Here is a 72,089-nt window from a genome sequence, read left to right on the forward strand (position 1 = left end):
AGCGTTGTTCTGGCCCATTTTTCCCTTGGACATCTGGAAAGGTTAAAGTAATGTTTCCAGTACAGCTGAGTATGTAGAGATTCATTGACATGTTCTCTACTGTGTGAGAGTGATTGAGGCAATCACTAAATGAGCAGTTCAATCTGGTTAAAAAGAAAATGGAAATAACCACAACACAAACTGTTAGCCAGTTTATTGCAGGTCTCTTAAAAATATTGCTTCAATGTTTAACATGTTGATCCACTGTTAAGATAATATCATATTGGAAAAGAGTTATTTTGATTCTACATACCATATAGATGAATTCATACCAGCCATATGGCTACTGCTAAGTGAGTGATCAGTGTTTTAAAGAACAAACTTACTGCTCAATGTTGAATAATCTTGTGATGGCAGAATCTATAGTCTATAGTCTGGGTTGTTATTAAATTCATTTCAGAGGCAATTATTAAGTGTTTATAATTGTGGGATAAGACTTAGATGCTGTAGGACAGAAATCAACAATTCATTTAGCCTGAATGGGTTAGTCTAGTGTGGTAGGCAGAATATGCTCATTCCCCATCCCTCCCCCACCCCTTCCAAAGACGCCTGTGTCCTAATCCTGGGAACCAGTGACTATGTTATGTTACATGGCAAGGAGGAAGTAAGGTTGAAGATGGAATTAAGGTTGCCAATCAGCTGACATTAAAATAGGGAGATTATCCTGGATGGGCCCTATGTAACAACAAGTCTCCTTAAAATGTAGAGAAAGGAGGCAGAAGTCAGTGTCAAAGTGATGCAGCATGAGAAACCCATTGCTAGCCTTGGAGATGGAAGGGAGCCACCAACCAAAGAATGCAAGAAGGCTCTAGAAGCTTTCTAGAAAAGTCCAGGAAATAGATTCAGAAAGGATCACAGCTGTACTGACTTCTCGCTTTTAACCCAGTGAGACTCATTTTGAACTTCTGACTTCCAGGACTGTGAGATATTAATTTATGTTCTTTTAAGCCACTAAGTTTGTGGTAATTTGTTATAGCAGCAATAGGAAACTAATACAGCAAATAACAAAGAGAAGTGAAGGGGTATCGTGGAGACAACATGGAACAGTTGGCAATCTGGAACATGCCTACCCAACACGTGGCTCATACCCAACTCCAGCCAATATTTCTTAAGGGAACAAAGGCTGCCAAATTTTTCTATGTCTCAAAATAAGGTGAAAATATAGATTTCTATGTGAAATTTACTGTTTCTATTTAATTATTTGCAACTAATCCAAATAAAACAAACTCTTGCACATGGACACAAATAGATATGTATAAGGATGTTTATCACAGTATTGTTTGTGATAGCAAAGAAAAATCAAATATCAGATATGGATATAAATAAAATAAATGTAAATATATATGATAAAAATACATACTTTATCAAAATCAATGAACTATATATTCTTAACATGTTAAGTAAAGATGTAAAACAGGAGGAGATCTATGACATGATTCCACATTTATTAGTGTAAAAATATACCCAGAAAAATAATATATATAGTGTAGGGCTACTTATATGTATAAATAAACAGAAAAATGTGATTAGGAATGATAGCTGAATGGGTGCCAAAAGCCGGGATAAAAAAGATAACAGTAAAAGGGGATATGCATGGGTTAATTACTGTTTATGGGCTATGAATGGATGTACCCCACTCAATTTTGACTGATTACTATGTAAGCCAGAGCAAAAAAGACTGTAGGTCTTCTTAGACCGTGGGTTTCTACTGGGGATACAAAGATAGCCAGGACATGGTCTATTCCTTTCAAAAGTGTCATGGAGAATTGGGGCAGAAAGATGTGTAAATGAGGTAGAATTTTAAAAAATGCAGTTATAAAAGAAGTGAACATTCATTCATTTATTCAATTTCCATTAAAATATTAAGTACCTGCTATGCTCCCAGCAATTTAATGGCAGCGTGTCTGTGTAGTACAAGATTTGGCTGTAAGAGTGGCAAGAGCTGTGTCTATATTCCACCCAACCTCTGCCCCAAGAGTAGCTTCAATAGTGCCATGACAGTTAGCCTTTCTGAGTCTTGGATTTTGCTTGGCATAATGGGCAATAATTCACTGTATGCTTTAATTCCATGTAGGGTTGTGAGGAAATAAAGGGAAAAGCTCTTGTGAAGTATGAAGCATTCTATAGATAGGAGACACTGTAACCAGGCTTCATTTCTCTTTTTTGGTTTGGTTCACACCCTACGTCCACTTCTCTTCTGACTTGCCACTGCCTTGATCTGATCCAGGCTCACATTGCTGGTGCCCAAGTCACTGCCATGGGCAGTTAGGCTCCCTGCCCCATTTCCTTTTAATTTGGCTTGTGATTTAAGCAAGACAGACATTCTTAAAATACCTCTTTCATCACTAAGTCATAAACTCTCAAGGGAAGGGATTTAGATGCCTTCCTCAATCTTGTGCACATTATAGGAATCCCACAGGCTCACCTTAGAAATTTCCTCTTGTATCTGTTTCCAATATTTCCATTAAATTTTTCTAAATTGCCTGCTGTGGTGAGGATGTGGTCATATTTTCCCTTTGTTCTAGGCAATTCCTTTATCCATGTTTCACCAATTGAAACGATCTTCTCCCCTGCAGGCAGTTACAAAGATTCATTTGTGGGAAAAACTTGCCTGGAATAGAAGTATGCATGCTGTGATGTTTCCTGGAAAAAAATTTATTCCTGATAATAGGCCTCAGAATATCTGCCTAATTCCCACTGATACACATCTGTTCCATAAACAGACATCTCTTTGGAATCAGTGGGATTTTAGAACAACTCATCAAGGAAATATGAAAATCAGGTTGGGGGCAACTTTTCACTTTAGAACCAAATACCTCTATCAGAATGATAGAACGACCCATATGTTGGGATTTATTGGCTCTTATCAACAATTTAAAACCATAAGCTTCTGATGAAACATTTACCTAAAAGTTATGAAGAGACTGCTCTGCTTCATTGTTGGAGTTCTTGAATATTTTTGGTGTTAAAGCAGTGCCTGATTATAGGAGGATGTTAGCTATAAACCGAAGTTGTTTCCTGGAGGGAACACATTTTGCAATAACTCCCATTCAACTGAAGTTCTCTGTAAACCAAGAAAGAGTTGAATTCCTCGTATTTACTTTTTATTGTTTGAAAATTGCTATTGCATTGCAAGTGTTATAGATGTTTGGGGAAGAAGAATGGGGCATTATTAGAAACATCCCTGGGGCATAATTTAGCATTACTTGCAGGAGATGGAAGAAGTGGCTTCATACTGAAAAAAGCAATGTCTGAGAAATATTATCGGTAACATGCTACTAGCTCTAAAGGCTGGACTGATTAGAAGCAGTAGGGGTTTGGCTACATAAAAACAGCATTATTCGAGCTTGTGGAAAGAAGGGAAACAGGAAGTAGCTGTATTGGTAAGGTAGGTTGTACTGGGGTAAGGAACACATTCCAAGGAATCTCTTAAAGGGCGAAAAAAGCATTAATAAATCACTTGCAGAGTTGTTACACACAGGTTTATTCTCCCAAAGGACTCAGTGTGTTTATGAAGTGTAAATATGACCCAAGGACCTCTGGGGTATTCTGCAGGTGGGAAATATTATAAAGAGAATAAAATCACTAAAGTTTGACTCACCTCCCGATGGATAACGTTGAAAGTGAAATTAAGACTTGAATACAGATTATTATTGTTGTTGTTGTTTTTCCCATGGAAACTCTTTTGTTGCCAAATGTGACATTCGAAATACATTTTTTTGTACCAATTGAGCATTCACTTCACAAAACATTTTAATTATAGTCCTGATGGTCTTCCTATGTTTGTTCTGACAATATAGATTATTTTTATCTCAAAATAGTTGGAAGGAAAAAGAAATTAACCTCAGTGATTAGGGCAATAAAACATTATTTGATTTTTGAGATCATACCTTTTAGAATCTGGGTTAATTAAAAATGTTTTTACTTAAATTTGTTTTTTTAAATTATAAAATGTAAGCCATGCATTTAGTAAAAAATTCAAATAGTGCATGATTAGTTTAAAATGGAAAGCAAAGATATCTATTTCTCTGACTCCTGTTCCCATGTCCCAGATGTTAACCACTAACTTTCTTTCATATGCTTTTTTTATGTTCCTGTTAGGTCATTTTACTGGGTGTAAGCAAGAATTACATAACATATACTCTATATCCCTTTGATCATACAAATTGAGTGATTATATGTATACTGTTTTACACCTTGCATTTTTTACTCACCAGAATATCTTGATCATCTTCTGTCCAAATCAATGCATTTAGACATTTCTTTTCCAACAGGGTATGTTGTTCTGTTTTGTGTTTTTACTGTAATTATTTAAATAGTTCTCTATTGATAAACATTGAGATTGTTACTCCTGCCATGTGTGTGCACGTGCACGTATGTGCATGCATGTTAAAACAAGCAATGCTACAGTTGATCTCCTTATATGTGTATTTGCACACTTATGTGAGTATACTGGAGGAAAAATTCCTACTTGTAGGATTTCTTGGCCGAATGGAAAATGTGTATACTACATTTTACTGGATATTTCCAAATTGTCATACAAGAGGATGTATGGGCATCTGTTCTCTAACAAAAGTGCAGAAATGAATTGGTTGTTAATCCCCTCAGTTAAATTGTGTGTTATCAAACTATTGGATAGTGAGCAATGGTATTCCATTGTTATATTTGTATATCTTAGTAAAGAGTGAATTTGGGGATCTTTACGTTTGTTTCCATTTAAGTTCTTTTTCTCTGAAATGCTAGTTCATGTCTTTGGACTAATTTTCTAATAGATTGCTTAGTTATTTCTTATTGATTTATTAATCTTTTTTATAGACTAAGGAAATTATTCATCCTTCTCTCATATGTCTTAAAATACTTTTCCTAGTTCTTTGCATTTTGACTTTGTAATGATTGTTTTTTGCACACTGAATTTAAAAAGTTTATATGCCAATATGGATCAAATTCTTCTTTTAGGACTTCTGGTTTGTTTGATGTTTAGAAAGGTTTCTCTCTCTGTCTCTCTGTTTTTTTTTCTCTGAGTTTATAAAAATATTCAGTCACATTTTATTTGAGTTCTTTTACATTTTAACTCTTTTTACATTTAGATCTTTGATCCACCTAAACTATATTTGATAGTAAAGAATGAAGTAGAGAATTACTTTAATTCTCTTTGCAAATGACCACTTTTTTGTCTGAGCTCGCTTATAGAATAATTTATTATTTCCCTAATAATTTGTCATTTCCATGTTTATTAAAAATAAAATTCCCATGTATATTTAGCATTATTTTCATACTGTCTACTTTGTCCCTTTCATTCGCATGTATTTTTCTATGCTAGTGCCAAATAATTTCAATGACAGTTGATTTAAAGCATGTTAACTAGTGAGGTTAGTTACCCTTCATGACTCCTCTTTCATGGAATTTTCCTAACTAAACAGGTGGTTTTTCATTTTTCTAGATGACCTTGATCATCATTAAGAGACACTGAAAAGAAGTAGGATTACATTGATTTATAGATTAATCTGGGGGAAGAATCAGCACTGTCATAATATCGAATTTTCATCTTAATCTTACAAAGTTCTTGTGAAATATAATTTTAATCTTCCCCTTTTTCTGCTATTGTAAATGGTATATTTTCTTTAACTGTATTTTGAAATTTTTAGTGTATTTAAAAATTAGATTGTATGTATATGATAGACTGGCTATACATATGAATAGTTATTATCAGTCTATCAATCTATCATCTACTTTTATTTTTTTGTAGCTGCATTATTCTTTGTAATGAGTTTGAAAATTTGTCTCCTTTTTCATGCTCCGGAAACTTTAGCCTCAGAATTCTGTTTTTTGAAGGTTTAATAAAATTCAAACCATCTGGACAATAATTTCATCTACATTTCAAATGTATTTTCATGGTATAGAACAATGTATCCCTCTGTAATTCAATTTCTTTTTTCATGTTTCTGTCTCATATTGTAAATTTTGTCTATTGTTTATCTTGTTCAAAAATTTTTGTTTTTATTGGATTTTTGAAGGAATCAGCTCTTGAATATATTTTCTTGCCTAATTTATCCTTTTCCTATTTCACTCTTATTATTTTCTTCTTTTAATTTTCAAGTTTTTTGTTTCTTTCCTAACTTATGGATTGAATTATCAATTTATTTTATTTTTTTCCTTCCTTAGTAATATATTTTAAATTTTTAAAAATATTTATTTGAGAAAAGGGGAGAGAGAGAAGAGAGAGCATGAGCAGAGGGAGGAGTAGGGGGAGAGGGACAAGTGAACTCTGTGCTAAGCCCAGAGCTGGATGCAGGGCTGGATCTCAGGACCCTGAGGCCATGAGCTGAGACAAAATCAAGAGTTGGATGCTTAACCAACTAAGCCACCCAGGTGCCCCTCTAGTAATACATTTCAGAATATGATTATTCTGTTAAAGCCTTGCTGGAGTTGTGGTTTATAGGTTCTGATGCGTAGGGTATAAAAACAGTTATTTTTCCAGTTAGGCTACAATCTAAAATTTTGATTTTAAAATTTTTTTCAAGTGGTTGGAGTTTTTTCTTCATTTCCCCTTTTTTTGTATTATGTTTTTGTTTTATTGTATTATGGTCAATGAATAATTTCTGTATTATTTATACTTTGTGTAAGTTGTTGTGGTTTTCTCTGTGGCTTAATATATATTCAGTTTTGGACATGTTCCATGGGCCCTCAAAAAAAAAAAGATGCATTCTCTTTTTGGGAGTTATAGAATTCAGTGAATCATTCATTCACTCACTCAGTAATTTATAAATACATATTTATTCCTTTTCAATATAAGTATTTATATGTGCCAGATTTCATTCTACACAGAAAGGATGGTAGAGTGAATAAAACACAATAAATCTCTGTGTTTGTAGAGCCTTCATTCTAGTAAAGGAGACGGAGAGTAATCAAACAAAAAAAAATACAGATACATTTTCATGATTGACATGTTCTTTAAAGAAAAGTTAATTAGGTAAGGAGGTGTGGAATGGCTGAGGAGGTGGGAGAGTGCCATCTGAGGGTCCTCAGCAGAGGCCTCCCTGAGTGGTGACATTTGAGCAGGAGCTGGCAGAAGTGAGTGAGGGGGAAATAAGACATGAGGGCACAACAAGCTGGCAGAGGAGTAAAACTGGTGGCGATAAAACCTAGGTACCAGAGGAGAGCAGCACCAAGGTCCATATGACCAACATGGGGTGAGTGAAGAGAAACATGATAGGAAGTAAGTCAGAGAGACAGGCGGAAGCCATGATAATTAGTTTGGAAAGCGATTAGAGATTTTTGAACCAGAGGGTTACACAATCTTACTTATGCTTTTAAAATGTCACTCTATTGTCTGCCTTATTATGATATTAAGTATTCTATGCATCTTTACTTATTATACTTTTGTCTACTCAATTTGTAAGGCTCAGAGTGTTGGGTAAAGGCTCCTCCTACAGTGGTTCTTTCTGTTTGTTTCTGCCTTGCATGCCAGGCTTTCTTTATGTGCTTTGATGCTCTTAGTTAGGGTTAAAAGTTTCAAGCAGATTCAATCTTCACTGTGGATTGTATTTTTATTATTTAAAGATCTCTTCCTTTTTCCGTGTAATGATTCTTGTCCTTGAATTCACCCAGATATGTGTTAATACAGCAATGCTTGCCTTGTTTTCACTGGCATTTGCTTGGGTTGCCTTTGCTTAGCCCTTTTTCTAAAAAAAAAAATTCCGAGTCATTTTTTTCCTCTACATTTACCTTTGTCATACAGTCAAATAGTTGGATTTTAAAATCCCATCTATTTTTATCTTTTGCTAAATGATCTGTTTTTGTTTGGTGTATTTTTTTTTCATTTTATCATTAGATTAATACTCTATGTTTAAGTATTTGGTGGTTAGCTTTCTAAGTTCATACGTACTTTTAAGTCAACTTCTTGACTTCACATGGTTTGTACTGAATAGTCACTTGGCATTTGTAGAAGTTGACACACATACTTCTCGACTGACCACTTCCCCTCTTAATAATTTGCCTCCTTTAAGAATATTTACATTCTGAAACATGTGGGTGGCTCAGTCAGGCAAACATCTGCCTTCCGCTCAGGTTATGACCCTGGGTTCTGGGATCCAGCCCTGCATCTGCCTTGGGCTCCTTGCTCAGTGGGAAGCCTGCTTCTCCCTCTGCCTGCAGCTTTCCCTGCGTGCGCTGTCTCTCTTTCACAAATGAATAAATAAAATCTTAAGAAAATAATTTTTACATTCTGCTCTACAATTCTATTCCCCTCAGTTATTTAAACATTTCCAGTTTCTTCATTCCACAGAAAATTTCCTGAGCTCTTTACTTTAATTTTTTTTGTTTGTTTTTACTCAAACAGTTAAAAAAGTTTCCAGAAAGCCTGAGAAGTGTATTGTATTCTTGCTTTTCTCGTAGGCTCTATCTGTTGCTTTTATACTTATATAAAACTTGGCTACATATACCATTTTAGGGTCGAGTTTATTTCCCATAACAGTTTATAGACATTGTTACACAGAATTGGGAAACTCTTCCCCTCTTATATCTTCTTCGTCAATATTAATATAAGTACCATGTTCCTTGCTGTGTCTCTTCCTGATCTATCATCTTCTCTCTGATTATGTGCATCTTTTCATCTTCTTAATCCTGTTCTCTCTGACTATATTTTTAAAACTGTCTTCTAAATTTAGGTGCTTTTCATATGGTTTTCATTTCTGTAATGTTTTTTTTTTTTTTTTTTTTTTTTTTTGGCTTCCATTTATCATCTGTCAATTCTTATTATCTCTCCTTTGTGGGGTTTGTGTGTGTGTGTGTGTGTGTGTGTGTGTGTGTGTGATCTTTGAGTTCTTTTTTATCCCACAGTCCAAGTTAACTTTATTTGGAATTTACTTTCTTTGAAAATTTCTTCTTTCTTTGAGATGCTTTTCTGATGTTTAGTTTTTTTTTTTTTTTAAGATTTTATTTATTTATTTAAGAGAGAGAGAGAGAGAGAGAGACAAAGATAACGAGAGAGAGCACAAACAGGGGAAGGGGCAGAGGGAGGAGCAGGCTTCCTGCTCTGGGAAAGCTCTGGGCTCTACCCCAGGACCCTGGGATCATGACCTGAGCCAAAGGCAGATGCTTAGTGGACTGAGCCACCTGGGCGCCCCTGATGTTTAGTTTTCAGCTAACGTTTGCTTTTTATATTCTTTTCTAACTCGTCTGTAATACCTCACTACAGATCTTGTGCTGATTCTGTGGTTCATCTTTGAGTGAGAGGGCCTGGATGTTGGCTGTCTATTTGCCCAGTGATGGTGTGTGTGGGGGTGGGAGGAACAATCTGACCCTGGATTGCAGTCTCACATGCTTTCTTACAAAAGCCTCTCTAACGTCTTCCCTCTGAGGCAGTTCTCTCCCCTTAGTTTTTGTGTCTTTCTTCTTTGGGGATCATGGGGAGGTCCCTGTGGGCTGCAGGGGAGGTTGGTGCGTCAGAAGTCCTTCACGGGCAGTCTAGCATGTATGTAAGTCTGCAGGTCCCGCTGCCACCAGCACATGAACCCAGTTACCACTTACCATCTCTGCTATTCCCTGACATCTCTCATCTGCTTATGAGGCACTCTCATTGTTTTTGGCAACTGTTCTTCCTGGTTTAAGGCTTGGATTTGTGCATTCTCAGTTTCATTAGGGACAATTTTTCTTCACATTTTGCTGCTTTCAGTGTGCTTTGGGGAGGCCCGGTAAACAAAAAACCACTTATTCCTCTACCTTTAATTGGAAATCCCCATACCAGAGGTTTATTGTTTTTTATGGTTTTTTTTTTCAGTGCAAAGAAATCTCATTAAGAATTACTTTAAAGAATTCACAGTGACTCAATTGTGTGCAGAAGTCATCAAAAAAATAAATTCACTAGGGCATCACCCAAATCACTGAGAAGACCAGGGGTTTCTAGCTAGCAGTAGTGTTCATACAAGCTCATATTCCCAGAACATTTATTACTGAATCATGAACTCATAAAATTGTGGGTTAGCATGTGTAAAAACAAAGTTTGGGATCACACTGGCAAGTTTTAATTTCAGTCCAATTAGTTTCAACATTATGTAGGAGGGAATGAGCAAGTCATTGACATCTTTCCTAGGGAAGTCATTTGATTAGAACTCTGTTTAAGAAAGATGGATTGGAGATAGAAGAGAGGAAAGATTAACAGAGAGGAGATTGGTGAAGAGGCTACTAGAGTCACACTTTTAGAATTTGTATCGTTTCTCACTGCTTTAACCAATCCTGAGTTAAATAAGGAATAAAAGATGGAAATATTACTTATATTTTGGTGAACTCTCTAGTGTAAATGATATTTTTCACAGTGCTTCTGCTTCCCCATTACTAAAATACTGCAAATTCTAATTTTTAGTCTGTTATAACTGATAACCATCTGAAATACATGTAGACTATGGACCAAGGTGACAACATAGGAAACTCCTGATACTCCTTTCTCCCACTGACACACCAAATTTGTAGCTGTACATGGAGAAATTCCCTCAGACAGAAATCCAGAAACTAATTGAGTGACTCCTACACATTGGGAGACTGAGAGAATACTCACCTTGAAATGGGTCAGAGAAGCTAAGACACACTCCTGCCCTAAACTTCACCCGTCAAAACAACAGCACCAGACAGTTGGGAGAGAACCCCCAACTCCCACATTCTCCATAGAGAATAAAGGGTTTGAGCCACACATAGAGTGCCCCAATTTTTAAGGCTGCCACTTGAGACATAGGCCCCCCAAATTACCTAGTTCTGAAAGCCAGTGGGGCTTGTGTTCATGAGTCCCACAGGCCTATAGCAAACAAGGACAGTTGTTAACAGGCATGCAAATGCTCACTGTAGCCATCCCCTTAGGGCTCAGTGCAGAAGGAGCAGACAAAAATGCCCACTGTATATTGCTAATATACCAATATGCCAATGTATACTGTGGATACATAATATAAAAAGATACAAACGTGATATCAAAAACATTAAATATGGGGAAAAGGAGAGTAAAAAGCTAGAGCTTTTGCACGTATTTGAAGTTATCAGCTTAAAATAGACTGTTATAACCATTAGATGTTTTAAATAAGCCTCATGTTAATAACAAAACAAAAACCTATAGTAGATAAAAGATGAAAGAATCAAAACATACTACCGCAGAAAATCATAAATCACTAAAGAAGAGAGAAAGAGGAAGAAAGCAAGAAAGGTACTACAAAGTAGTCGGGAAATAATAAAATAGCAATAGCAGGTCCATATCTGTCAATAATTACTTTAAGTGTGAATGGGCTAAGTTCTCGAATCAAAAGACATACAGTGGATGAAAGGATGAAAAAGGAGACTTAATTATATGTTGCCTGGAAGAGACTGATTTCAGCTTTAAGGATACACAGATTGAGAGTGAAAGGATAGAAAAAAAAAAAATTCCATGCAAATGGAAGCCAAAAGAAGGCAGGAATAGCTATACTTAGACAAAACAGACTTTAAAACAAAGACTGTAACAAGAGACAATGAAGGTCATTATATAATTCACAAGAGGATGTAACATTTGTAAATATTTGTGTGCCCAACACTGGAGCACCTCAATATATAAGGCGAGTATTAACAGACCTGAAGGGAGAAATAGACAGCAATAGAATAATAGTAAGGGGCTTCAGTACCCCAGTTTCAACAATGGGTGGATTTTCCAGACAGAAAATCAGTAAGGAAACATTGGATTTAGGCTATACTTTAGACCAAATGGTCCTAACAAATGCATGTAGAGATATATCTTCCATTCAACAGCAGCAGAATACACATTTTTCTCACATGCACATGGAACATTCTCCAGGATAGATCATATGTTAGGCCACAGAACAGGTCTGAGTAAATCTAAGAAGATTGAAATCATACTAAGGGTCTTGTATGACCATAATGTTATTAAATCAGAAATTAATTACAAGAAGAAAACTGGAAAGTTTACAAATATATGGAGCTCAAACAACATAGTCCTGAAAACCAATGGACCAAAGTGGAAATCAATAAATATATTCACACAAATGAACATGGAAATACAACATACCAAAATTTATAGTCTGCAATGAGACAGTTCTACGAGAGACATTTATAGCAATAAACAGCTACCTTAAGGGAAAAGAAAGATCTTAAATAAACAACCTAATCTTATACCTTAGGCAACTAGGAAAGGAAGAACAAACCATGTCCAAAGCTAGCAGAAAGAAGGAAATAACAAAGATCAAAGCAGAAATAAATGATGGGAGTGAAATACATATAGTGATACATCTATTAGTGGTATATACCTACTTTGGAGAATTCACTGTTAGATATTGTGGAGAAGAAATACAAAGTTGAATATTGTTTTACCCTTGAGAAGCTTTCATTCTATAGTGTGGTAGGCAGGATAATGGACCCCTAAAGATGACCACATCACAATCTGCTGAAACCCGTGAATATGTAAACTTACGAGGCAAAGGGACTTTCCAGATGTGATTAAGGTTAAGAATTTTGAGATGGAGAAATTAACCTGAATCTTCCAGGTAGGTTCAATGTTATCACACGAGTCCTTAAAAGTGGTAAATCTTTCCTGGCTTTGGTCAGAGAAAGATATGATGATGGAAGAAAGGTCAGAGAGATAAGATATTTCTGGCTTTGAAGACAAGGGAAAGGACTCACGAGCCAAAGAATATAAGTGGATTCTAGAAGGCATAAAAGGCAAGGAAGTGGATTCTCCCCTAGAGCTTCTAGAAGGAATGCCACCCTGCTCTTGATTTTAGCCCAATGAGACCCATATTAGACTTCTGCCCTGCAGAACTGTTGGATAATAAATTTCTGTTGTGTAAGCCACTAAGTTTATGTTAATTTGTGATGGCAGGAATAAAAAACTAGCTATAGTAACAAAAATTCTAATATATATATATATTAGAATTGTGGCACAAAATATGGCACGTTCCATATTTTGCCAATTCAGTTTTCACAATTTGGAGCAAAATATGGGAAGTGCCATAGAGACATGACCAAAGCTCTTGAAGATTTGAGAACAAAACAGGGATTAAGGAGGACTTCAAGAAGGAGAGGATATTTGGTCTGAGTATTTGAGGTTATGTAGAATTTCAAGAAATAGAGATGAGGAAGACAAATTCCAGGCAGACAGAATAGGATTAACAAAGGTAAATAAGTGTGAAAATATGTACTGTGTTTGGGGAAAAGGTGGATAGACCAGTATTGTGGCACAGATGATTGGATTAATATTGCTAAAATATTTCTTTTTATTGTTGGATATTTTTACTGAATCACAAATTTATAAAATATTCAGAATGCAGTGATATAGAGAAGCTTAGACTGGAACCAGATCATGAAAGATTTTCAATTTTAGGCAGTCTATTATTTTTACTTAACATACGTTAATATTAATATATGCATATATTAAAAACTTATTACTGTTTAAAAAATGTAGAGACTTGGTCAAAGTTTGCTTTAAAAGGGAGAATTGGTTGGAGAAGGAAGAGGAGAAAGATTAATTGGCAGGAAAATAGTTAAGGCACTGATGTTGTCTAGATGAGATAGTGGCATCATCTAAAAAATAGCATAGATACCAGTGAATTTTTGCAATCATTTTCCATAGTATTTCTGTCAAAGAATATTACTCTATGGTCAAATTTCCCTATCTTGTGAACTTTTGGGCATATGGGAAATATAAGAAAAATATGCTTTACATAAGATTATATTTACAAGCAATTTAACTAAATCAAAACACTGCTTCAATGACTGGTAAATGAAGCTGGTATATCCTTTTACCCCATGCTGACATAATTCTGATCTTCAGAGCCTGCCTGCTTTCCTTATTGAACTGGGAAGAGAATTCCTAAAATTTCTACTGTCCTTGGTTTGGTCTCAATCCTTCCCAACATTGAACTATGACCCCTGGGTTGGTTCTATCTTCACCATGGTGAGATCCATTATCTGTATCCCTAGATGCTACCTGCCTCAGTGGGCAACTTGTACTTCAAGGATCTTGAAAACTTGCCAGTTTGTCTTGGAGGAGTAGCAATAATTTCCCTGAGTTTGCTTTTGCTCTATGAGACTTTCTTCTTACCAATTCTCTCTTGATCTTTCTCTTATTATCTCCTGTTTTCCATGGAACACTTCTGACCCAAACCATTCCCCAAACTCTGTTCTTTAGGCAACTTCTCAGAAGCAACAGACTTTAGTTTTATTTTTACGGTGTCATTATAGATGGGAAACATTGTGGAGTGGGAGGATAGGCAATTTAATTGGATTTGGATGAGAGTGAGTGAGAGGAATAAATGGAGGGTAAAGATGGTTGGGATATGCCAGCCTGGGGGCCTGGGAGAACGTGATTCATTAATAGATAATGAAAAGTAAGGAGGAACTTGGCCATGTTGAATTTGAGGCTCCAAATGCCTCATTTAAGTACAGCTGTACATCAGTCATTTAGAAATGGCAGGCTGGCCTGGCAGATACAATGAGTCTGCGGTAAAATTTGCTGATGGACATATAGGAAGGATAATTCTAGAAGTGAAAATATCTGAACAGAGTGAGTTTAAGAGGATACATGGAGAAGGAAAGAGGACCAAAGAAAAAAGTCATGGACAGTTTGCTTTGTTCATTATCGTTGACGATTTTCCTTCTCTTTTGTTGGTGAGAAGGCTAGTTGACTCACTGAGCGCGTCATCCTGGCCAACTTTTAGTAACTGGAAATCATTGTTTTACTCTTGGATCCACTGTCTTTCTCATTGGCCTAGGGTGTGAGGATTTGACAAACCTAGTCTCTAGTGGTTTATCTCATTCAGTGTCACTTTGCACTAAAATTAAAAGTCCCCAACCTGAGCTGCATATCCCAAGCATGTATTCTGCTTTTATATCATATCAAAGTTTCTCTAAGTTAATCCAGAGAGGGAAAACCAAGTATTCTTTTCCCCTTCTGAGTCTATGGCAATGAGCAGAAATGAAAGTGTAGTCTTTGTGAATTAAAAAATGATCTGCACCCATATTGGTATGCTCTGGGAATACTTCGATGCTTCCAAATAGCTTTTGCTTGAATATATTTCTTTATAGTAATGGCTATCTCAGCTGCACCCATGTGAAAAGCTTTTAATTTGGTTAAATTTATGCTAGGAGTTGTTGGAAATTAGAGCTTCGCAGGGGTTCTTCCCCTCCTCTCATTGTAATTCTCATGCGAATTTGTCCCCTGCAAAGTTATGCAGCTCTCCATCTGGCCATATTCATAAGCCATCCTTCTAGTAGAACTTTGATAAAATGCATCAGCTTCCTTGGAATTAGATTAGCATCGCAACTGGAGAGTTTTCCAGGCTTTTCCTGCTGACAGGAGATGAAAGCCTCATAAATAAAATGCTGCTTTGTTTGCCTCTGTTGTGATGGACCCTGTGGAAGAAGAAGGCAATTAGGTCTAAACATCTTTTCATTTTTTGTTACAGATTTCTCTTCTTCCGTGGCTTGATACTAATGCCCTCTCTTCCAGTGTTGTCCACTGTAAATGTTATATAATAGCGCTGGAAAGTTAACTAGCACCCTTCAATCTAGCATTTGCTTCTTCTAACTACTTGAGAAATCTCAGTGGAGGATGTGGGTTCTTTGTGCTTCATTATCAATTACCATCATTCTAGATAAGGTAACACATGGATTAGTTGATTTTCTCCTCAGAATTTCATGTCCCCAAATAATCAATAATAATTGGCAGTGTATTTGGAATGAAACATCATAATGAAATCTGGATGTTAGACTGAAAGTAGATACTCAAGTCTATGTCTTTATTTAACACAGGTTAATAATTTATAGATGACATTTAAGCACGTAAGACAATCTGGGACATAAGATTAGGACTTAGGCTTCATTTAAGCTGAGCTATTACTGAATAAAGTTATGACATGGGACTTGATTTTATCAGTATGATGTTGTTTGTGACTGTTCTACTTGTGTATTAAAATGATTTTGAGGTAGGTGACCTTCTTCTTTTTATTGATATAATTGTGATAAAGTTATTGGTCATAATAATTTATATTAAGAATAAGGTGGTTAGGGTCCATAATATTTGAAGAAGTATTGGAGTCAATGTTTCCGGAGTCAAAGTTAAAGAGATTCAGGGAGAGAAAGGGAATTACGTGCTATCAAAAACAGAATACTGAAGGGCATCATAAAGAAGGGTAGCAAGTTTGGGCTGGAGTTTAACTACACCTGATACCTTGGAAAATACCTATGATTGAGGGATGGGGATGAAGACAGCTTAGTAATAATCAAAGTCAGGAAAGAGCTGTTGGAAAGCATGTGGAAATGGCACTAGAAATAATTTTGTGTCATTGAAGTGAATTCAAATTTTTCATTTTGGGATAATATGGAATTCTAAACTTTTTCTAAAAAAAAATTTTAAATATGATATTTGTCTCATTGACATTCTCAAGACTAATGTTGTCTCTTCCAAACTACTTTCTACTTTTCAATAACTCCCATTTATCTTCCACACACCTTGAAAACAATTTTAAACAAATTTTAACAGAAAATAGGTTATTATATTTTCTAAAGTACAGAGAAATTTATAATGCATTACTTTGAGGACTTCCTAAAGTTGAACACTATTTCAGGGAAAAGCAATTACCTAAGAAGGTGGTTAAAATTTCAGGCCATATTTGATCAACAATTTATTCCTGAATTATGCTGCCTAGTGGTAGAAAACCAAGAGTAAGTTTTCTTAAAATACTAGCTATGATTTCGGGAAACTGTCAGTCTCATCATGTTTTTATTATGGGAAAGGATCCTAACTGCAACAGAAATAAATTAATAGACAGGAGCCATATGGAACTTTATCTATTTGCTGCCAAGAAATTGTCTTCTGTTTTAAAGACCAAAGACATCCAAGACATGTAAAGAAATGTAATCCTTTATAAGCAATGATGCATTTGATTGAGTGACATTGATTGGAAATATGGAATGCATATGGAATGTTTATTTTTAAGAAATTATTTAAATATACTGATTGTGAATTAAATGATCCCAAATGGATTTTCTGATCATAGGATTTTTAAATTTACTTTTGGTTAGCTTTAGATTTCCATCCATAAGCACACTTGAAGTTGGACCTTTATTGTTAACTTTTGTAGGATTGTATGTGTGAGTGTGCATGTGTGTCTGTGTGTATGGTGGGAGCAGTTTTGTGTTTAAACTGGAGAAAGCAGTGATTTTATATTTTGTAAGATATTTGAAACATATGAAATTAAGGTTGAATAAATTGGCCCTAGTAACTTACAGTAGGTTGAAATCACAACATGCAACCGAATATCAGAATCAAATAAATTTTAAGAGCCTTATTAAATTTAATATGCTAGCTCCTGATATAAAAATTACAGACTGAAGAACAGAGGAACAAATGGGTCACAGCTCCATGTGAGACAGTAGTGTTCATAGTGTAATAAGGCCAAGAAGAAGACAAGTCTGAGCAGGCAGGCTCAGTTCTACCTCTGAGAAAGGTGCATCTTTTTTTGGGGAAAAATGGAGGCTGACAAGAAGTCATCAAGCAAACTCAGTTTTTCTCAGAAATGGAAGACCTGACTTAGTTCCTACATTTGTTCGATAATTTGTGGTAGTTGTGTTTTTGTTGTTGTTTTTACAGAAAAGTACACATCATATTTGTACAGCTATGGTTCAGGTTGGAGATTGCTGTGTAAAGAGAGTATGGGTCTATGGAGAAGTGAGAAGTGGTCTTAGTGTAGAGAAGTGTGGGTATGCTTTCAAGAAGCAGAACCAAACAACTGACAAATGCATAGTGGAAGAAAAAGAAACACAACTGTAATTTTGCAGGATAGCCTACATGTTTTGTGTGGGAGCTTAAATTCTGTTATCCTCTGGCTGTGGCCATCCTTGCAGCTGTGGCCCCTCTACTGTCACTCTGACTCTCATAGGTCTTGGGGAAAGTATCACTCATTTTGGTGAGGTTTTCTTTTCTCTGGTGGTCCTTGCTTTTCCTCCTAACTTCAAACAGTTTAAGGATGGGCACTCTCCTCGTTGCCTTACTGGTCTTTCTTTCAAGTCTAATAAAGTGCCTCATTCTTTGTGTTTTATAAACTCCCTTGTGTTTAAACTCTTTTATTTAGTACACTCTTTCAGTTTCTCACAGCCTGTTGGGGGCGTGTAGTTTGTCTTAAAATAACCTGAACAATACTGTATAATTTAGCACCCCAAATTATCTTTGCATTATGCACTTGCAGATGACCCCAAATGGTGTAGAGGACCCGGATGCTCTCTTACCTTGGGATGATTTCCCTGTCCATCAGGTTAGAACTTCCAGGAATGTATATGGGGTAGATTAGCTCTCCGTGGTGCCCGTGGGTAGACCCTCTACTCTACCAGTGGAAAATGACATGCCGAAAGTGACCAAGTGATAGGTTTGCTGTGCTGATTTTTTTTTCCAAGTCAAATTCTCCTTTTCTCTTTCTTCCCTGATTAATGGGTATATGAATGAATGTGTGTGTTTATGTGGGTGACTCACACATCCTAATATAGAACTTTATAGAAATGAATTTCGGTGAGTTTTTTTTTAAAACACAAGACCACATCAAAGAAAAAGAAACACTCTTTAGCTGTTGACTGGCTTTCACCACTTGTTATGTGAGAAGTGAAACGTCAGTAACTTAAAAGAAATTTTAAGATCAATGTGTTTGAGCTTTTCTGATTTTAAAATTCTTTACAGAAACTTGTCAAAAAGATTATGTAATGGAAACAAGGAGGCTGAAACTTCTCAGAGCCCTGGGAAAATTTCTTTGTTTTCCCTGAGTGCAAAAAGAAAAAAAAGAAAAACAGAGTCTTATTCTGGAGAGACTCCTAGCTGGTGTCAGTGTACACGTTAGTTACGTGCAGTTGTTGCTTTTTAGGGACTACTGCTCTGACTTACATGGAAACAAAGACTGGGCTACAACCATGTATTCACAAGAGCTGCGGTGAACTAATGAGTGAGGCAAAAGTGGTACATGAACTGACCATTGAGGTAGTTCAGGCATAAACGGACTTTCTGCTGAGGTGACCCAAAGTTGCCCTAATTCTTCCTTTCTTCTAGTTGTATAGATCCAGTCTTAGAAATGCAGTGGAAGGTTAACATGTCAGACTGTGACTTTATTCTGTCTCTGGAATAACCAAGATGTTGTAGAAAATCAATTTGCTCTCTCCAGGAGGACTCCGCTGAACTACAGGAATAGTCTGTTGGGGAAAAGTTCCTCTGAAGATGGACATGGTTTCATTTCTGTTTCATTAGCTCTTGCTGCAGAGAAGATGATGGATAAACTTAGTTATTTGCTGCTTTTCTTATTAAGGGTTTTATCCATTTCTTTTCAACATAGAAGGATATTGGAACCTAAATGTGATTGCTGAGATTTGTCATTTTCAGTAGCTCAGGGATCTCCCTGGAATAAACTAAAGGCATCTGCTTTCAACATTCATGTCTATAAAACCACAACTGAGAGGGAAATGTGTGAACTTTCAAACCCCAGACACTGCTGCATTTAAGAAGAATTGTTACTATGAATGTTGAAATCTTTTCCTCCCGGTCCCTGTTTATGCTTGTGTGTGTGTGTGTGTGTGTGTGTGTGTGTGCGCACGTGTGTGAGAGAGAGAGAGCGAGAGAGAGCGAGAGCGAGAGCAAGCACGTGCACTTGCGTGTGTGCGCGTGTGTGTGTGTGTTTGCTCAGATGTATTTCATCTACTCAAGAATTCTGAATTCAAGAATTTTGCATCAGAACTTTTGCTTCCTCATTTAGATTAAGATGTAGAATTGTACTAGCATTTTAAAACAAGCTGCAAGTAGTGTTGACGTGATCAATGTGAAAGGAAACATTTAGCCGAATACCCTGTTATTACACACATTGTTTACAGAAATTAGGACATATATATGTGTTCATTTTTGTGAAATATTCTTACCTTAAAGCAATTTTAAGAAAAGCTGAACTTTTTCTCTACATTGCCACTTTATATCTGCCTTATAAAAATTATGACTTGTTTTTAGATGTGACACTTATTCAAAATGAAATGCAGTGATATAAGATACAATTTGAAAGTATTCAGCCCTTCTTTTCCTTGTACTAAACAGTGTCTGTGGTGGAATTTGTCCTGAAATGAGTCTGAGGAGACCAGTTCTGTGGGATGGAGGTGATGGCAATGAACTTGCTTTGGCCTCTGTTTCCTCTCTTAGAAAATTAGGGCACTAGAGAAATAATCTCTGTGGTCTCTCCCTTGACTTTCCCTCCAGCTCTAAACACTCGGTTTTGCTTTTCTGTGCTCTGCACAGACCACTATCTAACTTTCCCTTGGGAACAATACTTTCAGCGTGTAGCTCTGTTTTCAAATAGTATTCAAGAGAGAGAAAACTCTGAGGCAGCAGATCCAGCATTTTCAAATTTTAAGGCTCAACTGAGAAGAGAAGAATTCATCCAGAGAATGGTATAAATTCCACTTGACTGAATCTTAGCACCTTCCACACACCTCCATTAGGGAAGGGGTTGACATTACAAAGATTTTCCCATCCCTAATGACTCTGGTTGAGAGTCTTGATTATACAATATTTTGACTTGCACTTCAAAGTTCCCTCAATGTCTCCATCTATGTCCATGGGTAGCCCTCTAAATACAGCAGCTGTGCCATCTGTTTCAAATATTATTTCAGCCCTCGCTGTTTTGGGATAAATTTCATAAAATGTATTGCATACACACACATTTAATTGAACAAACGAGAAGCCTTTCCAGTTTAAAAAAGCTTCCTAAATGACAAAAAGTGTCCAATTTCCATTCAAATGGTTACTCCGGGGCTTTAAAATGTGTGAATTCATCTAACAGAGGCTGGTGGTGTATTTTGAGGCAGATGGCTTGATTCTGTGAAGAAAAAAAATTAAGTGCATTTTACTATCAATCTTATTTTTTTTTGGCAAAAGACTGACATAATAAAGATGTGTGTATTACTGAGAATGCTTTTTAATAATGATTCTACCTTATGTTTTCCCCCAAGAATATGGTTAACTGACTAGGAAAATCTATTTAGAGATTTTATGTTTATCCATAATGATCAGTTTAGGAGGAAAAAAAAAAAGAAGCCCACTCACAAAATTGCTGAAATACAAAAGGAAAATAATGCTCTACAACTTTCTAAGGGAGTCCAAGAGGAAAGGAATTCTGAAGTTTATCCGATATTTCCCTGTTAAATAGTTGCAAAGTCAATAAATTGAAAGAAGGAGAAGGTATTTCACTTCAAATAAGAATGTCTTTAGAGGAGTACAGTGTAGATGTCATGTCCAAGGTGTGTATTTATGACTAGCAGTTTTAAAATTGTCATTGGAATGATCAGTCACTACTGCTGTACACTTTCAAATTTAGACTCACGTTATCATGTTCAAAATTATGTCAAAAGTTCTGTGCTCTGAAGGTCCTTTCAAGTCTTGCCTGCTTTATGGAACATTATAATTTACCCCCTAAATTCACTCCACCCTTCTTCCATTTGTAGTTTGCAGAATTGACTGAGCTCTCAGTTAACTCCTGAGTAGTAAAAACAAAATGTGTGTCTCAGTCCTCTTGGAAATGATTGTACAGCAACCTTGGTCTAAGCCAATCAACCCACTGTTTCTTTTGGCACCAAACTTATAACTTAAGTTGTCCCAATCAGTCTAAAAGAAAAAGCATTTACTTGATAGCTTGGAAAAGGTACTTTCTCTCTTACAGTCAACATGGACAGGGAAGCATGTGGCCTTCACAGGTACTGACAACTTCCTGAAATACAAGGAGAACTGACCTAAGGATGACGTGAACAATGCAGATAGCAGGATGAAAAGTGGAAAGAACCTGCATCTTTGATGATATAATTGAACCTTTGGGTCCACAACCCTGAAGTTCTCTATGCCTCTGGATTTGCCCTTAGGGTAGCAAATGCTCATGGTTAGAACAATTTTTATTTTCTCTGCCAGTTGGAGTGAGTGGTATTTTTTTCTAAGTGTAACGTTTCTTTTGTTTACATGTCACATATGCAAAATTATTTAAAGTCAACACATTTTTATGAAGGAATTTCACATGCTGTGATTCTTTTCATTGCCAATCACCTTAATTCTTCCAAGTTCTGAGTCATAATCTTCAAGATTTTAAAAAAGACCTTTTGCTGGAGGAGAGGAAGATGGCAGCTAAACAGGAAGATCATAGGCTTGTCTCATCCCCCAAATACAACTAGATAACATATCATCCTATATACCCCAGAAATTGACCTGAAGACTGACAGAACAAACTCTACAACTAAAGGGGGAGAAGAGGCCACATTGAAGAAAGTAGGAAGTGTGGAGAATTGGTTTAAGGGAGAAATGGATTACAGGTACTGTAAAGGGGAGGGAGCCATGGTTATGGAGAAGGGTAAGAGAGAGAGAGGAACACACAGGGGAATGCTCAAGGAGAACATCTTCTCAAAGCCATAGCTTTGAAAATGAGAGGGGCAGAATTTTGTGAGTTTTTGCAACCAATGGGGCTTAAAGCCTGGAGTTTTAAAGGTCAGTGGGCTTGGCTGGAGTAGAGCCCAGAAAGCATTGCCTTGCTCCTGGAGAGAAAGTAGACAAACAACCGGGGGTAGATGGTGTGGAAACAGTGTACTGAAGAAGGCTTGGGGCACACAGTGGGAGACTATTAACTCTTCTTGGAGCATGTCCCTGAGAGTTAGTGTTCACAGAGATGCCTCACCAGGAACAAAGGAGTTGGCTGACACCGTTTCCTTCTCCTGTCCTCAGCATAAACATGGACCCACCTATGAAAGCAGCACAGCACCAACACTGGGTGCTTTATTTGCTTATAGCAAGCCCCACCCCAGAACCCCTTCCCCCCATACTCTGGCTGAGGTTGCCCCTCTCCGTCAAGTTTGCCGCAGTCCTAATGCAGTGGGACCCTCCCTCAGAAGACCAGCATGAATCCCTGCCTGCCCACACCATGTCTTCTGCTCAGAGAGTCCTGTGGGGCCTCAGTTCTGATGGAGTTGGTGTCAGGTCTCATTTCACAAGCAGACCAGAGCACACCTAGTTAAAACTCACCACATTCAGTCCAGGGACAAAACACTACCCACAGCAGGCAGGGAGAACCTCTGCAGATGGCTGACCTGAAGGATAGAGCAGCCAAAGCACAGGAGCAGAGAGCACACAGAACACAATGGAGACACCCTGAGAAGGACCAGGCTCTGGGCACTACATGACCTCCTCTTCATAAGGCCATTAATTTCAGAAGCAAGAGACATAACTGGCTTTTCTAATACATAAAAGAAAGTAGAGACTTAGACAAAATGCCAAGATGGAGGAATTTATCCCAAATGAAAGAACAAGATAAGACCACGGCCAAAGATCTAAGTGAAACATATATAAGTAATATGCCTGATGGAGAATCTAAAGCAACATATATAAGGTACTCCCTGGGCTTGAGAAAAGAATAGAAGACATCAGTGAGACCCTTACCACAGAGTTAAAAAAGAATCAGAGATGAAGAATGCAATAAACAATATTGGAACAGGCTTGATGCAATGAAGAGCAGCTGGAAGAAGCAGAGGCATGAATTAGTGACCCAGGAGACAAAATAATGGAAAATAATGAAGCCAAACAAAAGAGAGAAAGAATTATGTAACATGAGAATAGACTTAGGAAACTCAGTGACTCCATCAAACGTAATAACATTCATATTATATGAGTCCCAGAAGAAAAAGAGAAAAGGAGACAGAAAATTTATTTCAAGAAATAATAGCAGAAAACTTCCCTAATCTGGGGAAGAAAACAGACATCCTGATCCAGAAGGCACAAAGAACATCCATCAAAATCAATAAAAGCAGGCCAACACCATACATATTGTAATTAAATTTGCAAAATATAATAATAAAAAAATTCCTAAAAGCAGGAAGATAAAAGTAATTAATAAAGGAAAACCCATAAGGCTAGCTGAAAATTTCTTAACAGAAACTTGGCAAACCAGAAAAGAATGGCATGATATACTCAAAGTACTGAATGGGAAAAATCTGCAGCCAAGAATACTCTATCCAGCAAAGCTGTCATTAAGAATAGGAGAGATAAAGACATTTCCAGACAAACAAAAACTAAAGGATTTTGTGACTGATAAATCTTCCCCACAAGAAATATTAAAGGGGACTCCTTAAGTGCAAAGGAGAGACCAAAAGTAACAAAGATAAGAAAAGATCAGAGAAAGTCTCCAGAAACAATGACAAAACAAGTAATAAAGTGGTAATAAATACATATCTATCAATAACTACTTGGAATATAAATGGACTAAATAAGCCAATCAAAAAGACATAGGGTGTCACAATGGATAAAAAATAAGGCCCATCTATATGCTGCCTATAAGAGACTCCTTTTAGACCTAAAGACACCTGCAGATTGCAAGTGAGGGGGTGGGGAAATATTTATCATGAAAATGGATGTCAAAAGAAAGCTAAAGTAGCAATACTTATATGGGACAAACTAGAGTTTAAAACATAGAATGTAACAAGAGACAAAGAAGGGTACTATATAATCATAAAGGGGACAATCCAACAAGAAGATATAACAATTGTAAATATTTATGTATCCAGCATGGGAGCACCCAAATATATAAAACAATTAATAACAAACATAAAGGAACACTATAATTGATAATAACACCATAATAGTAGGGGACTTTAACACCCATTTACAGCAACGGAGAGATCATCTAAACAGAAAATAAACAAGGAAACAATGTCTTTGAATGACACAGTGGACAAGATGGACTTAACAGATATATTCAGAACATTCCATCCTAAAACATCAGGACACACATTCTTTACTAATATGCATGGCACATTCTCCAGAGTAGATCATATATTAGGTCTCAAAACAGGCATCAAAAATACAAAAAGATTGAAATCATACCATGCATTTTTTCTGACCACAATGCTATAAAACTTGAATGGGTCAACCAGGAAATCAAAAAATAAAATAAAAAATACATAGAAACAGATGAAAATGAAAGCACAACAGTCCAAAACCTTTGGGATGCAGCAATAGCAGTCCTAAGAGGAAAATATATAGCAATACAGACATACCTCAAAAAGCAAGAAAAATCTCAAAACAACATAACCTTACACCTAAAGGAGCTAGAAAAAGAACAACAAACAAAGCCTAAATCCAGCAAAAGGAAGGAAATAATAAAGATTAGAGCAGAAATAAATGATACAGAAAAAACAACAAAAAACAATAGAACAGATCAATGAAACCAGGAGCTGGCTCTTTGAAAAATCAATAGGATTGAGAAACCTCTACCTAGAGTTATCAAAAAGAAAAGAGAAAAGGACACAAATAAATAAAATCACAAATGAGAGAGGAGGAATAACAACCAACACCACAGAAATATAAACAATTATAAGAAAATATTAAGTAAACCTGTATGCCAACTAATTGGACAACATGAAGAAATAGGTGAATTCCTAGGAACATATAAACTATCAAAACTGAAGTAGGAAGAAGTAGGAAACTGGACAGACCTATAACCAGTGGAGAAATTGAATCAGTAATTAAAAGAGTCCCAACATCAAAAGTCCAGGGCTAGATGGCTTCACAGGTGAATTGTACCAAATATTTAAAGAAGAGTTAATATTTAGTCTTCTCAAACTATTCCAAAAAATAGAAAAGGAAGGAAAACTTCCAATTCATTCTATGAGGCCAGCATTACCCTGACCAATACCTGATAAAAGCTCCACTTTTTAAAAAAGAACTAAAGATAAACATGGTATCCATGATACCATGGTATCATGGAATCCATGATAAACATGGATGCAAAAAATCTCAATAAACTACTAGCAAACTGAATTCAACAATGCACTTAAAAATTATTCACCAGTATCAAGTGAGATTTATTACTGGGTTGCAAGGTGGTTCAATATTTGCAAATCAATTAGTGTGATACACCACATTAAGAAAAGATAGATTAATAACCATATGATAATTTCAATAGTTGCAGAAAAAGGTTTTGACAAAGTATAACATCCATTCATGATAAAAACCATCAACAAAGTAGATTTAGAGGGAACGTGCCTAAACATAAAGGCCCTATATGCAAAACCTACAGCTAGTATCATCCTCAATGGGGAAAATCTGAGAGCTTCTCCTCTATGGTCAGGAATAAGTCAGGGATATCCACTCTCACCACTGTTATTCAACATAGTACTGGAAGTCCTAGTCACAGCAATCAGACAATGAAAGGAAATAAAAGGCATCCAAATTGTCAAGGAAGAAGTCAAACTTTCACTATTTGCAGATGACATGATACTACATATAGAAAACCTGAAGGACTCCACTAAAAAACTGCTAGAACTGATAAACAAATTCAGTAAAGTATTGGATACAAAATCAACATACAAAATTCTGTTGCATTTCTATGCACCAATAATGAAGCATCAGAAAAAGAAATTAAGGAACCTACCCCACTTACAATAACATACCTAGGAATAAACTTAGCCAAAGAGGTGAAAGACCAGTACTCTGAAAACTATAAAACAGTGATGGAAGAAATTGAAGATGACACAAAGAAATGGAAAGACATTCCATGCTCATGGATTGGAAGAGCAAATATTGTTAAAATGTCTATACCACCCAAAGCAATCCACACATTTAACTCAACCGCTATCAAAATACTACCAGCATTTTTCACAGAGCTAGAAGAAACAACCCTAAAATTTCTATGGAACCACAAGACACTGAGTCGCCAAACCTTGAAAAAGAAAAGCAAAGCTGGAGGCATTACAGTTCTATTACAAAGCTGTAGTGTTCAAAACATTATGATACTAGCACAAAAGTAGACTCATAGATCAATGGAACAGAATAGAAAACTCAGAAATGAACCCACAACTATATGGTTAGTTAATCTTTGACAAAGCAAGAAAGACTATCCAATGGGAAAGAGATAGTCTCTTCAACAAATGGTGTTGGACGACAACAAGCAAATGAATGAAACTGGACTACTTTCTTATACCAAACAGCAAAATAATTAAAAATGGATTAAAGACCTAAATGTGAGACCTGAAAACATAAAAATCCTAGAAGAGAACATAGGCAGTAATTTCTTTGACACTGGCTATAGAAACTTTTTTCTAGACATGTCTCCTGAGGCAAGGGAGACAAAATTAAACTATTGGGGCTACATCAAAATAAGAAGCTTCTGCACAGAAAAGGGAACAGTCCACAAAACTAAAAGACAATGGGAGGAGATATTTGCAATGACATATCTGACAAAGAGTTAGTATCCAAAATCTATAAAGAACTTATAAAACTCAACACCACAAAATTGAATAATTCAATTAAAAAATGGGCAGAATTTTTCCAAAGAAGACATAGAGATGGCCAAGAGACACATGAAAAGATGCTCAACATAGCTCATCATCAGGGAAATACAAGTCAAAACTACAATGAGCTATCACCCCACACCTGTCACAATGGTTAAAATCAGCAACGTCAGAAACAATGGCGGCGGGGATTTGGAGAAAGAGGAACCTCTTGCACTGTTGGTGGGAATGCAAATTGGTGCAGCTACTCTGGAAAACAGTAAGGAGTTTCCTTAAAAAGTTAAAAATACAACTATCCTGTAATTCAGCAATTGTACTACTTACTAGGTATTTACCTAAAGAATACAAAAATATTAATTCAAAGGAACACATGTATCCCGATGTTTATAGCAACATTCTCTACAATATCCAAATTATAGAAATAGCTCAAGTGTCCCTTGACAGATGAATGGATAAAGAAGAGGTGGTATACACACACACACACACACACACACACACACACACACACACACACACACAGTGGAATATTACTCAGCTATAAAAAAGAATGAAATCTTGCCATTTGCAATGACATGGATGGAGTTGGAGAGTATTATACTAAGTGAAATAAGTCAGAGAAAGACAAATACCATATGATTTCACTCATATGTGGAATTTAGGAAACAAAACAAATGAGCAAAGGGAAAAAAGAGAGAGAGGCAAATGAGAAACAGACTCTTAACTACAGAGAACAAACTGGTGGTTACCAGAGGGGAGATGCATAGGGGGATGGATTAAATAGGTGATGGGGATTAAAAAGAGCTCTTGTGATGAGCACCAGTGTTGCATGGAAGTATTGAATCACTGTATTGTACACCTGAAACTAACATTACCCTGTATGTTAACTAGCTAGAATTTAAATTAAAAAAATTTAAAAGAACATTTGCTTAATCCACAGTTGTCATGTCAGTGAGTCCACACTTCTTTTAGTTGGGCTTCTTTGATCTCTACTTGAGTAAGGACATACTTCAAAAATTCTCCACCTGTAAACTTTGGGACCCAGTTTCTTCAAGAAATGTATGTTAGAGCCATGCATAGGGTCAGAGCAGTTGGAGTTGCCTAGTTGTCAATTTCAGACATCTTCTATACATGAATAAGTTCAAATCATGTTTACTCCTAAGCTATCACACCCTAGAATAGTGCAGATCATTGGGATATGCCAATACCTAAGATTAGAAAACACTGACTATTAAGTCTTAAAATAGTTTTAGTAGCCTTGTATTATAGTTCTTTCTCACAGATTTAAACATAATTCTGTGAGTAAAGCAAACCACGTATTTACTCTATGAGGCATTTCCAATGATGTGGGTCTATAGAAAAAACCCCATTGGGATGTACCTCAAGTGGAGTGAGGTTTTTTGATACTTGCAGCTAAAAGCATCCCAATAGGATGTGGGAATACCTGAGGCTTAGGGGGAACGCCACACTAGGCTCAATTGTGTATGTCATGAGACCATCTCCCTGTCATGAATGGTGGGTCCTATCTTCCAGCTCTGAATCAGAAATTCTGGGGTAAGACCCAACAGTGCGCTTTAACAAGTCCCCCAGGTGATTGTGTTTGAAGATCACTGAACTGAGCATATCAGGCAGATACATAATTTGAAAACTCTTGTGTTTCCTTAGGGTTCTCAGATATAGAATAATAAAATAGTTATTTTAATAATAAGGTGATTCAAAATGTAAAGAACACACTGAAGACATTTTTCATGATTATGACTTTTAGTTCTGCCAAGCAATATCATTGCTAATGAATTGTTTAGGATGACTGCATATGGTAGAGAGTTACCCCAGTTGTGTGTGTGTTTGAAACTTACCACCTGACTTGGAAACCTCATTGCCACTGGATGACCCAGCAGAAGTTTTTAAGTCAGGTTGGAGGATATTGGGGAATTTCTCAGGGCATGGTTGTCAGGCCCTTGGCGCCAGAGGATTTTTACCTATGTTAGTTTTTATGATGTGGGTTTAGGAAAAGGGAGAGGATGTTAACATGGGTTCTTTCAAAGGCAGACTGTGTTTTTATCTCTCTCTCGGTTAATTCAGTGCTCAGTTGCCCTCTGGCCTGATCACAGTTCTATAGTCCCTCGAGAATCAGTTGTTAAGCCTAATTATGATTGCTTTGAACTTCCGTGAGACTCTGATGTCAAAGGTCTCCCATTAGGTTTTTGATCACAGTTTTCTGTCTCAGCTTGCCCCTATGTGATCGCATATTGCTGCATTTCTGCTCATACACTGGGAGCCTCTCTCTTCTTGGTGCCTCCCGTTAAGTAGTGATAAATGTTTTCTGTCCAGCCCAGGAAGAATCATAATTTGCTGTTACTGACAGAGGCCTCCTAATTTTACATTAGAGAAAGCTGAAGTCTGGGTCTGGCTTGTAATTTCCTTCCTTCATTCATTTGTTCCAAAACAAATGAGCATTTACCATGAGCCAGACCCTGTTTAATAATGGCAAAAGCACGATTAGAATAAAGGAATCAGGGGCGCCTGGGTGGCACAGCGGTTAAGCGTCTGCCTTCGGCTCAGGGCGTGATCCCGGCGTTACGGGATCGAGCCCCACATCAGGCTCCTCCGCTGTGAGCCTGCTTCTTCCTCTCCCACTCCCCCCGCTTGTGTTCCCTCTCTCGCTGGCTGTCTCTATCCTGTCGAATAAATAAATAAAATTAAAAAAAAAAAAAAAAAGAATAAAGGAATCATAACTCCTATACCAATGCTCTTGTCACTATCCTACATCTTAAAAGTTATTTGAATAAAGCAAAAGAAATGAAATAAAAATGAATGAAACACAAATAATTAAGAAAAGAGGAAAAAAGAAAAATAAGAGGAAAGATCATTTGGGAGCTAAGTGCCTTCTGGATGACTAAGCACACAGATTTACTTTTCCATCCCCAAAGTTCCACTGGAATGAGTGAATAAACATAAAATGAAGAAAAACAATGTAACTGGACTAGGAAATATGAAGGTTGATATTAGCAGAAGGAACAAATTTCTGGGAGATATAAAGCAGATAGGATTGGATTGATGGAGTAACCAGATAGAACTGGTAACCGCAGCTAATGCAAGTGAAAGAGAATGGTAATGGAGAAAGAAGGGAGTTTTGTTTTTGTTTTGTTTGAACAGAACTTTGGAAAGACCCCAAGATCATAATCATTAGGCACTAGAGGCAGGAATCATCTATTGGATACTTAGTAGGAAGACCAGTAAAACTAGGACGTTCCAAGCACCTGGAAAATGCATACACTCCCAGCTCTAGCAGAGCTGGCACAAATATTTTAAGAACTAATAAAGGAGTGGATGGGTTTTGTCATTGGGGGTAAGTAGGGACATATATAGTGAGTATTGGAGCTAAAAAGAGAAGTTGAGTAGTACTCCCATGCAATATCAGCTGCCAATAAGGGAAATCTTTCCACATCCTTACAGCAAGCTCCTACCTACCCTAACAGAGAGGTGTCTCTTGATGACAGATCCCAGCTTACTTTTCATAGCCATGACTTCTGTCCTTTACAATCAAATTCTCTATCAAGGGAACTGTGACTTTCACATTGGCCATGTATATCAGTTGTCCTAAACTGTCACTTATAAATAATTGAGTCTCCAGATATTTAAGGAAAAATAACAGCATAAAAATGAATTACCAACTTTAACAAATCAAAATGATTCTTGAAGAAATTGAATTACTGGAGAAATACAGAGAAAATTATTAAAACAATTTAATTAGTATCATCAAAGAGATTTGAGGGGATGCTATATTTGTACAACTAGAATACACTGCTAAGAAAAAGTAAAGTATATGAGAGAATTTACAGCAATTCGAAAACCTCTACATGATTGTTGAAATAAATGTAATGGGGTAACTGATGATGTAGAATGTAAAGCCCTTAATTCCACAAAGCTGCTTCATATATGTAGATAAGACCAGTCACTCTGGAACTAATCTGCAATCAGAAAAGTGTCACTTGAATGAACACAGTTAACCCACTGCCTAGGTGAAAAGGGATAATATGAACTTCTTTGGCTGACAAAAGCTGTCTTTAATCTGACTTTGGAATGCTGAGTTCGTTACTGGAAAGGAGATGGAAATGTTTGCATAAGGAAGAAGAAATTACCCAAGAGGAAAGGTCAACTCTTTCCCTTTTGAGGTTTAATGTCTTTAATACTTCTCTGGCTGACTAGGTCTGTGAAAAGTCCAGAGGCATAAGAGACATCAAGTTTCTCAGGGAGGAACTCACCATGGGGGTAGGTAGAATCTGGAAAGATGTGCAAGGGTCAACATTAAGTGAAAGGTTACCTTAGGGAGGGTTGGGTATGGGATATCATGCAGCCACAACAAGAAATACCTGTGAACCCAACCATCTTGGCAGATTGGTTATGGTGGCAAATAATGATTAAGCTTGCAGGTGAGGTGCAAGAGGTATATCCTTGCAGTTCAAACCTAGGGCATCGGAGAAACTTGTGCAAGGGTCTGTCCCTCCACAGGCAAAACTGCAGTGATGGACAAGGTCTTATAATAGTTTTCAAAAGCATCCCTCTGGTCAGTGACAAAAGCAGTCATAGTATCAGACTCATCCCACTCAAGTTCTCTCTATCAGCTGGTCGACAAAAGAACTGGGGCAAACTCTTTGGAGTTCTGCAAAATTTAGGGAGAAGAAGGGCTATCTCAAGAGAGGGTTAGTTGTCAGCTAAAGGGCAATTGAACAATGTAAAAGATGTGACTAAATTCCTACTCCCCAGCTGCTGAAGTAAATCAAACTAATTACCTAAAAATTTCAGTTGAAAAACTGAATAGTAGAATAGGTGTGGTTGAAAACCAAATTAGTTTTATGGAAGATCAAGCCAAGAAGTTTCCTCAGAATATAGTGTGAAAAGAGATGAAAATTGCGAAACTTGGAAGGAAGGATGTCATTCATTATATGAGGTACAAAAACTCACAAGGCATGCAAGACATTCAGAAATTCCAGTTATCAACCCAGTAAAACATCTATAAGAAGATACTAGAGAGAGTAGAAAGAATGATATAATCAAAGTGATAATAGAAGAATACTTTTTTCTGAGCTGAGAAAGACGTTAGTGTTTTGATTTTAAAAAAAGTAAGTGTTAGCAGGGATGTAGAGAAATTGGAACACTTGCATTGTTGATGGGAATGCCAATGGTGGAGCCACTGTGGAAAATGTCATGGCAATTCCTCAAAAACATAAACATACAATTATCATACAACCCCATATTTAATTTATGGATACGTACTCTAAATCAATGAAAGCAAGGACAGGTACAGATATTTTTACACCCATGTTCATAGCAGTATTATTCGCAATAACTAAAAGGTAGATACAACCCATGTCCATTACTAGATAAATACATAAATAAAATGTGGCATAAACATACAATGGAAAATTCTTCAGTCTTAAAAAGGAAGGAAATTCCAACATATTTTACAACATAGATGAACCTTGAGGATAGTATGCTAAGTGAAACAAGCCATTCCCTGAAGGACAAATATTGTATGATTCTACTTATATAAGGTATCTATATTAGTCAAACAGAAAGTAGAATGGTGGTTTCCAAAGGCCGGGAGAAGAGAATATGGTGACTTGGTATTTAACGGGCATAGTGTTTCATTCAGACCGGATGAAAATGTTCTGGAGATGGAAGGTGGTAATGGGTGCACAAGGCAGCACAAGAGAGAGGCACAGTGAAAGGATCGAGAAGGTGGGCCTGCATTTGAGCCCTGACACCACCACTTACTAGCTCTGTGTCCTTGGCCAAGTCAGCCACCTAATTTCTCTGTACCTCAGTTTCCTCATCTGTAAAATATGGATAATAATAGTCACTACCTCATGGGATTATTTTGAGGACTTTATTATTAATGAGAACAACATGAAGAAATAGTACAACTCTGTGGTCTAATTTGAAAAAAAAATCTATTAAAACTTAAAATGCAGTTACTCTCTGGGTACCAGAGAGCCAGCCCAAATAGGCAGGTGCCTTTCCAGCCTTTGGTCCCATCACACCAGTTAACATTCCACTGATTGACTCACATGGCCATAGGAGAGACAGGAAAGTCATATGGCAAAGGATGTGAATACAGGGAAGGGTAATGAATTAGGGTCATCCTACTTCACCAACCTACTTTTTTCATAGTTGTGACTTGGGGGAAAATCATATAAATAAGACATATATGAGGATTTTTAGGACAATGGGCTTACTGATAACAGTGTAGATGTTAGAATTGCACTAGTACTCCAAAGTCCCCCAAAAAGTTTCTGTAAAATACTATGTGCTTAAAAATGTTGGATGAAATAATAAGTTATTATTCATTCAGTCATCCAATGAGAGCCTTCCTTGACTGGAATGATCCTGTGAGAATGGGATGCTGGGATCTTCCTTCCAGTTTATTGAGACTATAGTCTGTGCAGCCCGTAAGGGTGGATGGTAAGGAGAGGCAAAGAGTTAAAACATCTAAGGCAAATATATCTATATTTATATTTATATTATCTATAGTAATATGATTTGCCTTAGATATTCTCGTATCCTCAATTAGCAAAAAAAAAAAAATGAATGCATAATTGTGAGTGGGATGTGATTCTTCTTATTCTAGGTAGGGGTTTGGGAAGTTTACAAGTAGTGGAAAGTACACTTGGTGGAATGCTCTGGAAATCGGCTTTTTGCCCTAAGTCTGCCACTAATGAAAGATAGAATCTTGAACAAGTTCCTTAACTTGTCTGAGTGACAATTTTTTTTATCATTAAATTTGGGCTGGAGGATCTCTAAGATTCTTTCCAACCCTAAGGATTTAAGAAGGAAATTAAAAAAAATGGAAATATGACAACAGTATAGATGGGAATTCATTGAAATGCATTTTGTAAAATTAGAAGCAGCAGCTGATTTATAAGAAGCAATAACATGTTCTCTAAAATGATTAATTATAATTGAGCAGTTACTATTGATATAAGGATGGTTATATCTCATGAATAAAATTGTGAAGCTCATTCCAAACCAGTGTTCTTTTTTTAAACATAAAGTAACAGCAAGGTGCTTCAAATTAAAAAAAAAAAATCAGTGCTAGATAAATTATGAATAGAAAAAAACCCTAAAGATTATAAAGCTTACACTAGGTTATAAGTTATTGACTAATCTCTGGTTCAAAGCGACATACCAAAGTAAGAAAATACAATATATCATAGTGGCTTTGCCCTAAGATGTATCCTTTCTAGTTGACAACACTTCTAGCATTGTCTTATGGCTGAGCGGAGTTATCATTTGTTCCATCAACTCAAAAGGCTATGGCTGTCTTCCAAACATCTCCACCTTCCTCTAAGAAGCAGTTATAAATCCACATTCCACTAATGTATATGAATATACATTCCACTAATGTATATGAATATACATTATAGATTAGGTTTATATATACAAAATGATTCACTTCACCAGCTAGGTGTAGCAATATATCACATCTTCTTTATTTTGCCAATTAATCATTCAAGCTACAGCATGTCCTTATTAGTAGAAAGCCTAGCATCTCCTATTTGAGTGCTTCTCCTTCCCAACTATCCCAAGTTGTTCAGGTAGCTTTCTCATACCAAAGGCTGTTAATTATATTTCCAAGGTAATTGCAAATTTCTATTGGTCCTCTATCAGGGTTTCTCATTGCCATGTGGTGTCCTCTATTGAAGATTGGTCTTAATCCAGTTTCATAGATGTTCATCACTTGATGGTGATTCATTTCCAGTCTAAGACCCTGTATTGGCTTCCCTATGTACTTGCGTTCAATGTTTAGAGTGCCTGATCAAGATTCTGAGTTCTGGAGTCATGTGAGCTGGATTTGAATTTGCCTTTGCTTCTTTTTAGTGTGTGACTTAAGCCATTATCTAACTTTCTGAGTTTCAGGTTCCTCATTTATAAAATAAAGGTAATAATAGAATTTTTCACTGTTGTTTTGAAAATTAAATGAGACAACATAATAAACAAAGTAACAGGGACCTACAAGATTTATAGAAAATGTATGTTCCTATTATCATTATGACTACTACTAGTAGTAATATAGTAATCATTTCCAAAAGTGTAACAATATTGCAGGATTGCTGTGATTCAGAGCTTAGTGTTTCCATTTTTTTACTTCTTGGGAGGAACCTGGGCTCTCCTGTACAAATTAGTCTACCTTTATCCCAGAGCTCTTCATACCAAAGTAATTCACCTCCTGGTTGAATGTTTCTCTAAGAAAAATGGGCAAAGCTTATGAATAGGCAATTCATGGAAGAGTATATTTGAATGGCCTGTATATAAAATCTTACTAGTCCTTAGGAAAATACAAATTAAGATAAAAATGAGATAACATTATATAACCAATAGATTTGCAAAAACAAATATCTAATAACATCAGTCGGCGGGGGGGGGGGTTGGAACAATGGTGCCCCTCATATTGTGGATGAGAAGGTAAATCATTACAACCACTTTGCTGACACTATCTCTAAGTAGTAGGGAATGGACAAATAAAATGTGATTTATTCATGAAATAGAACAATACACAGTATTAAAATGAATGAAACTTATGTGTGAATTGGATACATCTGAAAAATGTAATGTTGAATAAAAATTTGGTAAAGGATATATAAAGTACACCGCTTACATATACTTATTAAAACACAAATATGTACACAATTGTATGTAACAAATATTAAAACTTGCAGGCTAGAGATACTAAATTTAGGATGGTAGCTAATTCTGGGGAAGGAGGAAGATGAACAGGATAGACAGAGGGATTATAGCTTTCTAGATAATGCTTTGTTTCCTTTAAAAAAAATTTTTAAGACAACATGGTAATGTAGTAGCATTTGTTACCTATGTATGATGGGTTCATAAGTATCTATGAAATAATTTTTTCTCCTTTCTATAAACATAAATATTTAATTATATGACATCAGATAAAGAAAATTAAAGGGAAAATAATAGCTCATTTAACCTTTGGGATAATTAGGAAACATTTAGGGAAGAATAAAATTAGATTTCTACCTTATGTCATATACCAAAAAAATTCCCTATGGATTAAATTTTTCATGAAGAGAAAATGGACCAGAAGATGATGTAGGTGATTATTTGTCTGATCTTAGGTAGGGAAATTATCTCTAAGCATGTAGACAAAATAAATCTAGATAAAAGGAAAAAATTAATAGATTTTCTGCAAAAAATTCAAATCTCTTCTATATCCCCAAACAATAAACAATAAACAATGTGTTTCTGTGTATGTATATATATGATGAACTAAAGTGATATTTTTAACATGTAAAGAATTTGTAGAAACAAAAGATATAAGAACATTAAGCTTTATCAGTAGGACAAAATGTTACTGGAGGGACATTACTAGAGTAAGGGATCTTCTCTTACTGGGTCTGGTGTACTGTGTTTTGTTTTTTCTTGCTAATGCCACATGATGGGTCAGCTGTGCAGGAGTGTGGAGAGGACATGCAACGGTGCTATGCCTCATGTGTGCTCACAGCACTTTACTCTTCGAGATCTTGCTGCCTTGCCACATCCTGTGGTCCCCCTCCCCACCCCAGTGCAGGCACTACATAGGTCAAGGTTGAGCCTGAAAAGGTGCGCTGAATTTCCCTGCATGCCCATCCCCCAGCCTCGGCTCACCTGTACCTTGGAGGGTTGTTTCTCATGGCTTTACCAGAATAGATACCACACACTCCAGGTCTGTGCTCACAGTGGCACTTCGCTACTCCCTCTCATACCAGCCCACCCACCAGGCTTGGTTCATGTGTATACCAGAGGACTGTTTCCTGCTTGCTAGGTAACTGAGGACCAGCTCTGGCCTGGGACTAAGGAACTTGTCTGTGGATTTTTAATGGACCCAGAAATTTTGCATTTCATGGCAAAGAATTTAATATGAAATATTGTTCTTCCTTTGACTTTATAATCATTCTCAGAGAGGGTGTTCCATACCTGTCATATAACATAAAGGACTTGATTCTATAAATCCTTAATAATTTTAACTTACAACATTTTTAGAACTAAGATTTAAGTTCTTATAATGAGAAAACATAAATGCTACTGGTAATCTTCACTCAAAGTCCTGCTTACTCATTTGTATTCTAACTGTAATAAGCAGATATTGACTGCAGTTGATACCAACAATCAAGATTTATTGATCTGAGCTAAATACCATCTAAAATAATGTCAAGGTCAATATGTGCTCAAAAGACCATTGATCTTGTATGAGGGCTAAAAGGTCATCAATATCTTCATTATTGAACTCCACGTATTATAATTTTTTTAAAAAAATGTACTTTTCAGGAAGTATATAATTTATTCTAAAGAAGAATGTGAAGACTATTTAGAACCTATTATAATTATGGACACGGAGACTAAACAGTAATGTAGCTCAGTGGAACTTCACCAGTTCTTTCCTGAAACCATTCATCCAGCTTCTTTGTATTTTGGTGATTGGATTTTTAGGTGGGGTATGGCTGAGCCTAGGGTGGTGCTGTCATTAGCTCATCAATGATGTACTACATGTTGGCTGATTGAATTTAAATAAAAAAGGCTGAAGAAAGAAGTGGAAAAAGAATTGATGTGTTCAAGACTAAAGATAGCAAAGCAGAACTGGGAAGAGGGTGCTTTTATTGCCTTCTGTGCTGTGAGTATATGTCTTTTTCTCAGACCCAGGAGTTTTGCCTCTTCTGTCAGCATTTCTGAAACAGCAATAGGCTTGTTACCTTACAAGTAGGGTAAATTCTTAGAGCCTTCTGTTTTTTGACAAAATAGGGACTTCTAGCAAGTTCTGGTATGTACATGTGATAGAGTACAGTCTTAGTCAGCCAGGGCGATCGTAACGAAATATCACTGACTGTGTAGTTCAAACAGCAAACATGTATCACAGTTCTGGAGGCCTGGAAGTCCAAGATCAAGGTGCTGACAGATGCAGTATTTTGTGAGGAACCTCTTCCTGGTGTGTAGACTGATGCCTTCTTGTTGTATACTCAAATGGAGAAGAGGGAGAGGGCTCTGTTCTCTTCCTCTTATAAGGACACTGATCCTATGGAATTTCCACCCTCATGACCTCATCTAACCCAAATTACCTCCCAAGGCCCCTCCTTCACGTACCATCACACTGGGGATTAGGTCTCCAGCACATGAATTTTGGGTGGATATAAACATTTAGTCCACAAAAACTGTCCAGCTGCCTTGAAAGTTATGTTCTCAAAACAATTATCAATATAAAAGTTTTCATGACATATTGATTAGAGAAAAAATAGATTATGAAAGAGTAGTTTGGTATATTTTTTTAAAAAATATATACATTTTCTAAAAGTGTATATATGGAAAGATGAATCTAAGATCAGTTTAAAAATGATTGCATCATTTTTTAGTTGAGTGGTTCTCTTTGCATATTTGGGGGCCCGCCCACACCAATTGAATCAGAATCTGTGGGGGGTGACACTGTGTATACTGTATTTTAACAGCCCTCCATGTGATTCTGATAGATGCTAAAGTCTGAGAACGACTGACTTAGGTGACGTTGCTCCTGCTTGTCAGGGAACTATGCTTTGAGAACCATCATCTTAGTCCATGTGGCAGCTTAGTGCAGTAGTGATGAGCATGGACCCTGGAGCCAACTTCTTTGGATTTATATCTGATCCTGCCACTCCCTAGTTTTGTGACTTTAAGCAAGTTTTAAAATTCTCTGTGCCTCCAAACCATAAGAGACTCTTTTTATTTATAGTTTTTTTATTATGTTCAGTTAGCCAGCATATACTACATCATTAGTTTTTGATGTAGTGTTCAATGATTCATTAGTTGCAAATAACACCCAATGCTCATCACAACAAGTGCCCTCCTTAATATTCATCACCCAGTCATCCCATCCCCCCCCCACCCCTCCCTTCTGTAACCCTCAATTTGTTTCCTGGAGTCCAGAGTCTCTCATGATTTGTCTCCCTCTCTCATTTCTTCCCATTTGGTTTTCCCTACCTCCCCCTGTGGTCCTCTACTCTATTCCTTATTTCCACATATAAGTGAAACCACATAATTGTCTTTCTCTGCTTGACTTATTTCACTTAGCATAATCCCCTCCAGTTCTGTTCATGTCGATGCAAATGGTGGGTATTCATCCTTTCTGATGGCTGAGTAATATTCCATTATATATATGAACCATATGTTCTTTATCCATTCATCAGTTGAAGGGCATCTTGGATCCTTCCACGGTTTGGCAATTGTGGACACTGCTGCTATGAACATTGGGGTGCATGTGTCCCTTCTTTTCACTACATCTGTATCTTTGGGGTAATACCTAGTAGTGCAATTCCTGGGTCATAGGATAGCTCTATTTTTAACTTTTTGAGGAACCTCCATACTGTTTTCCAGAGTGGCTGCACCAGCTTCCATTCCCACCAACAGTGTAAGAGGGTTCCCCTTTCTCTACATCCTCACCAACGTTTGTTGTTTGGTATCTCGTTGTGATTTTGATTTGTATTTCCCTGATGGCCAGTGATGTTGAACATTTTTTCACGTGTCTGTTAGCCATTTGTATGTCTTCTTTGGAGATGGGTCCATGTCTTCTGCCCATTTCTTGACTGGATTATTTGTGTTTTTTTTGATGTTGAGTTTGATAAGTTCTTTATAGATCTTAACTCCAGGAAACAAACTTGCTGGAGGGGAGTTGGGTGGGGGGATGGGGTAATTGGGTGATAGGCATTAAGGAGGCACTGGATGTAATGAACATTGGGTGTTATAGGCAACTGATGAATCACTAAATTCTACCCCTGAAACTAACAATACAGTATATGTTGCCTAAACTGAATTTAAATGAAAAATTTAAAAAATAAATAAAATTCTCTGTATTTCATTTTCTCATCTGGGAAGTAGGGGTGAAAATAATAGTTAACCTATAATAATAAGTTACAAAGAGCTTAGTACAATGCTCATGGTATTATAAATGTTTTTCTTATGTTTTGGCTTGCCCAGAATTCATAAATACATTAACACCAAGAATTTTAGTATTGCCCCTGCCAAGCTTTTTGTGTTGTAGCTCTGCACCACTCGAGTGAAAACAAGATGAGATTTCAGAAATCAGGCAAACTACTAGCTTTAGTTTCCTCGTCTATAAAATGGTGGCAATAATTTCTCTACTGCATTTTTTTTGGAAGGATTAAATATGATTACATGTATAAAATACCTGTCAAGTAACCTAAGTTAATGAATCCTCCAACTTCCCACACCACTTTTCTTACTCATTTAATTAATAAAAATTAATGACTGCTTATTGAATTCTTACTGTTTTAGTCTTCAGGGATAAATCATTTCATTTAAAAGGCCCTACTCTCTTGAAGCTTACATTATATTGGGGGGAAGTTTTAGATAGGGATAAACCTAGAAAGACAGAGTGTTGCATTGGGAATGCAATATCAGGAATGAGAAAGTCTGATTTTCCTGCTATTCTGTTACTAATTTAATGTTTAGTGTTGAGCAAATTACTTATCCGGGCCTCATTAATAAAATGAGAAGGCTGGACAATCTATTTTGAAGATCCTTTAAACTCTAACATTCTTCAATCTAAAACTTCAACAGCTTTATGAGTTATAGAAAACTGAAGTGCCTTTATGGGCCAGCTAGGTAGTAGAACTGGCTGACTATAAAGAGTGGGGGAGACATGGCAATTTGGGAAGTTCATACCTGAGTATAAGTATTTACATTAAAATTGTTTTTTAAAAGCATTCAGCTCATCATATAGGCAGGATTCAGCAAAACTTGGCCTGAGTATTCGTTCTGATTTAGACAGGGCATTATACTTCTCCATGCTTCAGTTTTCCTATTTACAGTAGGGCCAACAAATGTGACTCTTAAAAAGAGTGTAAAGACTTTTGAGATAATCATCTAAATCTTTTTAGTTAGGAATGAAAGAAAGAATGACATTCTGCTCTTGAACATGAAAATAAGTTAATTCTATAAAGTAGAATATACCAGGACTGCTACAAATATTCAATTGTCTGCACCTCTTATTTTAATGTAAATGAAAAAATCATCAGTGTTGAACATTGATAGATCATCTCTAGGCAAAGAACCAAAAAAAAATTCTAAGCACAAAAATCAGCTTTTATCTGACAATTTCAGGTGGGAGGTGGAGTGTTCTGCATTTGCACTGCAGACCACTCGTAGTTGAGGAGCTCATTAATCATGTCATCTATAGGAAATAATAAAGAATGAAGTATGTTACTTGCATATAGAGATTATCGTACTGAATTTATTAAAGAAAGAAAAATTACTGCAAATGGCATAGATCATGAAAAGAGATCATAAAATAAAAGATCTTGCTTTTTATTGAAAGAGAAACTTTGTCCTGACAACTTTCCTGTACTTATGATTTTGGAAAATGAAAGAGAGATGAGTATTTACTTGCACACTTGCTTAGATTTAACTGAGAGTTTTTGGTTAGGTTTCAGCAAACCAAAGTGAATTGGAGAATGAGAATTTTAAATGAATTTTGGATGTACAAAATTTGGATTATTCAAAAGGAAAAAAAAGTTCACCTTGAAAACATCTATAAGCATGAAGTCTTCAAATGTCCCAAACAGTGCTATTTGGCATCCTGTCTGAGTTTATTAAGAATAATATTTTCCCCCATTATAATGTTAAAACTTTAAGAAAGTAATGAAAACATTATAAGTTTAGTTATATTTGATTCAGGGGCCAGGAAGTGAATTCATTATTGATAAAAGTCTCAATGTTGAGATTTAGCAATAAATATATTTAATTTTTAAAGGTACATAAAACATTTTTAATTTTGGGAACTATGTATTTTGGCATAGTTTAGAGCATACTCATTATCACATCAGCATGGTACATAAGTAATTTTTTGGTTTATTTCTTACAACTTTATTGTGGTGTAATTGACATGCAATAAACTGCATGTATTTAATATATAAAGTTTGATAAATTATGACAAATATCCATATATCTGTCTCTATATATACTCATTAAAGTATCTCCACAGTCAATATAATGAGCATGATATTGCATCAAAAGCTTTTTTGTGCCCCTTGGCTATCCCTCCTTCCCACCTTGCCTGAACCTCCTTCTCCTCCCCACTGTTCCCCAGGCACCACTGATTGCTTCACTGTCTATTGTTAGTTTGAATTTTTTAGAATTTTATATAAATGGAATGATAGTATAAAATGATAGTTTTTTTTGTCTGACTTTTTTCATCCAACTTAATTATTTTGAGATTCATTCATGGTTTTGCCCAGCTCAATAGTCTATTTCTTTGTACTGCTGAGTACTAATTCATTCTATGGATATGCTAAATTTGTTTATCCATTTGCCTCTTAATTTGCTTAAAGATTTTGGCTATGACAAATAAACTGCTATGAACATTCCTCTACACTTAAGAAAGTGAAATGTTTAGGTATAAAACTAATAAAATATGTCAAGATCTGTATGAAGAAAACTATAAAGCTCTGATGAAAGATATCAAGGAACTAAAAAAATGAAGAGATATTCTATGTTCATCAATAAGACAATATTGTCTAGATGTCAGTTCTTCCCAATTTGATGTGTAGATTCAACACAATCCCAATCTCAATTCTGGCAAGACTTCTGTCTTTTTCTTGTGTGCATATGTGTGTATTGACAAACTGATTATTTATTTATTTATTTATTTATTTATTTATTTATTTATTTAAATTCAATTAGCCAACATATAGTACATCATTAGCTTCTGATGTAGTGTTCAATGATTCATCAGTTGCGTATAATACCCAGTGCTCATGAAAAACTGATTCTTAAGTTTTAGGGAGGGGCAAATGACCCAAAATAACCAACACAATATTGAAGGACAAGAACAGGGCTGGAGGACTGACACTCCCTGACATTAAGACTTACTCTAAAGATACAGTAATCAAGACAATGTAGTATTGTGAAAAGAATAGACAGATAGATCAATGAAAGAGAATAGAGGGCCCAGAAATAAACCCACAAAAATATAATCAACTGATCTTGACAAAGGAGCAAAGGCAATACAATGGAGCACAGATAGTCTCTTCAACAAATGGTGCTAAAACTATTGGACATTCGCATGCAACAAAGTAAATCTAGACACAGACCTCACACCTTTCACAAAAGCTACTCAAAATAAATCACAGAACTAAACGTAAAACACAAAACTGTAAAACTTCTAGAAGACAATAGGGGAACACCTAGACGTCCTTGGGTATGGCGGTGACTCTCTAGGTACAACATCAAAGCATAGTCCATTTAAGGGAGCGAATAGATGGAAAGAAAAATAAACACGTTTTATACACAGGCTCTTTTTTTTTTTTTTTAAGATTGATTTATTTATTTTAGAGGGAAAGAGAGCACACGTGTGAGGGGAGGGGCTGTGGGAGGGAATCTCCAAGCAGACTCCTCACTGATCGGGGAGCCCATCATAGGGCTCCATCTCATAACACTGAAATCATGAACTGAGCCAAAACTAAGAGTCGATTGCTCAACTGCCTGAGCCACTCAGGCACTCCCAGACTGTTTTATTTCTCATACTTCTAATAATCCTATAATTCCTAACAACTCTTAAATAATCTCCAGTTAAGATAAGAGGAGACTGAAGTATAAACAAGTAAAATGATTGCACAATCTCAGTAGGTAAAAAGTAGAAGAGAAGGAATTTTGATTCCTGTTGGTCTGATGCCGTCTTTTGCTTTTAGCCCTACATCGGTGTGCTTGCTTACCAAGTAGAAACCGGGACAGTGACTGGCTGAGGAATTAGGAGTTTTCGGCAGAACTAGGAGCGGTAGATTAGGGGTAGTTGCAGCTGTATCTCAAGAGCCTATAAACCACTTCACGAAAAAGAAAGCCAGTCTTAGAAATCTAAAATTCTCAGCTTCCGTCAAATAAGAGCTTTCTGACTCTTGTTTCCCTTGCCTTTCCCGGTGCCCATGTTAGAGGGGCCGGATACAGTCCCGGTGCCCATGTTAGAAGAGCCGGATGAAGTTTCCACCTAAGCCCTTGAAGTGGCCCTTAGTTAGAAAAAGGGAGAAGTTTAAATCAGATGATAGACTTCAATTATGTCAAACAGGACTTTTTGTTGCCTAAAATTACTAGAAAAAAATGGTAGTTTTTAGCAAAGGTATCATCTAGGGGTGGAGAAGATCAAGTTGAGGGGTCAGTAGTGGAAACGTTAAATGTGTTCTATTTTTTCTGGTTTTGCTCTTTTGATAAATTGCATTCACACCAAATAGCAAGGTTTATAAAAATGTATTTGATAATGTCTTCAACTTTCCTCCATGAATTGTTCCCTAGCTAAAGGCTGGGTAACACATTGCTTGCTTTTCTCTATAACAGCATTGTCCAACAGAATTTATGCTGTTACTGAAATGTTCCATATTTGTGCTATCTGATATGGTCACCACTTGTCACATATGGCTTTGGAGCACTAAAATATAGCTTGTGTGACAGAAGAACTAAGTATTTAATTTTCACTTAATTTTAAGTTAAACTAAATTAAATTTAAATAGCCATATGTAATTAGCGGCTACCATATTGGATAGTACAGCTCCAGAAAATACATTTTAAAATCCAATAGACCTCTGGCTCCCACAAAACCCTTTGTAGACGTTTCATTCTATTGCACTTATTCATTTCATTTTAAAGGATATTACAGATAATGGAGTTCTTTCTTTTTCTCCAAGGTAAACAGATAAGCTTCAGCTTAGGGAAGAAATGCTTTGTAAAGCCTTCATATTTCAGGCTAAAGTGTCCATTTGTCTTCAGTAATATCTGGCTTTGAAATGCTGCTGTTGTTAGCACTAAATGAAGCCTCAATTTCCATGCTTCAGAGATCGTATTGGTGAACATTAGCAGTGTGTGCGGTGCGCACCGTGACGAGCAGTCACATGCATTGAGGTCTGTGCTGAACAATTCTGCCTCAGGATCCCTGCAGATTCCTGGAGTATCCTTTTAAAGACTACTATCTGTTTTAAGAGAGGAACAGATGCATCTTCCCATATAGAGCAATCAGCGAGGTTCAGGAGATGGAGGGCCAGACTATATTCATCTTTTTTTCACAGTGCTGAGTACATTGGTGATACTTAAACCAGTCTTCCCAGCAACTAGCTTCTCTCTCTTTTGTAAAATTGGTTTCTATTTTGGCTGTTTGGGATCAGGAACTATTGAGTTGTCATGTGAGTGAATTTCTTTCATTGTTTATAGTCCTTTTTAATGCAGTGCTTTAAGGCGTACTAGTATGTCTATCTTAAAACTTGATTTTCAGAAGTCCTACCTTTATGAAAAAAACAATTTTTTCTTCTCCTTTGAAAGCATGACAATGATTTTAAATTAAAATAAGTTCTTTGGCTCACAATATTGTCTTCCTTTCATAAGCAATATGCATCTTGTACCAGGGATAGATGTATGAGAAAAATGTCCATGTACCTTCCCACAAAACACACAAATCAATTCTACCCAATAAGTAGAAGCAACAGCCGCATTAGAATGCATTGTATATTTATGTGCATGTATAGATATATAATATGGACTTATAGTCATAAATGACATAAAATTAGGCAAAACACATTAGATAACAGAGAACTGAACCTCACTAAAATGCATTCAGTCTTAGTATATATTCTTAGAGGCCATACATTAAAATCCTGTATAAAATGCCAAAGTCTCCCAGACAATAGTTTGTTTTAATTCATCACTTGGACATGTCCACTGATAAGAACCTCGGTACTTCACCAGGTAGCCTGTTCTATTGTCAGCTAGCTACTGTTTTTAGAAAAATGTCAATATAAGGGTCAAGTCTCCCTCCCTATAGCTTCTATTTGTTGGTTCCATTTAAAAAAATTTTTTTAAGTCATTTTTATTTTTAAAGGATTTTATTTATTTATTTGACAGAGATAGAGACAGCCAGCAAGAGAGGGAGCACAAGCAGGGGGAGTGGGAGAGGAAGAAGGAGGCTCATAGCGGAGGAGCCTGATGTGGGGCTGGATCCCAGAACGTCGGGATCACGCCCTGAGCGGCAGGCAGATGCTTAACGACTGAGCCACCCAGGAGCCCCCCATTAAAAAAAAATTTTTTTTTGAGTATAGTTAGTATAGAATGTTTACATTAGTTCCAGGTGTACAGCATAGTGATTTAACTTCTCTATGTTATGCTATGCTCACCACAAGTGTAGTTACCATCTGTCACCGTACATTATTATAGTATCATTGACTATATTCCCTATGCCGTGCCTTTTATTCCCATGACTTATTCATTCTATAGCTGGAAGCCTGTATATCCCATTCGCCTTTACCCATTTTGCCCATTCTCCCACCCCCTTCACCTCTGGCAGCATCAGTTTGTTCTCTGTATTTATAGATCTGATTCTGCTTTTGGTTTGTCTGTTTATTCATTCGTTATTTATTGGCTCTGTTTTTAGCCATTTTACAATTCTAAAAGATATGCATATAAAGGATCAAAAAGATCTATGTGGAAGGACAAATAAATCTCAAACAAATGGTAAAAGAAATATTCTATTAGTTTGATTAGTATAAAGTTCTAGAATTCTCACTGAACTTAATGTCAGTGGACAATATAAATGAAGGTTGTTATACCTTGCGCTAAGTAAAATTCCATTTATGAAAATCTTAACTTGCAACATGGATAAAATGGAAGATAGTCATCAACTTTTATAATAATTTTTCCATTTATACATGGATTCAGTATAGAATTTTTTTAAATAATGAGTTGTTTTAGTGCACTAAAATATAAATCAGTTTATAAAAACTCAATTCACACTCAATCTTCCTTATCTATTAGTGATTAATTTACTTTACATCAAATGTTCTCTAATGGATGTTGGTGAGAAAAAATGGCTTCTCATTCTGTGTTGGAACTTGAAACAGAGTTTTCTGAAAGACACTCTTAATTAAAGGCATGCAGTAATCTGTATCAAAATCAATATTTTTAAAACTATACCAAAACTATTTATATGCATTGGTTTATGATTTTTTAATATCTTCTTTAAAATTCATAGAGATATTATTTATTTTAAAGATCTAGAAAATATCTGAATGAGCAAATACATATGATATATGTATTTTTTTAATAGTTCTTCTGCCAGGAGGAAGTTGTTGCACATGTTTATTTAAAAATGGTCCTAAGAAACTTATTTCACCAAGGTTAAAGAGTATAGGATCAATATACAGAAATCGATTGTCTTTCTATACAGTGGCAGCGAACAAACCAAAAATCAAATTAAGAAAACAAATCCATTTACAATAGCATCTAAAAGAATAAAGTACTTACAAAAAACAAAAGAGAATTGCATTTTGTTTGAAACAATAAGGACGTAAGTGCAGTCCCCTTTGAGAAGGGTCTTAGTAGAGAAAATTACTGAAAACAGGCAATACAATGTTAATAACTATCATAATAAAACTTGATAATATGGTAATGATGTTTCTATTTAGAGAGGAATAAGGAGGAGTAAATAGAGTGGAATAAAAGTCTTTTTCCTGATTGGAGGACATATGGTCCTATATATTGAGTATGACCCATTCCAGTTGATCTTCCTGCCATCCTTCTATTCTGACCTTGGAAGGGAAAAAGAAGAAAAGGAGCAAGTCTAAGAACTGAAGAAGCTTCTGCTATGTGCAGAAGTTTTTAGCTTTTCTGTAAAGTCACAGTGTTAGACTAAAAAGTGAGAAATTGATAGTAAATGGAGTATAAAATTTGTCTTGGGGTTCAGTAAAATGAATCAAGTATTAAATTAAGTGATGATTATAAGCAAATATACCTTGAGACAAATCTAAGTCATAGAGAACATTCTTTTCTTATATCTTACCACATACTATTTCTTTTACTTTCCTGTAATATTTAATTATTTTTTATTATCATTTTAGAGGCTAATGGATTTATAGAAAAAGCAATGTTGACTGGATCATAGTTCTTATCTTCCATACTTTTCTTTGCCTTGAAGCACTAAAACTGCCTAACCATTCATCTGTTCTCTGGATTTATGGGTCTAGTTCTGCTTTTTGTTTATTCATTTGTTTTGTCTTTTAGATTCCACATATAAGTGATACCATGTAGTATTTGTCTTTTTCTGACTTATTTCACTTAGCATAATACCCCCTACGTCAATTCCTGCTTATTTCCTCATTTATGGCTGAATAATATTCCATTGTGTGTGTGAGTGTATATGTATGTGATATATCACATCTTCTTTATCCATTCATCTACTGATGGTAACTTAGGTTGCTTCCATATCTTGCCTATTTTTTTTTTGAGGATTTTAAACATAGAACTTTATTTTATTTATTTATTTTTTTAATGTTTTTTTATTATATTATGTTAGTCACCATACAGTACATCCCTGGTTTCCGATGTAAAGTTCGATGATTCATTAGTTGCATATAACACCCAGTGCACCATGCAATACGTGCCCTCCTTACTACCCATCACCGGTCTATCCCATTCCCCCAGCCCCCTCCCCTCTGAGGCCCTCAGTTTGTTTCTCATAGTCCATAGTCTCTCATGTTTCATTCCCCCTTCTGATTACCCCCCTTCTTTATGCCTTTCTTCCCCTACCGATCTTCCTAGTTCTTATGTTCCATAGATGAGAGAAATCATATGATAATTGTCTTTCTCTGCTTGACTTATTTCACTTAGCATTATCTCCTCCAGTGCCGTCCATGTTGCAGCAAATGTTGAGAATTCGTTCTTTCTGATAGCTGAGTAATATTCCATTGTATATATGGACCACATCTTCTTAATCCAGTCATCTGTTGAAGGGCATCTCGGTTCCTTCCACGCTTTGGCTATTGTGGACAATGCTGCTATGAACATTGGGGTGCATATGGCCCTTCTCTTCACCACGTCTGTATCTTTGGGGTAAATACCCAGTAGTGCAATGGCTGGGTCATAGGGTAGCTCAATTTTTAACTTTTTAAGGGACCTCCACACTGTTTTCCAGAGTAGCTGTACCAACTTGCATTCCCACCAACAATGTAGGAGGGATCCCCTTTCAAATAATGCTGCAATAAACATAGGGGTGCATATATATTTTGAATTGGTGTTTTCATTTTCTTTGGGTAAATACCTAGTGGTGGAACTATTGAATCATATGGTATTTCTATTTTTAATTTTTTGAGGAACCTTCAAAATATTTGAATGTACACTTCACAAAATAGGTATACAAATGGCCAATAAACATATAAAAAGATGCTAAACATATTCAGTCACCAGGATAATGCAAATTAAAACCACAATGTGTTATAGCTATATAGTTTCTGCAAGGATTTTTTTATGTGTTGGCAAAGATGTAGAGCATTTGAAAATCACACTCATTGCTTGTGGGAGTATAAAAATGTATTATTTTGGAAAACATTTTGTCAGATTCTTATAAAATGAAACATACAGTTAACATATGACCTAGAAATTCCACTTCTGGGTATTTAACCAACAGAAAAGAAAATAGGTCACAATGATCATGGCACCTTGCATCATAATAGCCCCAAACCAAAACACCCAAATGTCAACAGGTCAATGGCTAAACAAATAATGGTATATTCATACAATTGAATAGTATACAGCAGCAAAAAGAACAAACTAATGATACATGCAACAACATAAATGAATCTCCAAAAGTCATGCCAGGTAAAAGAATTCAGACATAAAGAATATATACTAGATGATTCTGTTTATATTAAATTTTAGAACAGACAAAACTAATTTATAGTAACAGCAGATCAGTGTTTTCCTGGGGCCAGGGTGTTGACCACCAAGGGTTAACAGCAAATGGTTGGGGATGATGGAAATGTTCTGTCTCTTCATTGTGGCCATGGTGGTTACCTAAATGTATTCTTTTGTCATAATTCATTATCAATACAATTAAAATGGGTGAATTTTATCATATTTAAATTATACTTCAGTAAAGTTTATTAAAAATAAGGTCAAATGTTTCATCTTTGACAGAAAAAAACTTATAAAAACTTTATTTTGATTCCATGATTTGGGGGAAATTATTAAACCATTATTGGAATTGATTTTCTGCTTATAGCATATGATAACACTAGTATATAACTGGCATCATTTAATTATTTACAAAGTTGTACAGTTAATAGAGCCAGCCCACTAACAGCCATCATTTCACATTTCATAGGTTTACAAAAATAAGTGAAATTAGCTTATAAGCATAACCTTTTTAAAAAAATATTTTATTTATTTGACAGAGAGAGACACGATGAGAGAGTGAACACAAGCAGGGGTAGTGGGAGAGGGAGAAGCAGGCTTCCCGCTGAGCAGGGAGCCCAATGCGGGGCTCGATCCCAGGACCCTGGGATCCCGCCCTGAGCCGAAGGCAGACGCTTAACAACTGAGCCATCCAGGCACCCCAAGCATAATCTTTTGATCTGAATGAAAAGTTACGCTTGATAGAGTTGTATAGCTCTACATGTTCAACTATTGTCTTAGAGCAATTTTTCTGAAAACAGCTATTAGTTTTTGAAGTAAATGCTGATGATACTTCAGCAGATTTTGACATCTGGTTTTGAAGGAGTCAATGAAATCACCGTGGCTCCAAATGTAGATGGTAAACACTGAAAGCATGTTGCAAGTTACATGCGTATTATCAATTTTCTTGAGAAACAAAACTTTGGTGCCTACTTTTAAAAATAGACATGCACTTATGCTTTCTTTTTTAGCTCATTATTAGTGAAATAGTTTATTGAATAACAAACTACAGGATAAATAGGTATGCAAAAAACTTCCAACCCTTTGTGGTCACAGTGTTCAGACCACTCTTCATAGAGAGAACAGCTCAGCCTCTGTTTCCTGCACACGTTTCACGTCTAGCCAGCCTGTAAATTCCCGCTTTTCCCATGCACCCTGCTATATGGCAGTGTGGCAACTTCTTGCATTTCTCCAGGTCAAATCCAGGGCCTGCTTTAATGGCGTGTAACAAGCACATTGACACAGGGTCCTGCTCTCAGAAGGACCCCAAGCTTTTTAAAAATCCTGTTGTTGCCCTCTTGAAATTCTTAATAATTTTATCTTTGAAACTGTTTTGTAAGTGAGATCTGAGGGGATAAAGAAGTATGCGCATGAGCAGAGGAGTGATAAATAACAAAATGAGATTAATGAAAAAAAAAACAACACATTTCTAAAATCAAGATAATTTTGATGTACTTTTCTTACTAATCCTGAATGCTAGCAGCTTTTATTTCCATAGATGGAGACATACTTCAGGTTTTCATTCTCATATTGCTGGTCTTCCCAGACTCTTAAGTGCCCTCACTGTTCTGGGGGTAAACCTGTTCTAAGAATTGTAAAGCAGAGTTTCATAGTTTATAGGCCACCCTTCATCTGCTCTAGGAAAGGCTTGTCATGTTGGAAACAAACTGACCACTTTTTCAGAGAAGATTTGTTTGTTCTTAGACATTTACTTTTTTAAATCAAAATTGAGGATTTTAAATTATAAAAGCAGCACACATTTATTGTAAAAAGAAGAAAAAGAACACAGAAATATATGAGATATAAAAATTGAAAAGGCATACGCTTACCCTTTCTACCCCAAATTTCTGCTTCCTAGAGGGAGCCACAATGAATGGTCAGTATTCTTCCTTTGGAATGCATCTCTGAATGCCTGTCTGGTCCTGTTCGAGAATTTGCCTTTTTACTTTCAATAACCTATTGCAGTTATCTTCATGTGCCATATACATATATGTATATTTACCATATATATGTATGATGTGTATATATCATATGTGTATCTCCTGTATTTTTATGACTACCTTACAATTTTTAAAACCTACTCCAAATTGATTATCTCTAGAATTTGTAAAATTTAAATAGCCTGCAATGAACGGATTTTTTTTTTTTTTACATTATTTATAATACACCTTAAGGGCATAAGAAGACATAAAGGACATAAAGGTATGAAATGGCTACATTTTGTTGTGAATTGTTAGCCATATTATGACAACTATTTACCCTACCTGTGCATCCTATCAAAAATAGCATCTCTCCCTACCTACCAGCTGAGAATTACTGCTTTAGGCTAATCTATTAGATCTGAAAATAAAGGTTCTGCTGCATTGTCCATAATACTAAGTATAATAATGATAATGATAATCATGAGTTTACTTTGATTGTTGTGAATGCCATTCTTTTAAAGGTTGGTCCCTGCTTCCCCCTCCCTGAATGAGTACCTTGGGACAAAAGATCAGAAACTCCCCTGAGAGCTGCCTTAACAGTGTTCAATGAGCAGTAGGAAAAGCTTAGTTTTCTGTACCTGAGGCTTTACCACTTTTACTGAGAAGTAAGATCATAAGGATTGAAGTCTAAAAGGTGTTCTTCCTTAGGACTCCTGTCCAACTTCAGATTCCACACATGTTGAAACTCTCATTAACGTTGCTGTTGTGATATATGCCTGGAAGGAGAGAATTGACAGTTATTTTGATCAACGAGAGTTGACAGTTTGGATTTTGGCTTTTATGATGGTGTTACTTTAACATTCCGCACAGAATCTTCCAGATGCCACCTACAATCACTCATTTGTAGGTCTTCCCTCATTGCAGATCTATCCAGTAGGCCCTGGCTTTGCACTTCCTTTGACCACTGTCCTGCCTTCCCTCTTCACATCTGGGGTGAGCCATTACTTCTAGCCCGTTTATATCAAGGGGTTCAAGACTTGGTTTGTGGGGCACTCGGTATGCTTTTTCTAACATCAGTTAGAAATCTCAATAACTTTTCAAGTTTCTTTCCCTCTCCTGCAGATCAGTCTGGGTGCTGATTCTAATTCCATTGAAGAATTCTGTCTCCTTTCTGTCGCTTCTTTCTGACTTTTTTCCTTAGGCTGTCTTGTGGGTTTATCTTTATTCCTCAGACTTTTAATCAGTATATCAAATAAAAACAAAGCCACACATAGGTAAGGAGAGAATTTACTGCAATAGGAAGGAAAGGCACCAGTGTAGTAGGGAAAGGGACACTATTGCCAGAGGGAGAAAGCTTGGGCTAGAAGCCCTGCAAGCATCTCACTGGGAGTGAGAAAAAAAGCTTTGCTTTTACAGGAAGAAGTAAACAAGGCTGAAAGAACAAGGCTGGGGAAACTGGGTGCATGAGAGTGGCTGTGAATAGACAGTTGATCAGAGAACCTTCTGCCCTGAGATCAGTCTATTTTCAGAAGTGTCCATTAGAAGGGGTTCTATACTGGCTCAGGATGAGGATGGATCAAAAGTCAGTAGCTTGGAGGAAGGAAACTTAACCCACATTTACTTAACAAGCATTTTGTTCTGACTTATCAGTGGAGACCAGTCAGCTAATCATTTATGAGGCAAAGCATGGGAATTTGCAGGGTCTGTGTCTGGCTTTGTCATACGTAGATGAGGGGGCATCTGTGTGCCTCATTTAAGTCATAGGGAAGGGTGTCTCTTTGCAGTAAGACATTTTCTGGAACACTAAATGTGGAGGAAATTTTGAACTTTCGCTGTTTTCCAGGATCACAGAGTTCAAGCAAAATTCAGCATTGTTATCGGTTATCCTCATTTCTCTTGTCCCTAGTCTGACTTCTTTTCAGAAATGTGCTGATTCCCTCATGCCTGTACTTTAGATCTCCTGGGTTTGCCTTTATCTCACTCAGCTCTTGTCTTACATACTTTTTTACTTTAAAAATTGTATTGCTATTATTTTTAAGAAATAGTTTTAACTGATAAAAGCAAAAATCTCAAAAAATATGGAAGTCTATACTAAAAATTAAAATACCACCTTACTTTATATTTTTAAATGTGTTTCCTTCTCCAAACCAAACTCCATTTATATAACAATATAGAAAAACAATACTAAACTATGAATACTTATCTTACATTGTAATATTGTTCTGTGGTGTTAAACACTTTCATTAAGCAAAACAGTCATTTGACTGGCTCTCTGAACTCCATGGGTAACTCTAAACGAAGGCATATCTGTATGCAGGAGCTCCTGTGGGGTTCAGGGCTTTGCCTCTTACCGTGGTTAGGCTCCAATTTCCTTTGCATTGGTTTCATTTTTCCAAATAATGAAAAAGATGGTTACTAGCAGTCCAAACCTTCATTGGGCTTGATGAAAAACTCTAGATATTTTTCTCCAATTAAATTCTGGACTTTTGATCTCCTTGTTCTCAATTGAGCTGTTTTGCTCCCTGGACCAGATACCATTCATCTGATTGTCCACATCTCTTTTAAGAGCCGAGGAGTAGGGTGGGCTGCCCTGGAGCCATATCAACCAAGAAGTTCCAGGGTTAACTTTCCAAGTGACAATTGAGAGCAAAATGTGGGACTGGGAAGGGCAGGATGATAATCTTAAAAAAAAAAATGATTAAGTAAAAGTTTTAAGTTTGTACCTCTTTTTTGAAAAAAAAATTTTTTTTTTTTTTATAAAAGTACAATACATGCAGATGATACAAGTGGTGTTCAAGGAGTTCTGGTGAAAAATTACTGACCTTCGTATTCATTCCCTGACTTTAGATTCACTACCCAGAGACAACAATTTTTACTCTTTCACTTATTTACTGTTACTTACTCCCAAACCTTTTTCTGATATGCTAATGCAAACATATATTTATCTTTCAGCATTCAGTGTTGCTGCTGAAAATACTGCTGTCATCTTCTTGCTGGTTCTTTGTTAATGGTCTGTTTTTCCTCTGGATTCCTTTAAAATCCTTTTTAACTTGATATTCTAATATTTCACTTAAATTTGCCTAGGTTTGGGTCCATTTTAATTCATTTACAGGGCCTTTGATAGATCCTTCAGTTCTAAAAGTTGTTTCTGTAGTAACTTTGTCTCCTTAAAAATCTCCTTGGAGAAGCCACCAAGGGAGATGGAAAAAGATGTGGATGTAGTGAGACTGGGCAGAGCTGTCATGGAAGGAGAGCAAGGAACGTGAGTTGAGAAAAGCATGAACAACTTTGTTGAAGCCACCTTAGTGGCAATGAGATGAGAACATAGAGTTGTCCATTGGTTCTTGGCAAGAGTGAATGAATTGTAGTACTTTGAATGAAAGCCAGATTAGAAATGGTTGTAAGGGGAATCAGAAATGAGGAAGGAAAAACTTTCATTGTGAATAGGACCAAGAAAGGTAGCAATAGGTAAAGGGGATGTATTAGTTCAGGAAAGAGGGGGATAACCATAGGAGTAAATTCTTCAGCTGATAGTGGGACATGGAGAAGGTGCTAAATGGGAATAAAGTAATTGTTTTGAAGAAGCGCTGTTTTTACATGTCCCAGTGATCAAAGCTTTTTAATTACATTATTTCTCAAGATATCTTCAACTTTTGTAGTTCCAATGGCAAAAGGGTGACTTGTCTCCACATGCAAAATGAACTGGGGTAATTATCTGAATCTCAAGTATTATGGCTTACTGTCACAATGGAGCTTTGCCTAGAATCTTGGCTCTTTTTGGTACTTGCCTCGTGGCTCTATGCGAACTTGTGTTAACTTATCTATTGAATGGGAATAATAATATTTATTACCTGGGTTTGTTGTGGACATGAAATGAGATAATGTCTGTATGGATTGATTTACTTATGTCTGTACCAAAATGTAAAATGGACATTTGCTAAAATATGTATGACAGTACCCAGTTGGTTATAGTTCAGCTATTATTTTATGCTCGTAAACAGTGCTAGATAATAAATGCCTTGAAGGAAGATATAACATTTTACCCATTTTGTAGCCTTAGTACCCAGCAGTTTACTTAGCTCAGATCAGAGCTGGTGCTCTGTGTATGTAAAAAAAAAAAAAAAACAAAAAAACAAAAAACGAAGGGGGGGTAAGAAAAGAAAAAAACGCAAAGTAACTTCTTGTAAATTATAAAGCAAAACAGGAATGACTGTATTCATTCTGACTTTGTAGTTCTGCCTTTGATACAATGGAATGTGGAATGATTTCCTTACAAAAAATCTATTTGGACTGGAATTATAAGAGATGCTTAGGAACACCCATGTATAGCTATCTTTCATATCTGCCTGAAGTCACACAACTGGGCTTTAGCTTCTTTTTTTTTTTTTTTTTTTTTTTTTTTTAAGATTTTATTTATTTATTTGACAGAGATAGAGACAGCCAGCGAGAGAGGGAACACAAGCAGGGGGAGTGGGAGAGGAAGAAGCAGGCTCATAGCGGAGGAGCCTGACATGGGGCTCGATCCCATAACGCCGGGATCACGCCCTGAGCCGAAGGCAGACGCTCAACCGCTGTGCCACCCAGGCGCCCCTGGGCTTTAGCTTCTAATGTTCTTAACTGTTTCATTATTATTCATCCATGACCAGACAGACAATTTATTGTAATTTTACCTATAATCATGTTTTGATATCTGCATTTCATTTCAGTCCTTAAGTTTTGTTTAAAAAGGCTTTTGGGTTTGATTCCTACATGTTTTAGTCTTTTAACACATGTTCTAAATGATTCCATTATATTCACAAGGATTCCTTACAGCCCAGGCATTAAGACTATCATGAGGTCCTAGAAAACATGACCCCAAAAAGTACTTTCCATTGTCTCAACTTGTTGGAGTTAGATCTGAAAAATATCTTAAGATTTTGGTCTAGATGTGTTTGTGTGCTCATTTGTCTTATTTTGTCATTAACTCCTCTTTCTTGTGCCTGCTCTGCTCTCTTCATGATTCTCCTGTTTAAAGAGTTAGGGTAGTTTAAGAATACAAAATGGAAGCTTCAGCAAGTGTGCTCTCTTCAGTCTGTAGGGGCAGGTCTTTAGCTTCATTGTGTCCTGAACAGGGAGATACATGGACTTCTATTAACAAATTAGAGTTTAATTAAATTAGTTTAGATTTAAGAGAAAGTATCTCTTTATTTGATTGGAAGCAATTGAAATTAATGAGATGAAATATTTAAGTTTAGCATTTGTCTTTTGCCCATTGAATTTTTTCTGAATCTAATAAATTCAGGTTTTTAAAAAAACCATGTTCTCTAAGAACCAGAAAAAGAACATTTACTGCCTTTTAGAGAATATTGACATATCTATAAAAATTATTACAAAATTTAGTGGGGTTAAATTATGTATTAAAAGGTGAAAATATAAATCCTGGATCCTTATCAAATCCTGGTGTCAGATCACCGAGGTTCATTAGGTTGGAATTGGTTTTCAGAGAATATTATATACATGGGAGTGGCTATCTCTTTATGTATCAGATTTATGAGTCTGTATAGTAATTGGCAAAATATATTGCTTAATTTTTCTCCTGAGGATAAACCCTAAGTGAAAAACCTGAATTGCCTACCCAGTCTCCAAAAACCAATACAAGCAACAAATTCCTCAAATTCCAGAAACACTTAATATAGCATTAATTTAAAATAGTGAAAAATGAAAATAACGTCAAGAGACAAAATACTATGTAGTCACTAAGAGAATGTATAATGAGATATTTGTAATAAACTAGGGGAAAGGCTTGTGTTGCAATTTTCGATATGAGAAGCAGTCACAATTTTATGTATGGAAGAGCTGAACTAACTGAAGCTTATGCAGAGAAAATAGAGCAGAAGGAAATTCACCAACGTTTATCAGTTATCACGCCTGGTGATTTAAATATTTTTCTTTATAACTTTATGTACTTGATTTTTTTCTACAATGGACAAGTGTTAATTTTTATCATCAAAAAAAGTTGAAATAAAGTTGTGTATAAACAGCTTAGTTTAGGGGTGATGATTCATCCTCTCACAGCAGTCATCGTGATAGCCTCTTGATGTGGTGTCTTCCTGTCTGAAAGTATTTCTTGTGTTCTTTAAACCCTTTGATCCCATTCACTTTGAAAGCAGCATGACCTTGCAAGCCTGGGGTTTGCAGCTTTCTTAGATGAATGATTTTCAGACGTGAGTTTTTTTTTTAAATCAGGTGAATTTTGTAAAATGCTATTTTCCTTTTTATTTAGAAATATATTTGTGCTAAAGTTTTAACCACAAGCCAAGTATGGAGCAATTTGGTTTGGCGGTTACTAAGCTATTGATAAATGTCTTACATTGTTAAGTTGAATTTGCTTTTTGGTTTCATTCTGAAAATGGCCTAACTTTCCTTGGAAAAGTGAACGTCATCTTCAGCCGAGATAGAGATAACATATTCTGTGGCAAAATTGTAGTATACCCCAACTACTTCTAAAGAGGGTTTGGTACAGAATTACTGAATATATTACTGAACTGCCTCCTGGAAAGTCCTATATATATACTTTATACACTTACCTAACGCATCGCTATTACCTAATAATCACTATTTCAGCCTTAACATTTTGGGACATTTATTCATTCATGCATTCGACAGACATGGAATGAGCACCTGTTATGAGAGATGCTGTGGTGGCGACTAGATCTAACACTCCAATGTACTTAAGTATATTAAGATTCTAATCCATTAGGTGAAAAAACAAAATGCAAATGAAATATATATTTGATCATATTTATGCAAATATATTTAGCTATATGAGGACAGGGATTTTTGTCTGCCTTGTTTCTCCTAGCTCCCAGAACAGTTGCTCGTAAAAGCAAATGTTCAGTATTTGTTATACATGAATAAGTAAGTAGACTGATATGGTCCTCTGACAGGCATATGGATGACAAGAAGGAGAACATTTTGTCAAAAGCCTGGAAATGGGAGAAAGGCAAGATGACTTTGAAAGAGTTACCCCTGACTAGGGTCTATCCCTAAGAGGAATAGAGAGCAGGCCCACTTCTGTCTACGCTCTCATAGTTTGTTGTTTCCTTGCTTTCCCTCAAAGCACTGCTCTCTCCTATCTTCCTGGCTTTGTATGTTGCAGAGATAGTACAGAGAATTCATTCAACAACCTCGTAAACAAACTTTGTACACAGGGATTCTGTCTATTGCTCTTGTTCCCTCAAGAAATTTAATGTGAAAACTAGTATTTCCATTTCTCCTTGCTCACCATTCTCTTTGGGAGTTAGACAGAACTGATTTTTTTTTTTTTAAATTAGGTCTTAAGTTCCTAAACAGACTAGAAGACAAAGAAGACTTTTCATTAATTAAAAACAATGGCATCCAGCAATTCCACTGCCTGGTATTTACCCAAAAGAAATAGAATCATGTTTCCACCAAAAGAAATTATGAAAGAATATTCACAGCAGCTTTATTCATAATAGTCAAAGATGAAAACAATCCAAATGTCCTGCAAGAGGAGAACTGATAACCAAACTGAGACATATTCACGCATTAGAATATTACACAGCAAGTAACAGGAATGAGCTACCCATACATGGAATTACAATGTATGTCTCAAAAATAAATGTGAAGCAAAAAAGTCCGGTAAATATGTATTTGGTATTTGGCACATCATTATTTCATTTGTATGAAGTTCAAGAACAGGTAAAACTAATGTATCATGAAAAAATCAGGAAGTTATTGTGTGAGGATGGAAGGGGAGGAAAGAAATGACTAGAAATGGGCACATGGGAATTTTCAGGGCTGATGGAAGTGTTCTATGTCTTGTTTGGGGTGACGTAGGTGTATACAATTGCCAACATTGAAATAAAAACTTACGGTCTGTGTATTTTATTTTATGTAAGTTAAACCTTAATTTAGAAAAATAAGGAAAAAAGTAAACTTTGAAAATTAAAATATAAGAGAATTCAGCAAAAGTAATAAGTATTTACTAAGCACCTCTATCTCAGCCACTGTTCAAGGAGCTAGAAATATAAACATGTATAAGAAAGACTATCTATCCCAATGAATTCAAAGTCTAGGAAGGAGAACAGATGTAAAAAAACAGACATTGACAAATATTTTATCATATAAAACTCTTCAGAAATATATTTTCAGAATATACCGAGGCATGAAATGGATTATATTTTAGAATTGTATATATAATAAAATAATTATCTTAGGTACAGACTAGCGTATACCAAATTCTGTAGTTAGGCTGTGATAGACAGCCTCCATCATGGCCCCCAGTTGTATTCCTACCGTTGTGGTGTTCCTTTCCACAAGGTACTACGTTTGGTCTCTGTGACCACTATTATATGGCAGAGGTGAGTGTAAGTCATTTCCAAGATTAGGGTATAAAAGATTGTGGTTTCTGTGTAGGGTGCTTCTCTCATCAATCACTTTGGGAAAAGCCAGCTAACATGTGAAAATGTAAACTCGGGCAGCCATGGAGAGGCTTGTGGAGAGAAATAGAGTCTGTGACCAATAGCGAGGAAGTAGTACCTTGTAGAACCACATGAGTTACCTTGAAGGTGCATCCTCCCCTCATCAGGTCTTCAGATGGCAGTGGTTGCTTTCTTGACTATACCTCATTGGAGACCTTAAGCCAAACCATCCAGCCAAGTCACTTCTGAATTTCTAACCCACAGAAATTACAAAATAATAAGTCTTTATTATTTTAAGCTGCTAAATATTGGGGTAATTTGTTATATAGCAATAAATAACCAATACATATGATCTTTCTAAAATGTAGAAGACATGGGTTTGTGGGTTAGTGAATCATTCCTGTAAATTGATAGCATCAACTTTTCAGTTTTACTATAATACTAATTAGTTAATACTATTTGGGAACAATTTCTGAAAACTTTGTACAGTTTGGGGCACCTGGATGGCTCAGTCAGTTAAACATTTGACTCTTGGTTTTGGCTTAGGTTTGATCTCATGGGTCCTGGGGTGGAGCCCCACGGCAGGGTCCTTGTTCTCAGAGGGGAGTCGGCTTGAAGATTCCCTCCCTCTGCCCCTGTCCCTACTTGCGTGTGCATGCATGCTCGCATGCTCTCTCTCTCTAATAAATAAATAAATATTAAAAAAAACTTTGTACAGTTTAATTCCCAATTTATATCCAGAGAACAGTTTACTTACTCAAAAATCTAGTCCTTTGAATAAAAACTTATGGTATATATCAATCTAGCTACCAAACTAAGACATGCAAAATCATAATTTAATAAAACTTAATTGCTTCTCAAGTATGAAAGGTCAATTTTGTATTATTGAATTTATTAATGAAAAAGCTAATGAAAATTAAAATGAATTCAAATTAATATTCACAAGTAATCTTCACTTTGAACTTCAAGATATATAATATAGTTTGAAGTCATTATAGCTTAGAGACCACAACTTAATTAAAAAAAATTGCAAGGGTGATTTAGGCTGATTTTTAAATTAAGGCAACAGAATATGAAATTTTAGAGTAATTGAGATTATTGCCCTGCCACTTTGCAATGACCAGCTTTTATTCCTTCTTAAATCTTTAGATTTTAAAATTATACCACCCATGACAGATATTATTAAACTTAGTCTGAACTCATTTCTGCATTAAGAAAACAGATCTTGGTGGCTGTCGCTGGAAGAATGTTATATATCTTGAAGCATAAAAAGAGCCCCCTTTCCCTCCAGCTAAGCAGAAACTAAAGAGGATGCTGATCCTTGCTGAAGAATTCCTACCAGGTCTTCCTTCTAGGGTTAGGATAGCTGAAGAAAAGGTTGTAAAGAGTTGAGTAGGCAATGGGATTATTTCTTATTTCTGAGAGTCTAGAAGTGTGGGATGGAAAGCTCGGAGATAATGTGAGATTTGGTGTTATTCCTTGTTTAGTTCCAGACTGGTAATCTTAGACTTTGGCATGATCTGAATCTCACGGAGGGCTTTTTAGGACACAAATTGCTGAACCTCATTCCCAGAGATTTAGATTTAGTAGATGCAGTGTGTGGCATAGGAATCAGTTCCCTACTGATTCTGTTGCTGCAGATCCAGATATCACATTTCAAACCACTGATAGATTGCACTGTTTTTGTTGGTCTTTGGGACACCTGTTTGTGTTTGTAGGGTGGAGAGGAGGGAGTTAAACTACATTTATTGGACACTCCAGTAGTTTGGTAGAAACTTGAAAGTGAGTTTTGGCCAATGTGGGTACAGTCTTAAATGTAGGACCTCCAGGTCCCACCCCTAAAATGTCCCATGTGATCCTCCATATTCCTGTAACTCTTTAGGCGGCTGAATGCAAAGGATTAGTAGAGGCTTTTGAGAAAACGTTCCATGCCATCTTCTGCTAATTATTCTCCTTTGAGGAAGACTATGGTTCCTAAACTGCCCACTGTGAACTGTGTCATGCAACTACCAAAGTCATGAATTTGGCTTGGGCAGAAGTGTCTCATCCTGTTAAAGTGGGTATATGTGTCATCAGGTGCAAGCATGTCCTGAGAGCATATGTAAGTGACATGAGCAGGTGGTTCAGATGCTCAAGCCTCTACTCTTGCTGCATTGCTGCCTGTCCTTACACCTGTACCTATGGCCTCACGGGGCCTTCCCTATGATTAACTGACAGAGAGAGAAAAAAATATTTGTTTAAAGATATGTCTGCATAATATGTTGAGACAACTAAGGGTCAACTACTCTAGCACTAACGTCCTCTGAGCCCTGAGGGGAGAATTTTGAACATTTTGTTATACTTGCCTGGAAAGAAGGATAGGCAAGGGTGATTACATGGCGGATATTTAGCAGTTCAGTTAGATGGTCAGAAACTTAGAAGCCGCAAGATTGAAGGATTGGTGAGAAATGAGTAGGACTGTTGGAATTAGACTGTTATTGTTAATTTGTTAATGGGACTGTTAGTGGGGATTGTTATGGCTAATTTTATGTGTCAAACTCATTGGGCCATTCTGGATGTTTGTGAGAGTGTTTCTGGAAGAGATTAACGTTTGAATTGGTAGACTGAGTCAAGTATTTGCTCTCCCCAGTGTGCGTAGGCCGCATCTAATCCACTGGAAGCCTGAATAGAATAAACGGTAGAGTACGAGAGAAATCACTCTGTCTGCCTGAATGTTTTCCAGATGGGCATTGAGTGTTTTCTGCACTTGGGCCATGATACATGCCCCTGGCTCTCCTGATTCTCAGGCCCTCAGACTTAGACTGGAACTATACCACCAGCTTTCCTTGGTCTCCAGCTTGCAGAAAGCAGATGGTGGGACTTAGCTCCTATAATTGTATGAGCCAATTCCTTATAATTCTCTTTTCCTTTCAGTGAGAGTATCACATGGATAGTGTATGTCACACACACACACACACACACACACACACACACACACACACACACATATTCTGTTGGTTCTGTTGCTCTGGAGAATCCTGGATAATACAGCGACCTAGAGAATATTTATGTCATATGTGAGTACTCACCAAAGGGAAACCTTGCAGGTAGCTCTTACCAGGCAACAAGATGATCTGATCTATCCATGGATGTCGGTCAGCCTCTTTCCCTAGCTATCCTGTGCTTGTTTGTGGGCTGGTGAACAAAATGGCTATGGCTGCAGGAATTTCCTTTAGGTACCTCTTAGTACTTCCATGACAAGTGGTAAGAGTTGTTGGATGGCTATGGTAACTTAATAATCAAGGCCAAAAGATACCAATGAAAGCTTATCCCTGAGGCACGGGGTTGGATACTTAGGTTGAATGTAAAACAAAAGGGATGGATTAGATGCTCCCTGAATTCACTTTCACGTTGAAGACTACCCATCTGTCTAACCTCCAAGCAGAAGGCTCCTTTACACTTCAGATTCCATTTCACTGGCATTATATCATGGTAGCTCAGATGTTTGCCTTCACTTGAAGCTCTGTCTTGTTCTTTTACTTGTCTTAAGTCTAACAATCAACCACCTGGTTCAAGTGGGAATAACAGATGTAAAAATATAAGGTAAACTACATGGGACAGGTATTATGATGAATAAGGATCTCGAGTGTTAAAATTTGAAGTAGATTATATGGTAAGTAGTAGTTGTACTATCTGATCATTTGAATTAACTTGAATTGATTTTGTTTGGTAACTGGTCTCTTAACAGGCTGCTACTCTGATAGATCCTTAATGGGTTGATTGGATCACTCATTTAACAGTCATGTTTGGGGTTGCTTGCTAGTTCTCAGACTAACGCAAGAGTTCAGAGCCAAATCTGCTTTTTTATCACCCGGTTTTTAAGAGATTTCCCCAATATTTATCAAACAAAATCTCTTTACAAGACTAATATGACCTACATGTACAAAAAAAAAGACTTACATGGACAATAACATATTCTTTTTTGGTGGTTCCTGTCTGACCTGCCTCAATTATCCTGCCTTTTCCCTTTGAGCTCCTTTTTCTCAGAGCTTTACTGTTTTTCTTCATCATTGATTCCAGTGTTTATTAGAGCTGAGCTTCCTCCTCACTTAATACAAGTGACAAAATCTAGGGAGTCCCAACATAGCCCAAAATATTCATAAAAATAATTGTGTTTCTAAAATTAAATTTGCTTTATGATTGTTTGACCTGGACCAAAGGTAAATTACATGGTAAAGGAGGCATAGAATGTTATAGTTGTGAGAGTTAAGGGAAGTCCAATTTAGTCTGATACTCTCATTTTGTAGAGAAGAATATATGAGGCCCTAAGGATTGCTCAGTGCCTTATTAGGAAACAGTTTCCAAACATTCTGATTTTGGTTCAGTGCAAATTCCCTAACATCATGCTGCTGCTCTGATATTATTTTTAGGCTATAAATATAGAGTTTGTAATTTTCAGATCCCAAATTTTATTCAGTATCCTTTCATATGTGCACAGTATTTTATAGCTTTTAAACAACTTTATAAGTAATACCTACACTTAAAAGGCAATTGTATATTCTTTTCAAACCTTCCATCCTTGGGGGACCTGGGTGGCTTAGTCAATTAAGCATCTGCCTTTGGCTAGGGTCCTAATCACAGGGTCCTGGGGTTGAGCCCCATGTAGGGCTCCTTGCTTAGCAGGGAGCCTGATTCTCCCTCTCCCCCTGCCCCTCCCCCTGCTTGTACACACACACTCTCTCTCTGTGTCAAATAAATAAATAAAATCTTAATAAAAACAAAAACAAACAACCCCCCCAAAAAATCTTCCACCCTTTCTAAAGGAGAAGGTTTTCCTGCATTTCCCTTAGTCTGAACAACTGTTGTTAAGATTGTTCTGAGAGACCAAAACCCAGGATTATATATATTTTTAATTTTAGGTGGGAAAAGTCATTTTTGTCTTTATTTTTTTCACAGATTTTATTTCGTCCTGTAAATTTTTTTAGGGTGCCTTAGAACTTGATATTATAGGTACTCAAACAAAGATGTTTTCTGAAAATGGTCCATTGTCAAATTTACTGATTTATGTCACATGAGGGATAGTTGTTGGAACCATATATTGGATTAATTTTCTTGGTTTTTGATACCTGAGGAGGCCCCCCTACCAATAAACGGAGCTTGTCCTGCAGTCTATTGGCAGCTATGTATCATGGTTGGTTAACTAATGCTGAGGGCTTTCAGTAATGGGTGAAGTTTCAAAAGTCTCTGGATTACTATAGGGCTATGTACAAAAACCATATCGGGACATGTAAAGTGGAAAATTGAAATGATTTATGTATCTTGATAATTCAAATAAATGTTCTAACATTTACCTCAATTATCTTGAATCTGCAAGAAAATGTGTTATGTTTGAATTAGTATGAAAACTGCCTCAGTGTTTTATTCCAATTTACACGTCCAGATATAGCTTTTGGGTAGTCATAATGGTGACGGCTTCCATTATGTTGCAGGCACTATTAGGTGATTTTCATATATTATTTCTAACCCTCATACCGATCCCACAAACTAAGCACATCGTTATTCCCATTTTACCCATGAGGAAACTAAGCATATAGAGGTTATAGGATTTATGAAGAGCTTGAAGTAGTAATTTTCTTTGAAGTAAATTGGCGAAATGATGAAAGAAAGCAATACATGTTGTTAAATCTCAGGATATGAATAAATGCTTACAACATTATTTATCAGTTTGAAAAGACAAGAACTCCAAAGTCTCTGTGCTTCAGGACTCAAGTCTTTGCTCCTTTTGCACGGCAATAGTATGGTGGTGATGTTGGTCTCTTGCTTCCTTTCTTCGTGACTTTAGATCATTATTTCCATGCTTGTTTTTTTCTTTTCTTTTTTAAAGTTTAATTTCATTTCCTAAATCTTTAAGTGCCTAAGTTGAAACTAAAAGGTTTAAGAAAAAAAAGATATTGTGTTCCGTATAAAACAACATATGTCAAAATACCAAGTTACATCCTCCTTCTAAGGCAGTAATTTGCACAACCAAGCTATATTTGAATGCATTAACTTGCTACAATTTTGACAGAGGCAGTCTGTGTGCACAAATCCCTCGAATACTGATGGGATTGTGATTATACCCTGAAAAGAGGAGAGTCTGAATACAGATTTTAGAGGACCAAAAAGTGTTTAATGTCTCATTGTTTGCCTCGAGATTCTAAATCACATTCAAGTCAATGACTCTGATCTTCATATCAATGCACAAATGGAACAGAAGAGAAAAGCCAGGAAAGCTGTTTTCTGAGTGAAACACTGATTTTGTTCTCATGTTACCAGCAAGAGACCATTTGGGATATTTAAGCCTGAGGTTGAGTGCTCCGCATTTGTTAGAGTTCCTCAATGTTTGAAATGGGTTTTCCCTTTAGGGAGCCCATCCATTTGGACAAGTGCTACATCAGATCAAAAGACATGGGAAGAGGTATTTTGCACACAGATTGAATTTTTTTCTGGCAAAATAACATAGCTTTTTAGCACAACATTGTCTATTCTCTACTGAGTGTTCTTTTTTTTTTTTTTTTTTTTAAATAGTTGGAGTCTGTTTTCCAATAAGTGTCAGGCTTTTTTCATGTGGCAAATTGGCTAGCAGCCACCTGGAGATCATTCGAAATGAAAGCTGGCGTTATGGGATTTAGTTTCTTAGCTCCAGTTGGTATTGTTTTCTAGTTTATTAAATGTTGATCAGATTGTTCATTGTATTGAAATTATTAGTCATCTGATTTTTGTGTTACTATTTGAGAAACACAAAAACTAATATAAACTTTTAAACTTCGGGTTATAATGATATTCTGTTAAAAAATGTCTTGGAACTACTACTAAGAAATCACGTCTGTAGTTTTTTATCTCTTTGAATTGAAAGAAAGGCAGTGTCCTTAGCATCTTAAGTCAATCATCACCCTGAAATGGTTTAAAGCAAGAGACAGTAAACCCAAATTGCTGTTTTCACTATAACAACAGATTAATCTAGCAATGGAAAGCAATGGCTACATTTTATCTCTGAATGGTGATGCTGATCCATTTTAGGTGAACATTGTTCAGCCTGGAACACAAATCCTGAGCCACATTCTATGGTAAATCAATGCCAGGTAGTTGGACACCGCTCCAGAAAGGGTGCAACTGTAGGGGAAGAGTAGGAAATGGAGAAAGCGAGAGGAGAAGGCTTTTATCTACTTTCCTCCACTGTGCATTTAGGAGAATTCCTGGCATGACTGATCCAGTTTTCCCGTTGTCATTAGCAATAGCCATCAATCATGGCTAATCATCTACTTCCAAAATGAGAAGAGAATTGGCCAAGGTGCAGTTGGAACCACCGCTGCTGCATCCCTGGGGATGTTACTGGAAACTTCACAAATTCTGGTTTCCAAACCACTGTCTTGATACAACATAATAGAAAATTGGAGCAATTATTCAGATAATATGTGCAAACAGTACATTTTCACCTTTGGTTTATTGAAGATAAATCTTCATCGTCCTAGCCACAGTCTTGCCTGACTTACAGTACTTCTTGCTAAAACCATTACCTTTTCTGAATTTCTACTTAATTTATATTTGAATCCCTCTACATCTTGCCTTGAAAGGTGCCTGGAATCCATCAGTTGCTGGATAATCATTCATTGTTTTTAAAGCTATTATTTTCTTTGTAACTATGAGGCAGTATAGCACAATTAGAATACCATCTAGTGTCTGACTGCCTAAATTCAAGTATTACCTCCTCCACCTGCTGGCTGTGTGCAAGTCCCTCAACTCTTTGGGGCCTCATTTCTTCATCTGTGAGATGGGGATAATAATATGACCAATTTCATGGGCTACTACTCAGCTGATCTATACCTGTGTACCATTTGTCCAAACACCTTGATTGATAAATAGCTGCAGCCTCAGGCCGCCGTGATGCCGCCCCTTCTCCCCACTGCTTCAGCACGTCTTTGCTCTCCCCTGATTCTGTAAGGGAGGGTTTGCTCAGTTGAGGGCCTCCAGGATGCTGCCCCAGCACTATGTCCCCTATCTGTCCTCACAGATCAGTGCCCATGTTGTACCTGTTATTAAATGTTTTTAATATCACCCTCCTTAAAGAGTCATTGTATTTTAAATGATTTGATATATGTTGATATATTTAGAATAGTCCCTGGTGCCCATTTAAGCACTGTCCAAGTTGCTATTATAAATAGATGGCAAGTTTTACAAGGCAAGGACAGTATCTTCTATGTATGTTGCATGTTTCCCTAAGCACAATGCAGTAGGTGGGCAATCCATTCAGTCTTTTAAAAAATTAAATTAAATTAAGTTCAATTTAATTTAATTTTAAATTTAATATTTAATTGTATTGTGGTCAGAACACAACATGAGATCTACTTTCTTAATAAACGTTTAAATGTACAATATATTATCAACTATAGGCATGATGTTGTACACCAGATCTCTAGAGCTTATTCACTTTGCATAACTGAAACTTTATACCCATTGAACAGCAATTCCCTATTTTTATCCTCCAGCTCTTGATAACCACCATTACACTCTCTGCTGATATAACTGTTTTAGGTACCTCATATAAGTGGAGTCAGTCAGTATTTGTCCTTTGGTGGTGGCTAATTTCACTTAGCATAAAGTGCTCAGGGTTCATCCATGTTGTCACATATTGCAGAACTTTTTTCTTTTTTGAGGTTGAATAATTTTCCATTGCATGTGAATACCACATTTTCTTTATCCATTCATCTGTTGATGGACATTTAGGTTGTTTCCTCATCTTGACTATTGTAAGTAGTGCTGCAATGAACATGGGAATACTAATACCTCTTTGACATCCTAATTTTAATACTTTGGGATAAATGCCCAGAAGTGAGATTGCTGGATCATATGATAGTTCTATTTTTCATTTGTGAAGAAATGTCCTTACTATTTCTACAATGGTTGCACCATTTTACATTATGACCTATAACATGTGAGGGGCCAATATCATTACATCCTTTCCAACACTTTCTGTCTTTTTGATCATCCTGACAGGTGTTAGGTGGTATCTCATTGTGGTTTTGATTTGTATTCCCCTGATGATTAGTGATGTTGAATATCTTTTCATATACCTATTTGTCTTCTTTGGAGGAATGTCTATTCAAGGTCTTTGCTCATTAAAAAAAAATCAAGGTTTTAGTTTTTGTTGTTTTTTTGCTATTGAGTAAAAATTCCTTGTATATTTTGGAAATCAATCCTTTATCAGATATATGATCTGCAAATATTTTCTCCTATTTGATAGATTGCCTTCTCACCCTGTTGGTTTTTTTTTTTCCCCTGTACAGAAGCTTTTTAGTTTCACTTGTCTATTTTTTTTCTTTTGTTGCCTGAACTTTTGGTGTCATATCCATGAAAACACAGCCAAGACCAATGTCATGAAGTTTTACCCCTGTTTTCTTCTAGGGGCTTTATGATTTCAGGTCTTACTGAAATGTAATCCATTTGGAGTTAATTTTATACATGGTGTAAGATAAAAGTCCAATTTTATTCTTTCACATGTGAATATCCAGCTTTCCTAACACCAGTTGTTGATGAGGCTATCCTTTCTCCATTGTGTATTTTTGGCACCCTTGTTGAAGATCATTTAACTGTATATGTATTTAATTTAATTTAATACATATACATTTAATGTATATGTATTTTGGGCTCTCTGTTCTATTTCATTGGTTTATATGTCTATCTTTTTGCTGGTACTGTGCTGTTTTAATTACTGTAGCTTTGTAATATATTTTGAAATTAGAAAGTGTGATGACTCCAATTTTGTTCTTCTCAAGATTTTTTAGTTTTTCAGGATCCTTTGTGAATTCATATGAATTTTAGAATTGTCTTTTCCATTTCTGTAAAAAAAAGCCATCTGGAATTTGTTAGGAATTTCATCTCTAGATTGCTTTGGACAGTGTAGACATTTTAATAATATTAAGTCTTCCAATCCATGAACACATTTATGTTTCCATTTATCTTTAATTTTTTTCATCAATATTTTGTAGTTTTCTTTCATGTCCTTAAATTTATAACTAAGTATTTTCTTCTTTATGATGCTGTTGTAAATGGTATTGTTTCCTTAATTTCCTTTTCAGGTAGTTCCTGTTTTTCATATATTGCTTGTACACTCTGAATTTATTAAATCTATTTATTCCAAAAGATTTTTTTATGAAGTTTTTAGGCTTGTCTTCATATAAGGCCTTGTCATCTGCAGAGACAATTTTACTTCTCCCTTTCCAGTATTGATGGTTTTTATTTCTGTTTCTTGACTAATTGCTGTGGCTAAGACTTCCAGAAATATACTTAATCAAAGTGGCAAGAGTGGACATCCTTGACCAGTTCCAGATCTTGGAGGAAAAACTTTAAGTTTTCACTGTTGAGTATGATGTTAGCCATGGGATTTCCGTATATGGTCTGTGTTATGTCAAGGGTAATTTTCTTCTTTCCTTAGTTTGTTGAGAGGTTTTATCATGAAAGGGCATTGAATTTTGTCAAATACTTTCTACATCTATTGAGACAGGATCGTGTGATTTTTTTTCCCCCTTCATTCTATTAATATGGAATATCATGTTAATTGATTTTCCTATGTTGAACCATCCTTTGAAGAGATAAATCTCACCTGGTCATGATGTATGATATTTTTAACATGTTGTTGAATTCAGTTTGCCAGTATTTTATTAAGGATTTTTGCATCTATGTTCATCAGGGATATTGGCTTGTAGTTTTCTTGTGGTGTCCTGTCTTTGTCTGGCTTTGGTAGCAGGGTAATGCTGGCTTCATAAAATGAATTTGGAAGTGTTTCCTTCTCTTCAATTTTTTTTTAAATATTTGAGAAAGATGTGTATCAATTCTTCTTTAAATGTTTGATAGACTTCACCAGTGAAACCATCTGGTCCTGGGCTTTTCTTTGTTAGGAGTTTTTAAATTACTGATTCAGTCTCCATATTAGTTATAGATCTGTTCAGACTTTCAGTTTCTTCATGATTCAGTGTTGGTAGACTGTATGTCTAGGCATTTATCTCTTTCTTCTATGTTATCCTGTTTGTTGGGGTACAGTTTTTCATAGTAGTCTTTTATGATCCTTTTTATTTCTGTGACATCAGTAGTAATGTCTCCTCTTTCACTTCTGATTTTACTTATTTTAATCTTCTCTCTCTCTTTTTTTTTTAGTAAATCCAACTTGTCAGTTTTGTTTTTATTTTCAAAAGACCACCTCTTCATTTTGTCAATTTTTTCTTCTTTTCTGTTTTCTGTTTCATTTGTTTCTGCTCAAATCTTTATTATTCTTTTCCTTCTGATGACTTTGGGCTGAGTTTGTTCTTTTTTTTATGGTCTCTTGAGGTATAAAGTTAAGTTGTTTTTTTGAAATCTTTCTTCTTATTCAATGTAGACACTTATCACTATAAGCTTCCCTCTTAGTATTGCTTTGCTGCATCACAGAAGTTTTGATAAGTTACATTTTTGTTTCCATTTGTCTCAAGATGTTTTCCAATTTCTCTTTTACTTCCTCTTTTTACCCATTGGCTGTTTAAGATCTCGTTCTTTAAGTTTCACACATGTGTGAATTTTCCAGTTTTTCTTCTGCTATTGATTTTTAGTTTCATTCCATTGTGGTTAGAAAAGATACTTGGTTTGATTTCAGCCTTCTTAAATGTGTTAAGACTTG

The 72,089-nt window shown here is 36.2% G+C and overlaps 1 non-coding gene across 1 annotated transcript; it reads right to left on the bottom strand.

Moving 5' to 3' along the window:
• Window positions 1-28,595: 28,595 nt before the first annotated feature.
• On the bottom strand, window positions 28,596-28,725 carry LOC121100545. Its single transcript, XR_005832302.1, has one exon. It is a non-coding gene; the product is annotated as a small nucleolar RNA SNORA18 (small nucleolar RNA).
• Between the last annotated feature and the right edge of the window lie 43,364 nt (window positions 28,726-72,089).

This window comes from Ursus maritimus, unplaced genomic scaffold (assembly GCF_017311325.1).
Source record: "Ursus maritimus isolate PB19 unplaced genomic scaffold, ASM1731132v1 scaffold_4, whole genome shotgun sequence".
Classification (NCBI taxonomy): Eukaryota; Metazoa; Chordata; class Mammalia; order Carnivora; family Ursidae; genus Ursus; species Ursus maritimus.